The sequence below is a fragment of the Cavia porcellus genome, unplaced genomic scaffold (assembly GCF_034190915.1).
Source record: "Cavia porcellus strain 051 isolate PalLab524CR breed Dunkin Hartley unplaced genomic scaffold, mCavPor4.1 scaffold_2, whole genome shotgun sequence".
NCBI lineage: Eukaryota > Metazoa > Chordata > Mammalia > Rodentia > Caviidae > Cavia > Cavia porcellus.
This window is the reverse complement of record NW_026947485.1, coordinates 114,734,639-114,806,727: the sequence shown is the minus strand read 5'-3', so window position 1 is coordinate 114,806,727 and position 72,089 is coordinate 114,734,639. Positions and strand designations below refer to the sequence as shown.

General features: G+C 39.5%; 2 protein-coding genes and 3 pseudogenes across 2 annotated transcripts; 2 read left to right on the top strand and 3 right to left on the bottom strand.

The window, feature by feature from the left end:
* Positions 1-18,721: 18,721 nt before the first annotated feature.
* On the bottom strand, positions 18,722-23,962 carry LOC134475263 (uncharacterized). The gene is given in 3 exon segments (XM_063245239.1): positions 18,722-19,115; positions 19,117-23,281; positions 23,366-23,962. Coding segments are annotated over 3 exon segments (5,064 nt in total). The 5' UTR covers positions 23,872-23,962; the 3' UTR covers position 18,722.
* Positions 23,963-41,923: 17,961 nt separating this feature from the next.
* Positions 41,924-42,869, top strand: LOC100721389 (olfactory receptor 2T8-like; annotated as a pseudogene).
* A 5,036-nt stretch (positions 42,870-47,905) lies between these two features.
* Positions 47,906-48,897, top strand: LOC100721669 (olfactory receptor 2L5-like; annotated as a pseudogene).
* A 3,332-nt stretch (positions 48,898-52,229) lies between these two features.
* On the bottom strand, positions 52,230-53,204 carry LOC100721952 (olfactory receptor 2L13-like; annotated as a pseudogene).
* An 8,967-nt stretch (positions 53,205-62,171) lies between these two features.
* Positions 62,172-63,110, bottom strand: LOC100722222 (olfactory receptor 2L13-like). The gene has a single exon (XM_003479531.1). The coding sequence runs from the start codon at positions 63,108-63,110 to the stop codon at positions 62,172-62,174; it is 939 nt and encodes a 312-aa protein (XP_003479579.1).
* Between the last annotated feature and the right edge of the window lie 8,979 nt (positions 63,111-72,089).

The window sequence follows — 72,089 nt, the reverse complement described above, 5'->3', positions numbered from 1 at the left end:
TATTCTATCTGAAATCTAAATAAAAGCACAGTCTGCCTCATTCACTTGTTTATATTAGATGAGATAACAAAATAATAAATGTGGGTAATTACTGCTACAATTTTCATGCATTTTACAATTTAGTTGCCAGCTCTATAACAAGCAGATATAGAATAAGTTATGGTTTCAGTTATGGTTTTTAGTGATCAAATTGAATACAATCATATTGAGGCCACAATATAATAGTGACCATCAAGACATTTTAGTTTATTGTACTTCTGGGAGTGTTTGTAGCTTTGCTGATTCTGGGAAAGCACACTGAAGAGACAATAGAAAAGACATTAAGCATTTAAAAGGCTCTGACCAATTTCATGTAACTGCACCACATTTCACAAAATGAGAAAATAAAAAAGAGCATTCTTGTACTCTGTTTTCAATGTGCAGAGCAACACAGTAAATGTCTGGCAAGTCTTCTGACCTCCAATTTGATTTTGATATATAAAATTATAACCACATTTATCTTAGTCTAACATTATTTTGTGATTAAATAAATTATAAGACATTTTAATTTGTTGCTGGAAGATTGAAAATACTTTAGAATTTTTAATGGAATTTGAATAATACATTATAATTTTCCATAATCCCTTAAATACATAATACTACATAAACAAGACCAATTTTTAAAAACAATACTCAAAAAATTTAATGGCTTAATTTAGAATGGCTAAGTATTCATGCCGCTTTGGGACATGACCCACATTCACAGGAAATTCATCAAAGGAGGGTGATGTGTAGTCTAGGAAGATACTGAAACATTCTTTCTTACATTGTCCTTTTGACTTAAAAAATATAATGACATATTTTGTATTGCTTTTGGAGGTTATTTTTCCCTCCAGAATACTTGGGAGTAAATTATCCTCGGGTAATTTAAACATTATTTGAGACAGTAATTATAACTAACATTGGCATTATTAGAATTTCATACATATGGTAAGAACCATAAAAAAGTTGCATACTGTTATATTAGATGCTCTATCGCATCCTATCTGCACATAATGAAGCAGATGCTTCGAATTATTTTAATTGCTTAATTTTATCCAACTATTTCTTGGAGGCAGAGATTTTCAAGTGTTAGAAACTAGCCGATGGATCCATCTTGTAGTGTCAACTAAACAGAAAATTTCTACTGAGTTAAGAAAGAAATGTAACACTTACTTAATTCTTTAAAATATGCATTACTCAGTAAATGACTCATATTTCTAGATTTAAAATTTCCCACTGGTTAATGTGAAAAGTACAGGCTATACTTTCAGTATAAAATATAAAAAAAGAGATGAGCAGAACTTGCAGAAGTGGTGGTAGAAGAGGGGAAGAGGAGAACTAAAAGGATTCAGATGCTATGTGTATGTGTATCTAGATGAATATATTCGTTTATCACAAACACTGCTCAATAAAGGTTTTACTAAGATGAGCCATGTACATAAAGAAAATCCCACAATGTACATTATCATTAAATAGTGAAAACATGTACTAGTAAACATAAAATATAGAAAAAAATTTTAAAAGGAACATACATAAAAAAACAATAATCATCTAAAAAACAAATACTTTCTGACTGCCTTAGTATGTTTAAGGGACATGAAAAACAATTATTTTCACTTTTCTACAATTAGTAGCCATCATATATCACCAGACTGTTTCAAATGAAATAATTTAATCTCAAATTCACAGGTGATGCCAGTGGGAAAATTATGTAATGCATCTCTCCTAAGGGGAAATAAAAAAAGGATATTATTTACCAAAAAACAATATCCACAAATAACACATGATTAAAAATATCTTAATATTCAATAATATATATTACATATTATGTATACACACGTACATGCAGTGCTCCAAATTGGAATGCAACAGTCACTAAGCTGTAAACAGCATGTTATCAAAAAATACTAAATCACCACTAATTTTGTTAAACAATAAATAAGGTTACTGCTTATAAATTTTGCTTTCAGTTAAAACACCCAAATATAACTCTTTTAGGAATTTCTATTGTTTTTTTTTTTTTTTTTTTTTTTTTTTTTTTTTGTCTTTTTCCTTTTTATTGGTACCAGGGATCAAACTCACGACTGCCTGCTTTCAAGGCAGGCGCTTATGCCACTGAGCTAAATCCCCAGCCCTACTTTTTTTCAATAATTTGAGTTTGTAGAATATAAATCTCACATAGGTATATGAAGAAAGTCATGTGTCCCTTTTCTTGCATCTATCCTCAAACTGTACAGGACAGATGTGCAAGTCAGTAGGAAGCTATTACTCAAAACATAATAAAAAAAAGAAAATCTTAACTTTATATCAGTCTGTCAAATTATGTTCAAATAGATGTTTCATGACAAATATAAATGGGCTGATTGCTTTAAGCAAGTAATTTTTGCTGTACCCTGAATTTAACAATATTAGGTAGCATGTCATATAGTATCTAGATGTGTTAGGCTAAAATCATTATGAAATTTATAAGATGACTGAATTGGACCATATAGCAGAGAGTATGCAAAATGGCCTGAAAGAGGCCATGACAGAAACTCAGATGATTCAAGAATGTGGGTGAGGGCCTGGAAGGAGGCTCTAAAGTGTATCACTGGAATTGAGAATAATACTGTGTTCTTGATTCTGTGTTCTGTAGGAAAACTAGAGCTTATGATTAAATTTTAGAAAAAGAAATACAGAATCCAGTTTTCTAGGTCAAATGTTTTCAGAGAGAGAGAGAGAGAGAGAGAGAGAGAGAGAGAGAGAGCCAGACAGAAACAGAGATAGACAGAGACAGTGAGGCAGACAGAGAAGAAAATGTAACTTTCTCAGCTGTCATTTAAAAATTTAGAAAACTCCCCTGGCCAAAAGTCAAATACAAATACAGTCTCTTTAATTGGTCATGAAGAGGCTCTTAGTCCCTGGTTGGGTAGGACAATGACCCTCCTCAGCCCTATTTGACCTTTAGTCTTTGTTTTGTGCCCCATAAGGAAAGACATAAAAATCAGGGTGGAATACGATACAACAGAAAGGCTCACCATTGCTAGCCCCAGGAGAGTTTAAGATTATCACTCCCAGTGGTCAAGTGTGTGCCCAGCTTCCAGCCACACTTAGACTGGGTACTGCAGGTTTCAGGCCTGCCTTGGCCATACTCAGTGACCTTCTTTTTTTTTTTTTTTTTTTTTTAAATTTAAGGAGAAAAGCAAAAGAAAAGTGAAAGGGTACAAGTTATACAGATTTACAGAGGAAAAAAATGAACAGTAGGAAATCACTAGTTAATGGATTACATATTGCCATCTTAAAAATAATTGTTCAAGTCACCAAAATTAAAGCTTGTAGAGTGGACATTCCAACAATGATACTGCAAACAGTTCTGTTCAATGATCCAATAAAACTCTGTGATATCATTTTCTATCTTATACACTTAAATATACAGGCAGTTATATAGTTTAGAGCACTTTCTTTTCCTCTCTTTTATACAATGACTATTACACATTTTGGGTTTCATTGCTCCCACGGTTCTTATTGCTTTTTTGGAAGAGAGTAAAACCAAATGAGACATAACAGGACAGAATCGGTCAAGTCAAAAGGGTGGACATAATAGATAATATAGAAACATAATACAAGGTGATCATCAATGGTTACCATAATGCCTCCCGCTATCTCTAATAGAATTGCCTATATCATTAGTTATAATACAATTGAACAAAATAGTAAAGAACAAAACCGACAAAACCAAAACATTGGAGACATTGTAGGTCTTCAAAAGTAGATAAAAGTCAACGAGAATGGGCGTTATAATGAATCTCATTATCTTCTCAGCTGATGCCTAAACTTTCGAACCTGATACTATCCATCAAAACAGAATAGGGGAACATCAGTCAAAAACAAGATGGTGAGAGTAATACAGGGCTTCAAATCGAGATAATAGAAAGTCAAAGTGGGTTACTATATTATATCCTGCTATTTTTTCCCTTTAATTAAACAGATAAAAATAAAAAAAGTAAATAATGGAGTGGAGATTGAGAAAAAAGAGGGCATAACAGCAAAACAGCGCAGATCAAAACATAACCATTTAAGCAGAATAGTGTTTCACCACCAGATAATTCTGACCTAAAAGTAGTTACCATATTGACTCTTTCCTTGAAGTCCTTGAGTACAACTTCATATACTGTAGCATTAAGTATATCAAAACAATGTAAAACCATTTAAAAGAATGACAGCATTACAGAGTATTTAGAATCGACTAACAGAAAATGAACAATGGTTTCTGTATAATCTCCTTGTCTTTAAAAGGTTTTTGCTTATACTATCGTACATAATAAAATCCAATAATATACAACCTGTTTAGACCATTGGAGACAGAAGAACAAAAGCTAGATGAGACTTCAAAACAAGATGATACTAAATCAGTATTACCTATTAAGATGTCATTTTCTCTAAAATAGCTGTTCCTATCATCCAATCTTCTCTGTCTCATTTCTGTTGAGCTCTTTTTCTGTCAGTAGCTGTCAGTTTGTCTTCTTCATTTTGTTCTCTGCTCCATTCGTTGTGGCCACCCCGCCACCATTTCTGGGTTCTTTATATTTTTCTTTTTTTAGAATATCCTGCAATACTTTCTGTAGGGTTGAATTGGTGGTTGCAAATTCCCCCAGTTCCTCTTTATCCTGAAAGTACCTTGTTTTCCCATCAATTTCCAGGGACAGTTGTGCAGGATATCTCAATCTTGGCTGGAGATTATTATCTTTCAAAGCTTGAATTATTTCCCCCCATGCTCTTCGTGATTTGATGGTTTGTGCAGAGAAATCTGCTGTAATTCTGATGGGTGTTCCCTTATAAGTGGTCTGTTTCTTATCTCTTACAGCTTTTAATATTCTGTTCTTGTATTGAATTTCTGGAATTTTTATTATTATATGCCTGGGTGTTTCTCTGTTAGGTTGTAGGTAGCTGGGGTCCTGTATGCCTCGTACATCTGAGTATCTTTACCTTTTGCTAAATTAGGAAAATTTTCCTGGATCATTTCTGTGAGTAGCTTTTGTAGTTCACTTGTTTGTGTCCCTACTTCTTCTTTTATGTTCTTAATCCTTAAGTTATGGCTCCTCTTATCATCTTCTTGTCTTTGTATTATTGCTGTTTGTTTCTTTGTTATTTTTAAGAAGTTTTTCATTTCATTCTCCCATATTACAAGTCTGCCCTCCAGCTCAGATAGTCTGTCCTTAGTTTCTTTCAAGCTGTTATGCCAGTCTTGGATGGACTTCTTAATTTCTTGATAGTCCCTTTGAACCTGCTTCACGTACTCTATGCTTTCTCTGTTTTCTCCATCAAACAATTCTCCCCTCTTTTTGTGTTCTTCCATTCCACCATCTGTTTTTTCCTGGGTGGTGCTTAGCATTTCTCTAACTATTCTGCATACTTCTATCTTCAGGTCGTTGATAACTTCATTCCTGAATTGGTCTATGAGGCTCTCTATATGGCGCTTAATGTCTATTGGTGCGGTGTCCACTATTGCCTGTTTCTCAGAATTGGGGGCCGAGGAGCCTTTCTTGTTGCTTCCCTTCCCCATTTTCTCTGTTCCTTATAAAATGCAAGCTTACATAGGAGGCCCAGCTTCCCTGCCTGTCAGCCACAGTCTGATCAAATTGCGCTGGCTAGGTGTTCCCGCCCACTTCTGCACACCAGGGAGTTACAGACTAGGCAGCCTACACAGGAGTCACCCCTCCGGGCCACCGTCAGGCTCTGGGATCTGGGTTAGGCCAGCCTACCGAGTCCACCCGCAGCATCACGCAGGCCAGGCACTTTTCACCAATCCCGTCTGAGAGGGGAATGTGTGGCTGGAGTCTCCACCGCGCCCTGCTCTTACAGGACTGCCTGAGCCCAGAAAGTCCTCCGCTGGAGTCAAACTGTGGTGGAGTGTCAGTTTCTCTCACTCACCTCGCCACCAGTCAGTGTACGCCTCCTTGTCCGTCCTGTTTTTGACTCCGTTCGCAGACCCCCGTTCCCAGAGCTTCTGCGCATCTCTCCTTGCCAAGCCGCTGTAGAGGCAGCCAGTCGCCGAGCGGCGGGAAACCCAAACCATGGTTTCCAATGGCGTGGGGTCCAGCCTCCACACCGAGACTTTTCTGTTCCTATTTTAGCACCAGGACTGCATTCCAAGTTGGTTTCTCTCAGCCCAGTTCGTTCCTGAGTCAGCAGAGCATATCTGTACCGGTTCATGTCTCCTTAGTCTGCATCATTCTTGATTTCTGAGACGAGCCTTTCAGAGAGCCTCCGGTAGTTGCTGTTAACTATCCGCCATGTTCTCCTGGAAGCCTCAGTGACCTTCTTTCAATCCGGGAAACTGGGCTGCCAGAGGAGCCAACTAGGATCCTGGGGGTAGGGGGGTTGAGTTTCTGCTCACCATCCTAAACATGGGGAGAGTTTAAGATCATCACTCCCAGTGGTCAAGGATCTTCCTAGGTTCCAGGCACACTAGGCAAGGCTTGGGAGGTTTTTTGGCCTGACTAGACTACACCTAGTGACCTTCTTCAATCAGGGGAGTTGGGAGCATGTGAAGTGAATTCCAGCAATTGGTTCTTGCCTGGGAAAGCTTTGAATCATTACCCACAGTGGTTAGGTTCCCAGCTTCCTGGAACACTAGGGGTGGCACCGGAGGTCCTGTGGGCCTGACTGGACCACTTTCAGCATCCTTCATTCACTCCCAGGAGCCAAGGGCATAGGAGATGATTTCCAACACGCCCAAAGGGAGACTTGAAATAAGGAAATAAGGGAAATGACAAAATGGAACACCAAAATGCAGCCTCAAGTCTCCAGCCCATCTCAAGAAAGCCTAGGTGCCATGTACATAGAAGAAAATATATGCCATACACCTGAAATACCTGAAATAACAGCAACTGAAATAAAGAAGCAACTCTGGGAAACTTAAAAGGAATACAGACTAGAAATAATCTCTCAGGTAAAAGAAGAAACAATAAAAGTAATGAAAGAGATGCTGAACACATCTAAAGAAGACACAGTTAAAACATTAGAGGGAAAAAAAAAAGATAGAATCCCTGGTTGAACAATATAAGAAACAAACATAATTTGAATGCATAAAGCAGATTCCAAGAGATATACAGGATATCAAAAATCCATTGAAAGTTGTCAAAACCACCTCATCAGAAGTGAAGATTGAATTTCAGACCTCAAAGATTGCAACTAGTGAAGAGGAAAGGTGCCAGGTGCCGTGGTCAGCGCGGGGAAGGAGTCAGGCAAGAGAATGAACACGCAGGGAGACCAATTGCTCAGGAGGCAAAAGGCGATTTATTAAAGGACTCCAGAGTTTTTATAATGTCAAACAAAGAGCAGTACAAGTCACTTCAGGACACTTTCTTGTGCAACAGCAAAGGTAAACATGTTTTTGGGCCCGTGAGAAACTTCTATGTTGTGTAGCCCAGGAGGTAAACATGTTCCTGGGCCCATGAGAAACTTCTTTTGTTTATGTTATGAAGCTATTACCAGGTTAATATCAGCATGATGCTTTGTCTAGAAGGCTGAGGTTACTGCAGGATGAGGCATTGGTTGAGGTCCAGCTTCAGTGTGTGGTTTTCCACACCTGTTCACTGCCGGACCCCTGGTTCCTGCTCCCAACAGAAAGGAAAGATCTTGTAAAGATAATAAGGAATCAGGAAATGACAATACAACAGCTGCAAGATGATGCAAAGAAAAACAACATAAAATTGATAGGGATAAATGAAAAGGGAACAACAAATTATATCAAGAGGCTATTTATAGAAGTAATAGCTGAAAATTTCCCAAAGATGAGAATGGAAACTGACTTATGGTTTAGTGAAGCATATAGAATCCCAAACACCCATAACCAAATAAAATTACACCCAGACATATAATAATCACTATCTCAGAAATCCAACATGAGAACAGAATATTAAAGGCTATCATAAAGAAAAGACAGGCCACCTAAAAGGAAAACCTATCAGAATCACAGCAGACTTCTCAACACAAACAACACAGTCAAAAAGAGCATGGAGTGAAGTATTTCAGATCCTAAAGGAAAGTGATTTCCAAACTAGACTGATGTACCCCACAAGACTGTCCTTCAAAATCAATGGAGAAATAAGATACTTCCATGACAAAGAACAGCTGAAGAACTTCATGATCACCAATCCAACCCTGCAAAGAATATTGAAAGACATATTAGATACACATAGGAAAAAACCTCTAAGAAGACAGACAAACAGAGAGGAAAGATAAAGATGCAACCGCAGAAAGATAACATGTCAACAAAAACCAATATATAAGAGTTATAACCATTAATGTAAATGGTCTCAGTGCACCAATTAAAAGAAACAGACTGGCAGAATGCACCAAGAAACAACATCCAAACATATGCTGTCTACAAGAAACCCATCTAACTTAAAAGGAAGCTCACAGATTGAAAGTCAAAGGATGGAATACAGTACTTCATGCAACAGGAACCAAAAAAATCAGGGGTAGCTATTTTGTTTGCAGACAATTCGAACTTCAAGAATGATCCTAAGAGATATTGGTCGCTACAAACTGATTACCAAAAAACTTCAAGAGGAAGAGATAACAATCTTAAATATATATGCACCAAATTCCAGAGGACCCAGTTATAAAAAGCAAGTATTAATAGAAATGAAAAATCAAATTAGCAGAAACACAATTATAACAGGAGACTTTAACACACCTTTTACATCCAGGGACAGATCAACCAGACAGAAAATCAGCAAAGAAATAACAGAACTGAATCACACCTGTGAACAAATGGACTTGATAGACATATACAGAATGTTTCATCCAACAACATCAGAATATAGATTCTTCTCAATGGTACATGGGACATTATCTAAAATATACCATACATGAGTACACAGAACATATTTACATAAATGCAAAAAACTGAAATTATCCCATGCATGTTTATCAGATCATAGTGCCATGAAACTAGAAATTAAAGATAAAAGAAACTTCAAAAATCCCACAAACACATGGAAATTAAATAATACACTCTTGAGTAATCTGTGGGTCACAGGGGAAATTAAAGAAGAAATTAAACAATACCTACAAGCAAATGAAAACACAGATACAATTTACCAGAATACTGGGAAGCAATGAATGCAGTCCTCAGAGGAAAATTTATTGCACTTAGTTCCTACGTCAGGAACACCAAATGAATACATATAAGCACCCTGATGCTACACCTCAAACATCTAGAAAAAGAAGAGCAAGTCAATCCCAAAGCCAAAAGAAGGGAGGAAATTATAACAATCAGACCAGAAACTAATGCAATACAGTCTAAGAAAACAATCCAAAGAATCAATGAATCAAAGAGTTGGTTCTTTAAAAGAATAAATAAAATTGATAAGCCCTTGGCCAACCTAGTTTAAAAAGGAAAGAAAAAGCTCAAATCCATGCAATAAGGAATGAAAAAGGTGAAATAACTACAGACTCTGTGGAAATACAGATCATCAACACCTATTTCAAAAACCTCTATTCTCATAGTTTCAATAACACGGAGGAAATGGACAGATTCCTAGAAAGATATAAAGTACCAAAGCTGGGTCAAAAGATGTAAAACTGCTGAATGACCCAATTTCTATGAAATTGGAAATGTAATTAAGTCCTTACCTACAAAGAAGAGCCCAGGCCCTGACGGATTCAATGCAGAATTCTACAAGAAATTCAAAGAAAACTTAATGCCGACACTCCTCAAATTCTTCAATGTAAGTGAAAGGGAAGCAATTCTCCCTAAGTCATTCCTGGAAGCAAATATTACTCTAGCACCAAAACCTAAGAAAGACCCTACAAACAAAGAGAACTATAGGCCAGTCTCCCTAATGAACACAGATGCAAACTGCTTAATAAAATATTGGAAAACAGGATGCAGCAAATCATCAAGAAGACTATACACCATGACCAAGTGGTATTCATCCCAGGCATGCCAGGATGGTTCAAATACGTAAATCAATAAATGTAATTCACCATATCAATAAAGCCAAAATTAAGAATCACATGATTGTGGGAAACAACTCCAGTGCCTACCTCTGAATCCAAGATACCCTCTGAATCCAAGCTAATTACTGTGACTTTGGATATTTGGAGACTCATTTCCTTATACTGAAACATAAAAGGGTGGCTAGGGTATTCCCTTCTCTTCAATTTACTCTGAGTATGGCAAACAAGGCTATCCCAGGTGCTAACATATGGAAATCTATAGCCATCACAGATGTGAGAGACAACTCCAGTGACTTCCTTTAGATCCAAAACAATTGCTGTTACTTTGATTACTTGGGGACTAATTTCCTTATCCTGATATGTGTAAGGCTGGATAGGATATTCCTTCTCTATTCAATTGGCTCTAAGCATTGTAATTAAGGCTAGCAGAGGTGTTAATGTGCAAAGTGTAGCCATCAGACAATCCTGTTTCCTCACATGGTGCTTTCCACATTACAGGATTGAGCTGGCAAGATGCAGAACAAATAGCTCTGGGAATATCAACTGAGTAGGAACCTCAAGATAAGATGCTATGTCTCCCCAGGGCACACGTGTTTGCATATGAAAAACTGAACCAATAGCCCCCCCCCCAATTCCATTGCTACCTTTATTAGGTTATGTAAATTGATCCTTCTGCATATCTTTATCTCTGCAAATTACAGAGATGCTTTTCTTGCACCTGGCCAACCAACTCAAATTACTTAGTAATCCTGCCAACATCCTGACTATCACTCATCTCTGAACTACCCCCCTTTCTACACAAGACAATAACTGCTAGGAGAGGCCTAGGATTGAGGCCTTTGTCCACACATCCTCACAGGAATTGGGGTTAGCACCCTGTTATAACTCGGGCCCAGGTATAAAATTCAAGGAAGCAAGAGACCGAAAATTTAGGTAGCAAAGGCTTTATTTTCAGGCCTGGCAATGAGTCTCCAGGAGCCAATTTGGAGACTGTGTCCCAGAGACTGAAGGGAGGACTTTAAAAAGAGGCTGGAGGAAAAGGGGGGAAGAAACAAAGAAACCTGCAGAGCCATCAAACTTGTTGACCCGAGTCTGGAAACTGTATTGCTGTCCATTTAGCTCTGACAATCTCGGGTGTTCCTGGTGTATCTCAAATTACTCCCATCCTACAGACTGACATTATCTCAGAGTGGCACATCTGCAGCAATATTTGGAGAAGAAAGTGGAGAGTTAATTATCCCAGGACAGTTCGTTTTCGCTAGTGGGTGCGAAGGGGTCAAGAGTTACAAGAAGCTGAAACTTAAGTTTTACAAAGATCTGATATCTAACTCATTTGATGCATACAGAACAAAAGGAAAGCACTGATTGGGGTTTGGGCCATAGTATTTCCTGGTAATTTCTTTGAAGCTAAACAGTTCTTAAAATTGGGACAGGCTCATTTTATGACAGAGCATCACTGGGTTGGGAAGAGATCACCAGAAACCCAAATTCTTTATGGCCTAGATAGATAGGTGAGGGGAGAGGGAGGCAATAAGGTGCCATACAGAACAGAAAATGGCGGTTATATGTCAAGGTCAGGTAAAGGGTTAAACTCATATGCAAATCTCTCTGCACACAAGCAAGTTACTTCAAACAAGTGTAAATTAGTGGGCCATCTTAGTTTTCTTTAGCTCTTTAGCGGAGAATAGAGGCACCTAACAGTGATTAACAACCCTTGTTAGCTTGTTTTAGCACAACTTCTGTAGTTTGTAGAGGGCAACAATGGTTAACATATCAATTAGGTGAGTTTCTTGCAATTCTTTACAGAGGAGAGTATTGCTCAACATATCAATTAGGTCACTTAACATATCAGGGAAAAAGGATAAAAAAAATTTAGTAAGCCACATTGCAGGTTTGCTATAATACACAAAATAATGAAGGTATTTTCTTAGAGTACAACACACCCCTTGGCTGCCCTTAACTTGGAATATGTCTTGGTGTCTTTACTCTCTCCATGGGTTGCTTTGGTGATGGTAGATTGGAATTGACCAACTTTAGTTCCAATAACATCTCAATGGGATTACAAATATAACTTTTTTGGATTGAGAGGAAAACTAGAAAGAGGATTATAATATTTGGATGACTGAACTCAATATTTGGATTTACAATAATGATCATTTCTATAGATGCAGCAAATCTTTGGTAAGGTCCAACATTCATACATGATAAGAAACTTACATAAAGTTGGAATAGATAGTGTTAATCTCAATATGATAAAGGCCATCTATGACAAATGAACAGCCAGCATCTTAATAAATGGCCAAAAACTGAAGGCCTTTATCTTAAATCAGGTACAGGACAAGGATGTCCATTATCACCATTCTTATTCAACACAAGACTCAAAATAGTACCCAGAACAATTAGACAATAGAAAGAAATACAAATGATAAAGATAGGAAAAGTGAAAGTTAAATTATCATTATTTGCAGATGATGTGATACTCTACATAGAAGACAGCCAAAACTCCATTGAAAGATTCCTAGATATAATAAATATATTAAGCAATGTAGCTGGATACAAAAATCAATACTCAAAAATCAATAGCATTTCTATATACTAACAACAATCACAGAGAGGAAAATAAGAGAAGCCAGAATCTTCATACTAGCATCCAAAAAAAATTAAATACTTAGAAATTAATCTCATGAAGTATAAGATCTAACAGGGAAAATTACAATACCCTGAGAAAGAAATTGAAGAGTATCTCAGAAAATGGAAAGACATCCCTTGTACATGGATAGGATGAATGAATATTGTGAAAATGGCCATTCTTCCAAAACTGTTATACAGATTCAATGCTTTCCCAATGAAAATACCATCAACATACCTAATAAACCTAGAGAAATCACTCCTAAAATTCATCTGGAACTAGAACAGACCTAGAAAGGCAAAGGCAACTCTAAGCAGCAAAAGCAAGGTAGGAGGCATCACATTCACTGACTTGAAGTTATACTACAAAGCAACAGTAGTAAAATCATCATGGTACTGGAATAAAAACAGATCTAAAGATCAATGGAATAGATTAGAAGATACAACCAAAATTACAAACACACAAGCATATTATCTTTGATAAAGGGGCCAAATATGTTCACTGGAAGAAAGACTGTCTCTTTAATAAATGGGTCTGGAAAAACTGGCTCTCCAATGCCAAAAACTAAAACTAGACCCATGCTTATCACCGTGTACTAAACTAAAACCTAAATGGATCTAAGATCTAAATATTAAAACAGAAACACTAAATCTGTTGGAACAAATCTTGAAGACATAAGGGTAGGTAGGGATTCATGAACAGGAAACAAACAACATGAGAAATACTTTCCAAAATCAATAACTGGGATCACATCTTATTTAAAAGTTTCTGCATGTCAAAAGAAATCTCCAGCATAGTGAAAAGAAAAACCCACAAACTGGGAAAAAACCTTAGTGAACTATCCCTCAGACCCTGTGGTAGTTACTGTAAATTATGGGTTGTCTTGTGGTGAAATACTGCCTTCCTTACATTGTTCTGTTCTTATCTGCTTTGTTATGTTCTCTTTTGTCTTAATCTCTTTAAAATAAAATAACTAAAAAATAATAGGGCATAATAAGACTGAAAAATAAGGATTTTCTCAATTGAGATATATTTTTCCTTTTAGGTGAAAAACTTCAGTTCCTGTTTACATTGTCCCATTCTTCTCAGCAACCAAGTCCTCCTTTGTTTCGCCCTGGACACCCATCACCACTAGAGCCTTCCCTCAGGCTTAATGTTTAAAATTACACTACTGGCTCTTTGCTCTACATTTTCAATACAGACATGATTAAAACTTTCACCAGGCATGGCAGAGAGGCAACAGGAAATCTTATTAAGTGAAGTTGTGGAGCTTAGTCCTGCAGGGAAAGGTGACCATGGTTTCTATTCACTCTCTTTGGCTACTTCCTTGTTGTGACATGAAACATGCACACCACCATTTTTATTTTGCCAGAACCACTTTAAGTGACATTTCTCATCCTGAATAGTATACACATTATGATAAGCATATCATCCTCTTTAAGTGTTTTTCTCACACGATGTAAAGTACACAGCAAGAAATTGAAACTAGTGGAAAACAGGAAAAAATGATCTAAAGTGTGTTACTTTCTAATACCAAAGCCACAAAAAAGTTTAAGAGACTGTACCTAAGAACTGGTCCCAGGACCAGGCCTCAGGTATCTTTCTTTTACTTTGTATACTTTTTTTTTGCTTTTTTTTACCTTAAAAATAATGGCCACATCAATCTAAAGTTCATATGTTAAATCTCTGACTTCCCAAAACTTAGGGATGTCCTTTAACATCCTAGAAACAGCATCACTGAGATGTCATTGAAACTCATATTCTGTAATTTCTGCACACTCTAGTGTTTTTTTTTCTTATGCACATTTTCATGCAGTATTTTATAGAGTGGTCAGAAAATATTACAAATTAAAATTAAAAATTTTCAGGTATTATATGAGACACAGTGAAGGTGAACATATGGAATTTTAAACAGGAACATGTATCCTAGCTAAGCAGAGGGCAATACAAACCAATGTGTTTGTGGGCTTCAAGTTCCCATACCTTCTCTTCTATGCTATTGTGTGTGTTTTTACCTCCTACCAGAGCTAAGAGGCAGCTTTGTGTTATTTTCCAGAAAAAGATAGGAAAGTTGCTTAAAATGTATTTCACTTTAATTGCACTGGATTAGATAAACTTTCCTGAAAGAGTTCAAGATTGAGTGCTACTTCATCCTTTGACGTTGATTGTGAGCCCTGGCACAACTAAGCAATATGATCCCACCCATTCTTTTTCCCTGTGTACTTTCAGATATGTGTGTGTCCTCGACACACCACCATGTCCAATTTTGACAAGTTTTTTGCAGAAACATTGCAACATTACATCAAACTTGTCACTCACATTTGGTCACTTTTACAATATATCTACATTTTTCCTGACTCTGTCTCTTGATATATACTATGTTGGTTGTAGAATAAAGTCTCTATAAACATCACAAATGAACTGTAGAGTAAGGAATATTGTTAAAAACATATGAGTTGAGCACTATGAATGGTTTTCACTTGAAAAAGTATTTTTAACATTCTTCACAAAATTTATCTGCTTTTTTGGAGTGCAAACACCAGTTGTTTATATGGTGTTTAGTTGTGCACCTGAAATTACATTTTCCCAGAGTATCCAAGATAGGACAGTGAGTCTCAGTGTTTTTAGGCACTCAGTACATTTAGAATCAGATAGTAACTCTTCACTGGGTGAGGAAAATGACTGCAAGTTTGTTTAAGTTCTAACTTGCTCTGAACTTTTAGTACTAAGTGATTAAAGATTTACTGTGTGAGACAAATAATCTTTTAAATTAATAGAGCAGTATTACTGTCTAAAATATTTTTTCAAATTTAAGATTTGACACTTTAAATTTCTGTTTCATGAAACATGCAGTAAATAATTTGACCCCATCGAAATGGTTAATAATGATTTGATGAAATATATTGTTCATGACTTTATTCTAAAGTTAATTAAACAACAGATTTCTGTGACTTCCTAGTACCTGTGTGTAAATCAAGGGACATGAATCCTTCTAAAAACTATACATATTTTGAAGTATGTTTAATTTATGGAGGAAAAATCCATGAAGAATTCATTTATATCTTTTTAAAAATTTATTTAAAAGAAAAAAGAGAAAAAAAACAAAACAAAACAAAGCGGTGTAAGGGTACAAGTAATATAGAACTACAAAAAAAAAAAAAAAAAAAAAAAAAAAAACATAAGAAATCACCAGTTAATAGATTGCACATTATCATCTTAGAGATACTTGCTCAAGTCACAGTATCAAAGCATACAAAGTGAACATTCAAACAGAGAGACTGCAAACAGTTGTGTTCAATGATCCAACCAAAAACATTAATATGGTCAGCTATTTAACACCCCTAAACACACTTGCAGTTGTATCCTTTAGAGAACTTTTTACCCTCTCTTTTTTACAATAAAATTTACACATTTTGGGTTTTATTACTCCTTAGTTCTTATTACTTTTTTTTTGGAAGAGAATAAGTCAAATATGGCAAAACAAAGCTGTCAGTCAAAACCAAGGATAGACATAGTACATGATGTAAAAACAGAGTACAAGGTTATCAACAATGGTTACCATTGTTAGGGCCAACGCCGCAGGGAAAGAGACCCCAAGGACTCAGCTCTTGGTGAGGAAAAGAAAGTTTATTTCCATGCGCATGGGGTCCCTCAGGCAAACGTGTGCGAAGGGGCCCCGAGGGGAATTTGTGCAGGGTTTTTAAAGGTACACGCAGGAGGCAAGCAAGTTTACAGAAGCAAATCGCATTGGTTAATTTTGAGCGGCGCAGGACCTGGCTAATGCTGATTTGAGGGTCTGGGGGTGAGTAACCATGGAGACCGAGGGTCTTGGGTTGACCTTAGAGTGCCAGGTGCCCCCTGGTCCTGTTTATACAGTACATTCTTTTGCTTATCTCTATCTTTACAGAGAACAGAACATCTAGTGGTTAATGACTAGCAGAGACGTTCCCTTTGGCCCTGCTCTGATTATCTCCTGGGAAAGGTTTAGGGAGTGAAGCATTCTTTACTGCTCTGTTCTGATAGCTCTGGGGAGTTAGAGAGTTAGCCCTTTCATTCCCCCGCTCTGGGGAGTTAGGGAGTTAGCCCTTTCATTCCCCCGCTCTGGGGAGTTAGGGAGTTAGCCCTTTCATTCCCCCGCTCTGGGGAGTTAGGGAGTTAGCCCTTTCATTCCCCCGCTCTGGGGAGTTAGGGAGTTAACCCTTTCATTCCCCCGCTCTGGGGAGTTAGGGAGTTAACCCTTTCATTTCCCCGCTCTGGGGAGGGGGTTGTAGCAGGGGGGGGTCGACTCTCACATTCCCCCCTTTTATTTTTTCCCAATGACTTTTAATCCTAAAGGTCCTGTATAGGTAAGGGGTCATATTGTTGACGTAGCACCATAACTTTTACCTGAGAGATCTGAGCCCTCACAAATTGGGTTACTCGGTTAATGAGGCAAGGGGCTATAGCCATGACTATAATGAATCTGGCCAGGGGTCCCAGTAAAGGGAGAACATAGGGCAGGATTGATTCCCAGAAGGAAAACATTTTGGCTTCACTTGAAGGGGGCTCTCGAGATTTGATTTTCTCTCTCAGCTTTTCCATTGCGTCTTTTACAATCCCAGTATGATCAGTGTAGAAACAACATTCTTCTCTAAGTGCAGCGCAGAGACCGCCTTCTTTTAAAAATAGAAGATCTAAGCCTCTTCTGTTCTGTAACACTACTTCAGATAGAGACGAGAGAGATTGTTGTAACGCAGTTATAGAAGTTTCTAAGGCCTGTAAATCTTGGTTTACTACTGCAAGAAGCTCTTGGCGAGACTGATGCCCAGTAATGAGGGCTGCTGCGCCAGTTCCTATCCCCCCCGCCACACCTATTCCCAATAGGACTGCTAGGGTCAGGGAGACAGGTTCTCGTTTATATCGACCTCCCATGAGGGGGAGTGTGTTAGGGGGGAGATATTTAATGCGTGGCATAAGGTCTATAAGGATGCAGGAGCTGCTGTCTGCAAGGAGGACGTTAGTGGAGACACAAGGAGTGAGCCCATTGGTACAAAGCCAAAAGGCTCCAGTAGGAGGGACGAGGTACTGATCTTTGGGAAAGGAATTAGTGTGTGTGAGGCAAAGATGTCGCAAGCTTGTTGGCCAGTTATCAACTGCTCCTATACAAGTTCCTTGACCAGCGAGGCCAGGAAGGGGGAGAGTGTGGTATACTTGATTCCAATCGCATTGGCCGGGGTTGGGGGTTAGTGTATAAGAGTCATTTAGAGCGGTTCCCTCATAATACGGGGGATTAGGACTTAGACATAGCCAACAGGATTGGGGGAGATCAGGTCGGGTATGATTTAAAGCCATGTATGCTCCTTTAATCAAACTGAGTAGGTTAGAATGTGAATATTGAGGGACAGGTACGTGATCTGTCTGGAGTAGCGGAGCTTGAGAAACTGTTATGGCTGAGGGACTTACTATGGTTGTTTGAACAGTAGTAACAGGATCTATAGTAGGCTGATTATATTTTGGCTTTAGAGTAAAGTTTGGGCCTATGGGCACAAATGGGGCCTGCAGGGGAACCTTTTTTATGAGAATAAGGCTTCCCCTGTCTTTACCTGGCTCATAGACTCGAAGTCCCCAGGTGCGTCCTGTCAGCCAACCTGGGTCCTCAGGAGTGGTGACAGTGATATTTAGAACCTGACAGGATCTCTGACCGGCCGGTGGGTAGTTATCTAGGCTGCATCCCGGCGGCCCCCATGTCATTTTAAGGTGTTTATCGGGGAAGGCGGGTTGCCACCCTGTTGCAGCGGTTTCACAGCCCCAATAAGCACAAAAATATTCTCCTGGGGAATTACAATATGATCTACTCCCGGTTGGTGCGGGACAAAGATAAAAATGACTTTGCTTGGGACATTGGAGCCCTGGAAAGAACCAACAGGGTGTGGGCGCAAACCATGGACTTCCTGATCCTTCCCAGGTGCTACCCACACGTGAGTCCCCCCATCGTATTAACGACCATTTCCAGGGGCGATGGGGGCTAGCTACAGTGGGGATTATTAATATAAGTAATCCCATTAGAGCCCGGAGGGTTAAAGTCTGGGGTCCCATACGGGTCATCTTAGAGGGACACATAAGGGTAGTACTCTGAATAATCTCAGGGGGTCCTTCGGCACAACTTTAGCTTCAGGGGGTTATCAGACCGTTTGAGTTCCCAGGAGCCGTCCACTGGTGCCGAGGCAGGCTTTAGGTGTGACGCGTGGATCCAAGAGGCGACTCCGTCAACCTTTACCGCTGTAGGAGTAGTCAATAGGACCTGGTACGGTCCTTTCCAGCGAGGCTGTAGAGTCTCTTGCTGGTGGCGCCGGACGAACACAAAGTCTCCCACCTGGTACGGATGTGGCGCGGGGAACTCACTGGGAGCATAGGCCGAGGCTAGCTGCGTCCACACGTCCCTCTGCAGGTTGTCAAGGGCGATGAGCCTGTCAGACAGGGAGGTTGGCAACAAGGCAGCATGCTCAGTTAAGGGAGTGAGATCTCGAATGGGGGGGTGGAGTGCCAAAAAGGATTTCGAAGGGAGTAAGGTTAGGGGGTTTGGTAGACGGGGTGTTTCGCGCGCGAAAAAGGGCATACGGCAGGAGCATCGTCCAATCTTTTAAGCCAGTCTCATGAGCCAATTTAGTGAGGGTCTCCTTAATAGTTCTATTTATTCTCTCTACCTGTCCTGAACTTTGGGGTCTATAAGCACAATGTAATTTCCAATCAATCCCCAATATGTTGGCCAGTCCCTGACTTACCTTAGCCACAAACGCCGGTCCATTATCAGACCCTATTACCTTTGGCAATCCGAACCGGGGAAATATTTCTTCCATCAATTTTTTAGTTACCACGGCAGCGGTTTCCTTTTTGGTAGGAAAAGCCTCAGTCCATCCAGAAAAGGTGTCTACAAAAACTAGCAGATATTTTAGTCCGCATCGGGCAGGCTTAACTTCTGTAAAGTCCACTTCCCAGTATTGTCCAGGTCTGGTGCCGCGTAGCCTTTTGCCGGGGGCCAGCTTGGCAGGGTAGGCATTGGTCAATTGACATGCCTCACAATTAGCCACCACCCGATTGGCGACCTGACGTATGGCAGTGGGGGATGCCCCTGGGAAGTCTTGGCGTTGGGCCAGTAGGCTTAGCTTTTTAGCTCCCAAATGAGTGAGCCGGTGGGCCTGTTGTATGTAAGCAGTCAAATCAGGTGTTTTAGGGGTTTGGTTAATCTGAGCTTTCTCCTTTTGAGGAGAATCTTTGACATCAGTCACCAACATCTGTGAGTCTCCCATGGCTGCAGATTTTGCTGCCTGATCGGCCAGGTTGTTTCCCCTTGTGACGGGATCAGTCCCTTTCTGGTGGCTGTTACAGTGTATTATCGCCACCTTCTGGGGCAACATAACTGCAGCGAGCAACTGGAGGATTTCCTGTTTGTGTTTTATTTCTTTTCCTGCGGAGGTCAGAAGCCCCCGCTGGCGGTATATGGCCCCGTGGATGTGGGCCGTTGCAAAAGCATATCGGCTATCCGTGTAAATGTTCGCTCGCTTTCCTTTAGCGAGCTCCAGAGCCTTAGTCAAAGCAATCAGTTCGGTCTTTTGGGCCGAGGACCCATCCTCTAGTCTGGCTGTCCATATAACATTGGAATAATCAGTCACAGCCGCCCCCGCATACCGCTTACCTTGAATCAAAAAGCTACTCCCGTCAGTGAAGTAGGTCACCTCTGCATTGGGTAGGGGGCAATCCAATAAGTCCGGTCGTACTCCGGCCTCTTCTGCCAAGACGTCCTGGCAGGTATGGAGGACGGGTTCCGAAGCTTCTTCCGGCAGCAGAGTCGCCGGGTTGAGAGTCACCGGGGGTCCAAAAGTTATCTTGTCCTTGTTGAGCAAGAGGCTCTGATAATGAGTAACTCTGGCATTTGAGAGCCACCTGTCTGGAGGCTGGCGGATGATGCTTTCTAGCGTGTGCGGGGCAATGATTGTTATTTTCTGTCCCAAAGTCAATTTGTCAGCGTCTTTAATGAGCAAGGCAGCTGCTGCGATGGCCTTTAGGCAGGGTGGCCACCCGCTTGCCACAGTGTCCAGTCTTTTTGAGAGGTAAGCCACCGGACGCCTCCATGGCCCAAAGGCCTGGGTCAGCACTCCTCTCGCCATTCCTTTTTTTTCTTCCATGAAGAGAGTAAAGGGCTTATCCACATTAGGAAGAGCCAGGGCCGGAGCGGACAGGAGAGCTCGCTTGATGGCATCAAAGGCCTGCTGGTGATCTTTTTTCCAGATAAAGGGAGATCCCCCCTTCAGTAACGGATATAGGGGAGCTGCCAAAGTTGCGAATCCGGGGATCCATAACCGGCAGAACCCCGCAGTGCCCAGGAACTCTCGTAATTGTTTTTGACTCTTTGGAGGGGGAATCTGGACCACAGTCTGTTTTCTGGCCTCAGTGAGCCACCTTTGTCCCCCTTTTAAGGAGTAGCCCAGAAAAATTACCTCTCGCTTACAAATTTGAGCCTTTTTTGCTGATGCCCTATACCCCAGGATAGCCAACTCACGTAAAAGGTCCTGAGTTCCGCTTGTGCAGTCACCCTCAGAGTCCGCAGCCAGCAGCAAGTCATCTACATATTGAAGAAGGGTGAGGCTTGGGTGTTGAGCCCGAAAGGGGGCTAAATCCTTATGTAGGGCTTCATCAAAGATGGTTGGGCTGTTTTTGAAGCCCTGTGGGAGGCGCGTCCAGGTTAGTTGTCCGGCGGACCCAGTCTCAGGGTCCGTCCATTCAAATGCAAATAAGGGCTGGCTATCTTTGTGTAAAGGCAAACAGAAAAAGGCATCCTTTAAATCCAGAACAGTATACCAAGTCCTTGACGGATTTAACCCGCTGAGGAGATTATAGGGATTGGGTACGGTGGGGTGAATGTCTTCTACCCTGCTATTGACCTCCCTTAGGTCCTGTACCGGTCTGTAGTCATTCGTCCCGGGCTTTTTGACCGGGAGTAACGGAGTATTCCATGCAGACCGACAAGGAGTTAATACCCCTTGGTCTAAAAGTCTCTGTATGTGCACCTTAATCCCTAGGTGAGCTTCTCTATTAATGGGATATTGCTTGACCCGAATAGGGGAGGCAGTGGTTTTTAAAGTAACCACTACAGGCGGTTGCTGGCTTGCCAGCCCGAGTCCAGCCGTCTCGGCCCAGGATTCTTTAAAATCAGTTAACCAGGCTGGGGCGATAGGCTGGGGATCCTGGTGGTCGTAGAGCCTATATTCATCTTCCAGTTTTAGGGATAACACCGTAACCATAGGTTGCCCAACCTTTGGGTTACGGAATGTCACTTGAGGTCCTTGGGGCTCAAAGGAAATCTTTGCCCCCAGTTTGGTTAATAAGTCCCGTCCCAGGAGGGGAGCAGGACATTCGGGAATAACCAGAAAGGAGTGTTTTACTTTTCCCTTGCCTAAGTCAACTGTGCGCTCAGTGGTCCACGAGCGATATTTGCTCCCGTTAGCCCCTTGAACTAATGATTTCTTAGTTGAAAGGGCCCCTAAGGGGGCTTGTAAGGCCGAATAAACAGCTCCCGTATCGACCTCGAATTCCACGGGAGTCCCCTCCACTTTAAACGTTACCCTGAGCTCGGGGAGGGGATCCGAGCCCCGAAGTCCCTAGTCTTCTTCATCTAGGGCGAGCATGGGGGCTCGGGATCGCTGTGAGGACTGTCTTTCTCGTTCTTCTTTGGCCCGTTTCTTTTTTAACTTTTCACAGTCTTTGATCAGGTGTCCTTTTTCCTTACAATATGCACATTGATCAGGGTCTAATGGAGGGCGAGTGGGCTTTCCCTTTCCTGGCTCAGGTTTTCCCTGAATAACTGTGGCCAACATCTTAGTTAATTCCTTGTTTCGTCTTTTGTCCCTAGCTAACTCTTTCTCTTCCTCTGTCTCCCGCTTATAGTAGACCTTTTCAGCTTCCTTAACAAGATCCCTCAGAGTCAGGTCTTGGAGACCATCTAGCCTTTGGAGCTTACGTCTTATATCAGGGGCCGATTGTCCTATAAAGGCCATAGCTATCGAGCCTTTTCGGCCTTCCTCCTCAGGGTTAAAAGGCGTATATCGCCGGTAAGCTTCCATCAGGCGTTCTAGAAAAACTGAGGGAGTCTCAGTAGGTCCTTGGGTAACTTCTCTTACCTTGGCCAGATTAGTGGGGCGCCTTGCGGCCGCCCGGAGACCTGCCATTAGAGTCTGGCGATAGATAGAAAGATGCTGCCTACCAGCAGGTGAGTTGGGGTCCCAGTTGGGGCGCTTTAAGGGGAAGAAGTCATCGATCCGGTCTGGTCTCTGGGTGGGTCTGCCATCCTCTCCGGGAACAGCTTTCCGGGCTTCCAGGAGGATGCGGTCTCTTTCCTCGGTGGTGAACAGGACCCCTAGGAGCTGTTGACAGTCGTCCCATGTGGGTTGGTGGGAGAACATAACAGAATCCATTAGACCTGTTAGCTTAGAAGGATCATCAGAAAAAGGAGGGTTATTGTTTTTCCAGTTATAGAGATCTGAGGTAGAAAAAGGCCAGTACTGTAAAGCGGGCATCTGCCCTCCATCTGTCCCATCGTCTATCATGGGCCCATAGGGACGGAGAGGGAGGGCAACGACTGGATCCTCAGGCCGTAGCTTGCTCCGAGTGTTCTGGGCTGGGCCCGTGGGCCCTGGAGGTGTGGGCTCGGGGCAAGCCATCGCAGGGAGTGGGGGATATAGAGGGGACGTGGGTACCGGAGGAGAAGAGGAATTTAGCTCAGGTGAAGAGGGGGCTGACGGAGAAGCAGCACTCGATTCGGACGAGGAGGCTGGAGGAGAGAGTGGGTACGGAGGAGGTTGAGTCGGCTGGGAAGGAGGAGGCTGGTCATAGTCGAGTAAGGGTAGATCAGGCTGAGACTCGGGCAGGACCGGAGCCGAAGTGGGAGGTCCTTTTAGAGCTAAAAGCTTTGGTACAGATGAGTCAGAAGGGGGAAGAAAGGATTTTACCCATAATGGGGGTTCCTCCCTGAGGTCCTGCCATACCAGGATGTAAGCGACTTGATCAGGGTGCCCCCTTTGTCCGGGGCGGAAGATGACGTCCTTAACTGCTAGAATGAGGGGCAGATGAAAAGTCCCCTCTGGTGGCCACCCCACAGAGAAAGCAGGCCACTCAGTCAAGCAGAAATCCTGCCACTTACTCTTCTTGACCTGCAAGGAGAGATCGTGAGCCCTCTTCCGCACCTCCGACCAATGGTCGAGGGTGAGGGACAATGGGGATGAGGTCGACTGTCCCATGACGTTCTATTGTCACAGGGCGGTTAACGCAAGCGCGGTACAACAAATAACCTAACACAGCACCCACGACACACAAAACAATCAGGCCGGCCACTTCATTCACATGCATACACATCAGTTTCACTCCAAATGAGACACCTTACAGGGTGTCTCCAGATTGGCCCGGGCGGACCACAGACTGGGAATCGAAATCCCCCAGATGAGTCACCTCAAAGGGTGTCTCCAGATTGGCCCAGACGGACCACAGATTGGGAATCGAAATCCCCCAGATCGATAGGGAGACCCTATCGCAGACGGTGAACCACGGAAACCGTGTGGGGCGTCCCCCAGTCACCAGGGAACAGAGTACGAAACAGATAACAAAAATTGCCCCTAGATCGGAGCCATATGGCTCGGGGCGTAAACACCGGTGGTATGAAAAGCGACCAGTCGTACTCACCCGTAGAGCCGTTGGGGTCACCTCCCGTGAGACGTGCTAATCTCGCTGGGGCCTCCACGATGTTAGGGCCAACGCCGCAGGGAAAGAGACCCCAAGGACTCAGCTCTTGGTGAGGAAAAGAAAGTTTATTTCCATGCGCATGGGGTCCCTCAGGCAAACGTGTGCGAAGGGGCCCCGAGGGGAATTTGTGCAGGGTTTTTAAAGGTACACGCAGGAGGCAAGCAAGTTTACAGAAGCAAATCGCATTGGTTAATTTTGAGCGGCGCAGGACCTGGCTAATGCTGATTTGAGGGTCTGGGGGTGAGTAACCATGGAGACCGAGGGTCTTGGGTTGACCTTAGAGTGCCAGGTGCCCCCTGGTCCTGTTTATACAGTACATTCTTTTGCTTATCTCTATCTTTACAGAGAACAAAACATCTAGTGGTTAATGACTAGCAGAGACGTTCCCTTTGGCCCTGCTCTGATTATCTCCTGGGAAAGGTTTAGGGAGTGAAGCATTCTTTACTGCTCTGTTCTGATAGCTCTGGGGAGTTAGAGAGTTAGCCCTTTCATTCCCCCGCTCTGGGGAGTTAGAGAGTTAGCCCTTTCATTCCCCCGCTCTGGGGAGTTAGGGAGTTAGCCCTTTCATTCCCCCGCTCTGGGGAGTTAGGGAGTTAGCCCTTTCATTCCCCCGCTCTGGGGAGTTAGGGAGTTAACCCTTTCATTCCCCCGCTCTGGGGAGTTAGGGAGTTAACCCTTTCATTCCCCCGCTCTGGGGAGTTAGGGAGTTAACCCTTTCATTTCCCCGCTCTGGGGAGGGGGTTGTAGCAGGGGGGGTCGACTCTCACACCATAAGGCCTCTGCCTTCCTTAAAAAGTATTGTCTATCTCATTAGGTATTATAAAGTTGAACAAAGAAGTAGAGAACAAGACCAATAAAACTTAAACATTGTAAACATTACAGGACTTCCAAAGGACACAATAGTCAAACCAGAATGGGCATCTTAGTGAATCTTATTGCCTTCAAAGTAGTTGCCTATATCCTCAAACTTGATACTATCATACAGAATGGAACATAGTCTAATCAGTCAAAACAAGATAGTGGGAGTATTATAGGACTTCAAAACAAATTAATAGGAAATCAAAAAAAGTTACTATAATATATCCTGCTAATTTTTTTTAAATTTTCCCCTTAATTAAAAAACATAAAAAGTAAATAAATAATATTTTTAATGAATAAATGAGAGGTTGAGATAAAAGAGGACATAACAACATAACAATACATGTCAAAGCATGACTGTTTCAGCAACCTAGTGCTTCACCACCAAATAACCCGACTTAATAGTAGTTACCATAGTGTCTCTCTTTTTCCTTGAAATATTTGAATATAACTTCATATACTATAGCTTCAAATATTTCCATATCAAGAAGCCCAGAGTAAAGCCATTCCAATTAATAAGTGAAAACTTTATAAGGCTTCAAAGCCACATAATGGGGAATCATGATTACCACATACTTTTATATATTTGAATCATTACTTACATTAGGGAAACTATTTGGTATTCACACATGCGAGATTACTTTATTTCACTTATGGGTATGGTCTCAAGCTGCTCCCATTTACTGATAAATATCTCAATGTCATCCTTCTTAATAGCTGAGTAATACTCCGTTGTATAGAAATACCACAACTTTTTTCTCCATTCCTTAGTTGATGGACACTTGGGTTGTTTCCAAGATTTGGCAATTACAAACTGTGCTGCTATAAACATAGGTGCACATATATCACTGTGGTATGATGCTTTCAGTTCTTCTGGGAATATACCTAGAAGTGGAATAGCTGGAATAAATGGGACTTCCAATCCTAGGTTTTTGAGAAATCTCCAGACTGACCTCCACAAAGGTTGTACCAGTCTACACTCCTACCAACAGTGTAGGAGATTTCCTTTTTCCTCACAGCCTCTCCAGCATTTTTTGTTGTTGGTTTTCTTAATCCTGGCCATTCTTTCAGGAGTGAGATGGTATCTAAGTGTGGTTTTGATTTGCATTTCTTTAATGACCAATGATGATGAACATTTTTAATGTATTTATTTGCCATTTGTATTTCTTCATCTGAGAAGTGCGTATTCATCTCAGATGCCCATTTTTGGGTTGGATCTTTGAATTTTGAGGGTCTGAGTTTTTTTTTTTTTAATTCTTTATACGTTTTAGACAAGAGTCCCTTGTCTGAGAGAGAGTTCACTAAAACCTTTCCCCAGTTTGTGGGTTTTCTTTTCACTATGCTGCAGATTTCTTTTGACATGCAGAAACTTTTTAATGAGAAGTGATCCCAGTTATTGATTCTGGGAAGTATTTCCCTTGTGGTTTGAGTCGTGTTCATGAATTTTCTACCTACCCCTATGTCTTCAATGTTTCTACCCAATTTGTCTTCCAATAGATTTAGTGTTTCTGTTTTAATATTCAGATATTTGACCCATTTAGATTTTAATTTAGTACATGGTGATAAGCATGGGTCTAGCTTTAGTTTTCGGCAAATTGAGAGCCAGTTTTCCCAGCACCATTGATTAAAGAGACTGTCATTCTTCCAGTGAACCTGCTTGGCTTCTTTATCACAGATCAGGTGGTTGAGTGTGTTTGCAGTTGTGGTTGTATCTTCTAATCTATTTCATTGATCTTTGGCTCTGTTTTGATTCCAATACCATGTTGACTTTACTAGTGTTGCTTTGTAGTATAACTTCAAGTCAGGGATTGTGATGCCTCCTGCCTTGCCTTTGCTGCTTAGAATTGCCTTTGCTATTCTAGGTCTCTTCTGGTTCCAGATGAATTTTAGGAGTGATTTCTCTAGATCTATAAGGTATGTTGATGGAATTTTTATTGGGATTGCATTGAATTTGTATAACAGTTTTGGGAGAATGGCCATTTTCACAATGTTTGTTCTTCCTATGCATGAGCAAGGGATGTTTTTCCATTTTCTGAGATCAACTTCAATTTCTTTTTTCAATGTATTATAATTTTCCCTGTATAGGTCTTTAAAGGAGCCTCTATAAATTATAACTGAGGAACAGATTGCTTCTAAAATTTATGTAGTATTTATCATGTTGGTATAAACATGGGTACCTGTGGATCACTGAAATATGATATATTCATCTTTTTGATGTAGATACTTTAAAAGACAATAACTGGGTGACATGGAAGTTCTAGTTTTATGTTTCTCAAGAATCTCCATACTAATTTCCATAGAATTTGTACTTGCTTGCATTCTCACAAGAAGTGTAGAAGGGTTTCCTTTTTTCCACAGCTTCCCAGCATGTTATTTGATTTCTTGATCATAGTGATTTTTTGGAATAATAAATCAAATGCACAAGCATAAATATTAAATTGTTTCTCTTATAACCACAAAATATAGGAAACAACAATATAATGAGTGGAACAAAGATAGATAATAGGAAATAAAGGGACAGATTTTTTACAATAGAAGGGGGGCCATGAAGGTATGACAGGGAGAGAGAAGTGGATGAAATACAGTTAGGGGGTGAAATGTACATGCACCAATTGCCCTTGAGGAAGGCAGTCAGCATGTAAGGCAAATGCACACTAAAAAATCAAAAATTAAAACTCATGGTTAAAGTCATCATTTGAAGGTCTGTTTTGCTCGAGGTCTGTGTTTTGCTCAAGTTAAGAGTGAACATCATTACTTTCTTTGTATGTTAATATCCTTGTTGTTATTCAGTATCCAGGCAGCAAATCACCTCTCTAAAGAGAAAATGTAGAAGAGTAATTGATATTGTTTTGTGTTGAAGTGTCCTAATGGTGGGTTTAAGGATCTGGGGTCCAGAATGCATTTTGCAGTGCGCATAACACTCGTTGATCATTTTTCCTTTCCTTTTGTCAAATCTTTTTCCAAGATGCTCTCCCCATCTCCAAAAATCTACCCACTAATATTCTTTCCTATTGTCCCTCTTTATGTTCTTTTTCATTTTGAATTTCTACTGTAAGTGAAATAATAAGATTATTAACATACTACATCTAATGTATTTCATTCATTCACTTAGCATTATGATTTCAAGATTCATCAATTTTCCCCAAATTTATTCAAATTCATTCTCCTTTATGGCTGAATAGCACACCATTGTCTCTATATCTCATATAGACTTTTCAGAAATTATTGTTTCATATACAACAGCAATTTCACAATGAATACAGAGTCAGGAAAGAGCTTTGCCCTTACAGCTCTCATCTCAGAGAAGTACAGAAATTGTTTTTTCTGGAAATTCAGAATTTCATAGGACAAATTTCATTTAGCACAGTAACTCAATCAGAGATCATTTTATTAGCATATATTAATTATACAAATGAATGGCATTCAGTGTGACTTCTAAAAATGACTACACCATGGTAACATGCTAAACACCATCACTTTCTTGTGGGAACATTGGTCAGTCTCTGTCTGAGGGTGTCACAGCAACTGGGAGAGTGATACAGAGACAGGCGTTTTTTGTTTTCATTTTTGTTTTTGTTTTAAGGTTGTTTAGGTCTTTACCTTTATTTTGTTCTGTTGCACTCATCTTTGTTGTGGATTAAAAACTGGTGGTCAATGTGACACCAGATGAGCTGAATCAGCATTCTTCTGAGTGCAGATGACTCACATGAGAAAACTTGACAGCATGAAAAGGAGACCTGAAGAAGAAGAGGATAGTGCTGTGGGTTCTCCTAAGTGATGCTGTTGTCTGCACCCACTGGTCCTCCTGGAGTAGCTTGTCACACTGGCTTCCCTAATATGAACTCAGCTACTATCACCAGAAGAGCTCAGCTCTTTGTTGCTGATTGTGCCTGCAGTTCACTTTGGAGGAGCTCTGGTCCTGACTCTGAGCATTTCCTGGCTCTGGAGAGAAAGTTGTACGCTGTTCAATCTAGAGAAGCTTGCCAAACTGGTTTACTAATATGAATTTGGCTGTTATCTCTCTCTCAGTTGGATGAGCTCAGGACCTCTTTGTCACTGAGGTTGGCTGTGGTACTTTTTCGGAAAGACATGATCCTTATTTTGAGTGTTGTTTTTTGGCTGCAGTATAGAACCCGCAACCTACTGGGACAGATCCTTCACCCCACTTACACAGATTTTGTAGCATTTTCTGCTGAAATTTGGGCCTTCCCAGCACAGGTCCATAAAGGAGAGTTGTATGAGTCATTGTCGTGGACTCTAGATTTTCAATTGGACTCATGCAGTACATTTCTGTGTGAACCAGGCCTTTGGCTGAATATTCTGGGTCTTTTTTATTATGGACAGATTTCCTGCACTTTCTTATATTTAAATCTGGATGACCATGATAAAATAGTATTATCAATTATGTGTCCTATAGGTAATTGTTCTGCTTGTAGCCTCTGACCACAACATCTATTATGAAAATCCAATAGCCATCATACAAAATGGTCACAACCAAAGTTTTCGCTCTAAAATCAAGCACAAGACAAGAACATCCACTATCACCACTCCTATTAAATATAGTTCTGGTAACATTAGCTGGAACGATTAGAAAAGAGAAATAAATGAAAGGATAAAGGTGTGAAAGATAAGAATTTAAACAATCATTATTTGCAGATAGCAATAAAAACCCCAAGAATTTCACCACAAGACTTGTAGGAATAGTACACAAATTAAGTTGTAAAGTTGGGTCAAAAGTTAATATTCAAATATCAATAGCATTTCTCTACACAAATATCAAACTCACTGAGAGATAGATTAGGGAAACAACACCTTTCATAGTAATATCAAAAAGTATGAAATACTTAGGAATCAATCAAACAAAAGAAGTGAAATATTTCTACCCTGAAAACTACAGTATTGTAAAAAAAAAAAAAAAAGAAAGAAACTGAAGTAGATATTAGAAAATGGAAAAATATCCCTTGTTGTTAGGTAGGAAGATCCAATACAGTGAAAATAGACACACTCCCAAAATGTTTGTGCAGAGTTACTATAATCTCTCACAATACCTCTAGCATATCTTGCAGAAGTAAAGAAAATATTCCTAAAATTCATTTGAAACCAGGAAAGACCTGGAAATGGCAAAAGTAACTTTGAGCCACAAACAAAGGCAAAGCAGCAGCATCATAACCCCTGAGGTAAATTTTATGCTGCACAGCATGGTAATGTGATGGCAACAAATGCTTGGGGATCAGTGGAACAGATCTACAACTGGAGAAACAGATCCTGAGACACCCAGATCCTTTATCTTTGACAAAGTGGCTGAAAACATTCAATGGAAAAAACATAGACTCTCAAATGTATGGTTCTAGAAAAAGTGGCTTTCTGCATGCTGAAGACTACAACTAGACCAATGTCTATCACCATACACTAAATTAAAATCAAAATGGATCAATGAGCTAAACAGTATAGCATAAACAGTAAATATGCTGGAAGAGGCAATAGATCAGATTCTTGAAGACAGTGGTCTAGTGAAAGGTTTCATGATGAAAAACCTGATCACTCTAGAAGTGCTACATAGAATCAACAAGTGGCATCTCTTCTAATTCAATGATTTTCCAGAGTAGACTGGGTGGGAAGAAAATCCAGAGTGGGAGAAAATTTGGCCAGTTGATTCTCAGACAGAGAACCAATATGTAGCACATATAAAGAACGGATAAAAACCAGAATATACCCAAATTGAAAGACCCAGTCCAAAAATGGGCATCTGAAATAGGCCATTCTCAGATGAAGTAGAAACAGAAGCAAATCTATGAAAGACGCTCATCATCACTCGTCATTCAAGAGATGCCCATTACAAGAATGCTGTCATTCAATCTCACCCCAAAGACAATGGTTACTAACAAGAAGTGAACCAGTAACAAAGTCTGGCACATATTTTGGGCTAAAAAGAAACCTTCTCCACTGTTGATGGGAGTGTAGAATGGAACAGTCATGTGAAAATCAGTGTGGAGATTCTGCAAATACTAGGATTAGAGGTTACATTTGACAAAGTTGCTCACTTTCTCGGTATCTTCCCAAAAGAATTACAAACATCATATCACAGGGATATATGTCCATTCATGTTTATAATAAAGTTTGTAATAGATGATTCTTAGAAACCACCCAAATGCCCAAAAGCATATGAATGGAGAAAATAGATTTTTAAAATTATAATGGAGTAGTACTTATTCATAAGAGAAAATAAAGTTGAGATATTTGTTTTTTTTAAGTTGGTGGACTTTGACTCTTAAGTGAAATAAATTGGAAAAGCAAGTGCAAACGTTGTGTTGTCTCTCTGATGTGAGAACCTGAAAAAGTAAATAAGAACCCAAACATATGGCAGATATTGAGAAATCAAAAGAAATTTTTCTAAGTGAAAGTAAACCAGGAAGTGAGGAGGGGGAAGAAAGTGAAATTTAAAAGTGACAAAAGAAAGATAAAAAAAACAAAGCTTTGTAAATAAGAAGAGGAGATAGGTTTGCAGGCCGAGGAGGAGGATGGGGAAAATGGAGTCAATTTATCACACACAGGTAGCGTACGATGACTGTGGTCATTATGTATACATAAATTTTCCCAATAAACTTAAAAAACAAAAATAGAATATTTTAAAATTAGGTAAACAATATAAGATGTCCAACATAAATGAAGATGCAGGAGTCAACACAAATGAAATCGGTAAACTATTCACAGAAGCAATACCAGAAAATTCTCAAACATGGGGAAAATCTGATATGCAGATAATTGATGTAGATAGAATGCCAAACAATCATAACCAACATAAAACTACACCCAGATATATTGTTGTACTCTACTCAACAAACAGGGCCCCATGATGAAAAACAAGGCAAGACCCCAAGATGACAAACGGGGCAAGACGTCTTTTTTAAGAGAAGTGCTTTAAGTACATAGTGATGAGAAACAGAAATAAGGTGTGCCTTTGTTCCTCTTTACTTGAGGTAAGAGGCATTTCACAGTGGGTGGTTAGCCAATTCATAGCCCTTGGTCTGCCAATTCCAGGAACATTTGTGTCTCGTGAAGGGAACAATGGTTGACACAGCATCATTTGTCTCTTACAAGGGGAACAAAAGTTGACATAGCACACAGGTCACTAAGGTGGGGGGATGACGCATTACAGAACAGCAGAATGATGTGGTCAGTTAATTTATAACTATGTGGTTGGTGCTTGGTTACTAGGGTAATGAGCTCAGTACAGAATGACAATATTACTAATAACTATCTTTTTAAGTAACTATTTTTGTTAATTATCTTTTGATCAATTATTTTAATTTTTAGCATCTTAATATAACATTCCCCACTGATTTTTGTCAGTGAACCAAATCATTGGCTCATGGAATTTTCAAGCAGTGGTATTTGTTTATAAACTTGTGTCCTTAAAACCATGAGTTTTATTGTTTGAACCTGGTCTTTGACATAATTTACTAATCTGTTTATAATGCAAGCTCCAATTGTTAAACAAGTAAGTAAGATTAACAGAGGTCTGGAGGCTGCTACAATTAACATTGTCAACCAGGGAGATAGAGAAAACCATCATTTAAACCAATTCTATTTAGCTTGTCTGCCTTGTTCTCACTTTTGTAGCTGTCTTTTAAGGCTGGCCATACTTTGTCTGATAACCCCATAATTATTGGCATGCAAACAACAATTTTTTAATGCCAGACAGAGGCCTCCTTCCTTTAGGAACAGACCCCGCTGGTTTTGTAAAACCATCTCAGTAGGTGAACTTAAAGAATCGTCTAATTTGGAGACAGAGCCACTAAGGGCTGTTAAATCTTGGTCAATGAGTGCACATAAGTGACAATAATTTTGGTCTTTTGACTATCAGGCTGGACACTCTTAAACCTATTGACCTTGTTATCTCAATCTTTAGTAATACAGGCAATAATACAGGATTTTTTTTGTTCTTACTGGGCTCTTTAAGTTGAAGCTAGGGAACAAGTGACTCCTAGCATTATCTCTACAGTATCAATACACTTGGGGAAAGATATGGACTAATATGTAGAGCTCACGACACTGGGTGAACAGGTGATGTTTGGAATAAGGAGTTATATTAGAAGTACAGGCAAACCAGGCTCAAATGGGGGCAACAAGGTGTCAATTAGCAGGATGGGAAAAGTATAAATCAAAGCTGAAGAGGTAGGATTACAGACTGCAGCATAAGGGGAAGTGTGCAAGGAGTAGGAGGCAGAGTAAACACAGGTTTCTGGAGCACCCTGTACATTGCCCAGTGTGAGCAGGGGCTTAGCATCCCACCAACAAAAGGTGTCGTCTGTACAGGAATTTAAAAGTTGATTTGCCATAAGCAATGTCCAGAGGCAAGAAGGGGCTAGAGATGTCACAGAAATTGCAGAGGGCAAAAAGGTCTCAGGAGCAGGAAGTCTAGTGGAGGAGAACAGAAGATTGGGTCTCCAGAGTGAGGAAAAAGGTAACATTTTTGTAGTTGTCTTTATTTTTCTGTCAAGGAGATACAAATTTACAACCCCTACAAAAATATTTTGTCTCTATGGACTGTGAACACCTATGATCAGAGGCTGGTTGTTGGTTTTGGGGGAAAAGATACCAGCCAGTGGACTGTAATTTTTTTGAATACATAGATCCCTGTAAATCTCTATTAGCAACTAATTAGGCAGCATGACATGCAAACCCAAAAACATTTTTTGTCTAATTTTTGCTGGGATGTTATCTAATAGGGAACATAAATCTATCTTAATTATCTCATAGACAGTAGCATTGGCTACCAATAATTTACCAGTGAAATAGTAATTTTAAGTTTTAAACACTGGGTTACAAGGTATCTCCTTGGGGTTTCTATAAGGAATAACACTTAAGAACAAGATTATCAGATACATTTGGCAATCTTAAACTTTAAAGAATCCTTGGAGGGAACACCAGTCCACTTATCTGTAGGTAGATGGCTGTCAGAGGCCAGAACTGGCTTGAGGTGGCAATGATGAATCGAGGCAGGCTTTTTCATGACTTTGATGGCAGTCAGAGTGCTGAGGACCACAGTGTAAGGGTCTTCTCACCATGGTTTGAGAGACTCACGGTGATGTCTCTTGATGAGTAGTGTCCTAGGTTTCACTGCAGGATGTTCATCCTCAGGATGGGCTGCAGGCAGAGGTTGTTGTTCTCGGAATAACTGGTGGATGGAAGTCAGAGCTAGCTGAAGGGCCTGGAGGAACTTAAAAAGATCTTGATTAGCCAGATCAGCTAATTTTTTTTCTCAGAAATCTTAGAAATAAGAGGAGAAGGTCTCCCACATAGAACTTTAAAGGGGAAACAACTGTAACATAGGGGGTACATTGCACATGCAAGAGGGCAAAAGGAAGGAGACTCACCCAGTTCTCACCAGTTTTTAATGCCATCTTAGTTATTACCATTTTTTAAGGTCATTCTGTTTGCAGACAAAGTGAACTTGAAATATAAAATGATTAAAAGAGATGAAGAAGGCCACTAAATAATTATTAGTGGAAAACTTCAAGAAGAACTAACCATTACAAATATATATGCACCAAATATAGGAGGACTAAATTATATAAGACAAATATTAATGGACATGAAAAACCAAATACACAAGAACACCATTGTAGTAGGGTACCTTAATACCCCAGTATTAAGGTCATAGAGAGTTAAACCAACTTGACAAAGAGTCAGCAAATAAATAATAGAACTGAACCATGCCTGTGAGTAAATGGAATTAGTGGATGTTTACACAGTGTTCCATCCAACCACAACAGAATATACATTCTTCTCAACTCACAGGGGACATTCTCGAAAATAGACCATATATTAACCCATAAAACATTCTTATGTAAGTGCAAAGGGAATGAAATTATCTCATACATAATATCTGATCATAGGGCACTGAAATTATTAAATAGCAACCATCTGAACAATCAGTGGGTTACAGGTGAAATAAAAGAAGAGATAAAACAGTACCTACAAAATGTAGATACAACATACCATAACCTGTGGGATGCAATGTAAACAGTCCTGAGAATGAAATATATAGCAATAAATTATCACATCAAGAAGATTAAGCAAGCACAAATAACCTAATGCTACATTTCAAGCTTCTAGAAAAGGAAGAGCAAGCCAAACACCAAAGCTCATACAAGAGAGGAAATTGTAAGGATTGGAACAGAAATTAATGCAATTGAAAATAAAAAGAAATAAAAAGTATTAACAAATCAAAGCGCTGGTTTTTTGAGAGAATAAACAAAATTGATAAACCTCTAGCCAAGCTTATCAAGAAAAAGAATGGAAAATCAATATTCATGTAATAAAGCATGAAAAGAGGAAAATTCCTACAGATCCTATGGAAATACAAAAGACCATGAATACCTACTTGGAAAATATCTACTCACATAGGATGGAAAACACAGAGGAAATCGAGATTTCAAGAAACATATGAACTACCAAAGCTCAATCAAAAAGACATAACAATTTTGAATAACCCAATGCCAGCTATTGAAACTGAAACCATGATTAAAAACTTACCAACTAAGAAAAGCCCAGGTCCTGATTGATCTACAGCTGAGTTCTATAAGAAATTTAGAGAAGGTTTGATGCCAATACTCCTTAAGCTCTTCAATAAAATTGAAAGAGAAGCAATCTTCCTTAAATCATTCCTGGAGGCAAGTATCATACTGATACCAAAACCAGAGAAAGACCCAACCACAAAAGAAGAACTATAGGCCACTCTTACTAATGAACATTGATACAAAGATTCTCAATAAAATATTGGCAAATAGAATGCAGCAGATCATCAAGGAGATTACCATGACCAAGTGGCATTTATTCCAAGAATGCAGTAATGGTTTAACATACACAAATTAATAAAATGTAATACACCACATCAAAAGAGCCAAAAATAAAAATCACATGATCATCTCAATAGACGTATAAAAGCTTTTAATAAAGTCCAGCACCTGTTCATGATAAAAAACACCCCACAAAAACTTGGAATAGATGGTACCTCCATCTCATAAAGGTCATCTATGATAAACCACAGCTAACATTATGCTAAATGGACAAGATATGAAAGCCTTCACTCTAAAATCTGGAACAGGATAAGGATGTCCACTCTCACCATACCTATTCAATGTAGTTCTAGAAATATTTGCCAGAGCAATCAGACAAGAGAAAAAATAAAAAGAATAATGACAGGAAAAGAAGTTAAATTATGATTATTTGTAGATGACATGATGCTTTATATAGAAGACCCAAAAAATTCCATTTAAAGGATACTATAGGTAATAAATTCAACAGAGTAGCTCGATACAAAGTCAACCCACACAAATCAATAGCATTCCTATATAGAAACATAAAACTCACTGAAAGAGAAATTATGAAAATATCACCTTTCACAATAGCATCTAAAAAAAGAAATACTTAGGAATCAATCTAAGAATGTAAAAGTCCAGTATGCTGAAAATTATGCAACTCAAAAAAAGGAGATTGAAGAAGATATTAGAAAATTGAAGGATATTCCTTGCTCTTGCCTAGGAACAACCAACATTGTGAAAATGATCATATTCCCCAAAAATTATATAGATTTAATGCAACCCCAATCAAAATACCATTAACATACCTCACAATTCTAGAGAAAACATTTCTAAAATTCATTTGGAAATAGAAGATAACTAGAATAGCACAGGCAATTCTGGGCAACAAAGGCAAGACAGGAGACATCTCAATCCATGATCTGAAACTATACTACAAAGCCACAGTGATAAAATCAGCATGGTAATGGCAAATAAATAGACCTGAGGATGAATGAAACAGATTAGAAGATGCAAATGCAACTATAAACATGTTCAGCCACTTTATATTTGACAAATGTGGATAAACATGTTCCCTGGAAGAAGGATAGCCTCTTTAATAAATAGTGTTGGAAAAATGGGTTTTCTATATGCTGAAGAGTAAAACTAGACTCATGTCTACCACCATGCACAAAACTAAAGTCTAAATGGATCAAAGATCTAAATATTAAAACAGAAACACTAAATCTACTGGAAGACAAGGCAGGTAGAAATCTTGGAGACACGGGGTAGGCAGAGAATTCATGAACAAAATGCAAGCCACATGGAAAATAATTCAAAGAGTCAACAACTGTTATATCATATTACTAAAGAGTTTTCTGCCCTTTGAAAGAAATCACCAACAAAGTGAAAAGGAAACCATAGAAAGGGCAGAAATTTTAGCTGGAAATCCCTCAGACAAAGAACTTATATCCAGAACATATAAAGAATTGAAAAACAACAAGGCCCCAAATTCAAAGATCCCCTCCAAAAATTGGCATCTGAGACAAACACACAGTTCTCAGATGAAGATATACAAAAGGCAAATAAATACATGAAGAAATGTTGGCCATCACTGGTCACTCAAGACGTGCAGATTAAAACAACACTGAGATTTTATCTCACACCAGAAACAATTGCTGCCATCAAGAAATCAACTGATAACAAATGTTTGTGAGGATGTGAAGAAAAAGTAACACTGGTCCATTGTTGGTGGCAGTATAGATTGGTGCAACCACGATGGAAATCAGTATGGAGATTTCTCAGAAGACTAGGATTGGAAGTTCCATTCTACCCAGGTATTTCCCTACCTGGAGTTTTCCCCCAAAAAACTGAACAGGTCATGTAACAGGGATATATGTGCACCCATGTTTATGGAAGCATAATTTGTAATAGCTAAATCTTAGAAATAACCAAGATGGCCATCAACTGCAGAGTGGGTGAAAAAAAATACTGATATTTTTATACAATGGAATACTGCTCACCTATAAAGAAGGATGCATTATTATTATTATTATTATTATTATTATTATTATTATTATTATTATTTCTGGTACTGGGGACTGAACTCAGAACCTCGGGCTTTCCAGGCAGGCACTTACACTGTCAAGCTAACCCCCTGCTACCATAGTGTACTTTTAAAATCATCTATTTGCAAGGACTTATGTTTTAACTTTCATTTCTGAATGACTCTGTTTTATTTTAACTAACCACAGGTTTCGGAAACACTAAAAGAATATGATCATCCTCAGTCACTGTAACATGTCCCTGGAGGTTGAGCATCTCTGGAGTGCACAGCGCTACACCTCTATGGTTCAGGCTGGTTAATGAGAACATGGTGCAGCCCGGCTGGTGGGGTTAGGGACTTGGGGGGAGTGAAACAGTCCCCTCAGCACTGATAAAGTGAGGCTGCCCCCACTGGATCTGAGCCTTCCTGTAGACACACTGCCTGTCCCTTCTCTCACTGTGTGTGAGTGACTCAGTGATTTCCTGGTAAACCTGAAACTGCAGAGAACCCTGTTAACCACCTGCTTCACACATTTCATACAGAAAATTATCCATTAGCTGTCTCACTCTCAGGGAACTAAACTTATGCCAGGGAATGCTCCCATGAGGCTGATTCTCAGAATCTCCTGTCTATTCCTCAAACCCTTTGCCTGGCCTTATGCTATTTTTGGAGAACATCTTCATTAATCAAATCAACATTCTCAGTAAAAAATTGACAGTTTTGATGTAAAATTTTAGTGAAGAAGTTGGAATAACGTTCAAAAGAAATTACAGGTTCCATCCTACTTTCAGTGATGGCTAGAAAGCTTTTTATCAGAAGGAGGAAGGGAATGATACCCACCTCTCACACACCGCAGAACAGCTGACTGTGGTATAGGGGGGACAGTCTAGCTATTACACCTTAATTAGAAACAGGTGTGGAAGCAAACGAACCAGTGTTTAGAAAACTTCCCCCATATTGAGGATAAAGAGAAGAAACAGCAAAAAAACTCTACATTTCAGGGGAAAATTTTTTTTCTAATAATTCACTTATTTTGAGGTTGCACCATCATTTTAATGACCTTTAGTACTGTGTTTATGAGACGAACTAATTCTTCCTTGTAAATTTCCTCTACACTTTATAACCATGACAATTTTTTAAAAAATTATGTGAAAACATCATTTCTGTGTAAACTTGTTTTCACTAACATGAAATCTCTTTATGAATATATTGAGTGCAATATTGATTTTATTTTTTAAAACTAAGGGACAATGGGATCAGCTTCAAGCACAATTTTACTCGTACATTTGTGTTTTTGTTATGATTGTTACTGAATACTGTACTATTCTGTCTTTTTCTTTTTTTATTGGTACCAGGGATCGAACTCACGACTGCCTGCTTGCAAGGCAGGCGCTTATGCCGTTGAGCTAAATCCCCAGCCCTACTGTACTATTCTGAATCAAAAACTAAAGCCTTAGTGTGTAATCTTCACACATTTATTTCAAACACTGATCATCCAATTGAGAAACTCAGAGTAACAAATTAAAATTAGGAAATTACTGAAATCCAGGAACAGTCAGTTGCTTCATAAGAACATTGACTTCTTAGCTGGCAGTCCTTATTCAGTTTCTTCTCTAGAAACACACAGACTTTTCGCGAGTGACATGGGCAGACCTGCTGAACAGGCTGTGTTTTCTGTGGCCTCTCAGGACCTCATCACGACAGAGCTCTGATACCTGTCCCGAGTCACTTCAGCCAGCAGAGGGATTCAGCAGGGTGGGAGAGCGTGGAGGTCACAGTGGGTGAAAGAACAACCCAGAGCCTCAGTGACAGGAGAGCTGTGGAGCCCAGTGGAGGGGGATGGGGACAGGGGAGAGCGCACTGATTGACCTGGAGAGTGATCAGGTTCAGTAGGAAGAGACACACATACGCACAGGCATGCACACACTCACAGTCACAGACACGAATCCCTTCCACACATGTGTTAGCTGGCACAGTCCAAAGCATACCAGAGAAGGGTGGTGCTTTCTCCTAGCTGAGCGGAATTTTCAGCTCTGTTCCTACAGAGGTTCCCTCTGGAAAACTGAAGAGAGTTCAGAGGTGGCACCAGGGACGGTGCTACTGAAATGTGTACGTGCCTCTCAGGACTGTACTAAAACACACCACGTTTGGATAGCATGAAAAGGAAATTTTAGAAATGTGCCGAACACGCACAGTGACCAAACTACTGGCGCGTGCTTAGAGCTGTGAAGACTGAAAGCTCTTCAGCAAGGAGGTGGCTGGAAGAAGGCTGAGACCTAAGTTTCAAGATGGGGCTTCGCAGGCTGATTTCCCGCAAGTGCAGAGCTGCTGGGCAGCACTGAGCTCCTGGGAGCTGACCGTGCAAAGAATGCCTTACAGGCACTGGGTGTGCAGACTGCAGGTTCTGCACACGAAGTTTGCAGGTGACAGGTTTGCTACACTGTTCAACAGCCAGCTCTGAGGCTCCCAGTGAGGCCTTAAGGACTCTGCAGAGGCTGGGCCTATGGCAACCCGCTTCCCAGTCAGGACAAGTGCTTGCTGGTCCAGCATCTGCAATGTGTGGGTGGAGGAAAGTCCCCGGATTTGTGGACCCCTCCTGCAATGGAAGGGGTGAATGCCATAGCATTCTCGGGAGAGTGAGCCATAGTCCACATGGCTGCAGGCGTGGAGAATTTCATCAAATAGTGTAGAGCAGGAGGGACAACAGCAGACCAAAGGAAGAGATGCTTTTAAAGATTTAGATTCTCTTAGGAGTGGTCAGAACATTTTACAGATGCTTAAAGTTGAAGCTTTACAGATGCTTAAAGAACTAATGCCTGACATCTTTCTAGTAAACTGGGAATTTGTGTGACAGACAAGAGCAACCGATTATTACAGCAAAATATTTTTCAATGATTAAGAAAGGATGCACTTGATAGTATGGCTATAAAATGCAGAAAAAGTAAGGTCATTTTATTTAAGTATGTGACTCTTTGTAGAAGTACTAAATGCATTACTAGATTCCGATAAAGTCATCCATGGATCTTCACATTCTCACAGGGTCTGGTGGACCGTCCACATGAAGGGCATGGATTCTGACCTGGGTTAGTGAAGCCCACTGCTAGTGGTTTGGTTGTGGTCACGGAGTCAAACCTTTACCTGATTTATGTTCTCAGCCCCTTCCTACCTGAAATCGCTCCCTTACTCTGCTTTCCAGCACCATGAACTAAGCAGCTTCCCTCATCCCCACAACCCCAGCCTAGTGCTTCAGCTTTGGAGCCAGCAACGCATGACCCAGACCTCTGCAGAATGACACCACCCAATCTTTTTTTTTTTTTTTTTAATTGTGGACATCATGTATTGAGTCCTGCAACATGTGAGTCATCTAATACACTCTCCTAGATTTTATATCCTAGGAGATTCAGTCTTCTTCTTTGAAAGAAAAAACGAACTCTTGTAGGGTTACTTAGTGTCAGGGAAGATGCAGTGATACAAGGTAGATTGAAAATGTGAGTATGTTACAGATGTGTCATGAACACAGCATCAACATAAGAAAAATATTAACTTCATTCTGCTTCTAAGACTGTAAACTAGGAACAATGTAATGCAAGCTAAAATTCAAAAGAAAAGGATATCAGCAATTTCTGTTTAAGCATTTATGGGTCAAAATGAATGATTGTACTCATATGTTAATTACAAACTATCAAAATATTCATTGGGCCAACCGGTTATTCAATATCCAACCTATGAGGTGTTTACTATGTAAAATTTGGAAAAGTATGAAAGCTTTCAAGTAATTTTACATAGAGCTTAAAGCATTTTGCCAGTCTCAGATGAAGAATCTATAAGGCATGAAGAATCTAAATCATGGTGCATGGGAATAGCACCTCAGATTTCATTCTTCTTGTACTCTTTGATCACACCAGAGACCACCAAATGCTCTTTGGGTCCTCCTTGCAGTGATGATCTCTTCTGTCCTTGGCAACACCCTCATGGTCCTCCTGAAGCACCAGGACTCCCGGCTGCCCATGTACTTCCTGCTCAGCCAGCTCTCCCTCATGGACCTCATGCTAGTCTGCACCATTGTGCCCAAGATGGCTGATGGCTACTTGATTGGAGAGAAGTCCATCTCCCCAGTGGGCTGTCAGCTGCAGATCTTCTTCATTCAGATGACTGGAGGAGCAGAGTGGTTCCTCTTGGCAGCCATGTCCTATGACCACTATGTGGCTGTGTGTCACCCACTGTGGAATGCCACCCTCACAAACTGGCTGTTGTGTCTGACAATGGCTTTGGCATCCTGGTTCCTGGGGGCATCTGATGTACTCATGCACCCTGTTGCCACCTTCAGCTTTTGATTCTGTGGTAACCATGAGGTTCCCATTGGTTAATCATTTCTTCTGTGAGCCCCCTACACTGGTGTTTTTGGCCTGCAGCGACACCTCTGCCTTTGAGTATTTTATGTACTTTTGCTGTGTGCTGATGCTCCTGATTCCCTTGTGCCTCATCCTGACTTCCTATGATCTCATTCTCGCTGCTATTCTGCACATGGACTCCACAGAGGCTCATGAGAAAGCCTTTCCCACCTGCTCCTACCATGTGGCTATGGTGGGTCTTTATTATGGACCTGGCATCTTTATTTATATGAGACCCAAATCTTAAAGATCAACCAAACATGACAAAGTCATGTCTGCTTTCTACATCATCTTCACCCCTCTGCTGAACCTCATGACGTACTTACTGTCTGAGGAACAAGGAGGTCAAGAGAGCCCTGAGGAAGTGCGTGGGTGGGTGTGAGGCCTTAAGAAGTGATTGATACCATGTTTATCCTTACAACATAAGAGGCTGCAGAAAGCATGAGTTAGCGGTTTTTGCTTTACAAGGAAGGATGTACATAAATATAAACACATAGATAGACGTGTTTCTGATCTTTACTTTGCAGTTTAGATGAATCTGTGTTTGATTCTATTTAATGTGCTTTCAACTTGTGTCTTGGTAAAACTATATCATTATACATGTCTGATAATTTTATGTCATTTCTCGTAAAAATTAAATATTAGAGTAATTTTGAATGAATCAAGATATAATTTGCACTGCTGCGGGGCCCTATGCGAGTTTCCCCTTCTACCATGTTCCACAGATGTCTGCTCCAGGCATACACATCCTCAGGGACACAGCTGTCACCTCCCCAGCCTGGCCTTCAGTCTTCTGCCTGAGAACCACCCCCCCCCAGCACACAGTCCCTGGCCTGACCTTCATCCACACCCTTAGTTCTGCTATTCTAATTCTTCAGGTTAGTGGAGTCCAGCGGTGGTGGTTCTTGCATTTGAGTTTCCTTCTGTGCCCTGTAAGTCATAGGCTACACCCCGCACTTTCACACTGTCAGCAGCCTGCACTCTCCTGCTGTTTCACAGACTTCCTGTGTTTGTGTCCTGGATCACTGCTCCTTAACCCGTTATTTGGTTGAAGAACACTGTGCTGCCTTTGGTTTGGGACCCTGGTGATTAAAGTTGGTCCAAAGCTCTTTGGTGTGATGCTTTTCCCTCTTTTGGTGCATATACGATGAACTTTTTGTAAACTATCTTGAAAATGTTTGTCTAATTTTTGACTCTCACCGGGAAAGAGCAAAAGTTCTAACAGCTCCATTACCAACTTTACCAAACTCCTAATATCACCCAATTATAATTAGTTTCTAGTAATTTATTTTGCTTTCAGTTTGAATATTACCCATGACTAAATGTAATAAAGCCTTACAAATTACCCACCAGGCATTTGTATGTGTTCTCCTGTTGTGTGTTTTGATTTTTGAAAACATTATCTCTGTGTGCTTCTGAAGCAAACACAACAATTGATTCAGTAGTAGCACACCCATGATTTTCTTAATACATAAAATTTTAACATAAGATATATATTTTTACTTTGCCTAACATGTGTATGACATTTCTGGTTTAACTAAGTGATTTAACTTTAGTTATTTTAACAAAAGTGAAGATATATGCAATTGATCTCTCCCAACTTCTCCATTTAGCTGGAGAATTTCAGTGTATTCATTTTGGTTATGAGTTAGAACAACTTAACTTTATTGTACTGGGAAATGATGCTCCTGAATATCTGAAAATTTTTCATATAAGGTGTATTTTTCTCTGAATTATAAAATGATTTTTTTTTTTTTTTTTTTTTTTTTTTTTTTTTTTGTTCTGGGGATCGAACTAGCAACCTCATGCGTACCAGGCAGGCGCTTATGCTATTGATCTAAGTCCCAGCTTTTATAAAATGATTTTTGCAAAGAAAAATACTGGCTCAGGTGTTCAGGTGATATGTCTTATTATGTGTTAGCACATTGTTGAAAAATATAATAATTTTTAAGCAATAAATTTGGTACTTTTTCGTAAATGTTAGATTTACATAGGAAACAGTTATTATGACGTGTTCTTTTCATATATTCTTTTCACATATTGCTTAAGTACACATTTAGTGACATTTTAAAGAAAAAGCAAACAACAACAACAACAACAACAAAACATGCCTAAGTCTATTAACACATTTGGAGGTGAATTATTTCATTCTATTGTTTCAGTTTCATTTACGGAGTATCTGGGTTCCTTTTTCCCAATGTCTCCCTTTCTTGCACAGCTTTGGTGGGAACTGTGCCCACTCTCCTGTGATATGAGAGGAAGAGTCTGGAGGAGACACTGTGGAGAGGCACAGAGGACAGATGGCACTGTGGTCCTGAAAACAGCAGGAGACCCAGGAGACCTTAGAATAAAGGCTGGAGGAGGAGCCTGGAGGGACCTGAATATCCCTGCAGAGTCTCCTGTTTACTCAGAAGACCCCTGTGCCGTCCTTCTGATCTGTGCCAGTGAATTGAACACAGGCAGACGGAGATGCGAGGGTCGCTTGGATGAGCGCTTGGCTTCCACAGTGTCCTCAAGATAAGTTACCTGACCCTTTGTGCAATAGAATTTTACTTCATAACACGATTCAATAACAAATTAAATAAATAGCATCGCAACATCAATAACATAAAATTTTTAACTTATTCAGCATAACAAGATAAACATTCTGACCCATTAAATCCCTCCTATTACTTTGGGACTGGGTTTGACATTTTATTTTATCTTTATTTCCCTGCCTCTTCCATTACCCATTCTTGTAAACTGTGTTTAGTGATAATGCTCACTTATGAAAAAAATGTTCTTTAGCAAACATTCCTTGTCCACCTCCCACTGACATGGGGCAGGCATCTGATGTTAAAATAGCTTGCACATAGGAGCTGGGCAGGTTGGGGGATCAAGGCTATACCCTATGCAGTGAGATGCAGAAACTTGCTTCCCTGTTTCAGCAACTGCATGGAGTTCCTGCAGTGAATGGAGGAGACAGAACCTTGGGAACGTGGTGTGTGATGTCAGAGTGTGGCTCTCACTTGGGACCTGGAGACTTGCCCCAGCTAAGTGCTTGCCCTGGGCAACTTTCCCTCCGCTCTGGGTGCCCACGTGGTCAGTGCAAAGCTCAATAACTAATAACTATAAGATGCTTATGCAGGGAAGATGTTGAAAATACTGCCAAATATTTAAAAATTCAGAAAAAAATTTAATTGGGACAAATTTTTACAAATAATTGAGCTGAATGTTTTTGCCAATATTTCAGTGTATTTGATGATATATTTCTGTAAATAAGCTGCTCTTTGCATGAACACTTGCACATTGCAATTACAGGTCTGCATTAAATCACATTTATATGAAAAGTTTATATGTGTTTCTATATGTGTGCATGGACACTGTTCTATCTGTCATTACAGAATATTATGTCAGCACTGCTGGGTTCCAGGTTCCACTATTTGACGGGGATATAAGAAAATCAAAGTAAGTGGCAATGTTTAAAATGTGTTTTAGTTAGTTCCCTTGTAGTAATTTCACTAGAGGAATAAAATAGTAAATACACAAATATAGAAAATTATTGTTGCATAAGAAAATGGTTTTTTATTAGTGAAAAAAATAATTTGGTGACTGAAGTTGCTCCTCTGTCAGGTACAGTGCTGGAAATTCACATACACAATGTGATACTGTACACATGATCGACACTGCTGTATTTTAATGGTAACACACTGGGATATTGATAATCATGTAGATGCTGAATTGACATTCATGAGATACACTCTGCACATCACATCCATTCTAGCATTTGTTCACTTTCCAGTCATATTATCTACTTATTAGCAGTAAAAATAATTATGTGAATTAATCAGAATAATCTAACATGCTTTGACATTGATTCTAATGTCTCTTTGGAAAAAAATTCTTCTATTAAACTTTATTTGCAAATGACAGCAAGGTCCAGTAATAAAGGAATACAAGAAGCCCAAACATTGCTTGAGATGCTGCTTTAACTACCTTAAAATATATTTGGAAATCCAAATTTGAAATAATTTTAGTCAGTGTAATTTTGTGGCTTTTATATTACAGTAAAATAGTGTATGTAGATTTCAGGATTTTACTATTTATAACTGCACAGTGGGAGGTATTGAGTAACCTACACTGTAGCACAGGTGTTAGCTCCAAGTCTGGAATGTTCCATCATATGAACTAAAACTCTGTACTAAGTCACATCTCATCCTCTCTCCATGTGCTCAGCCCATGACACTCATGATTGCACTCTATTGCAGGAAAGTGAGGTCATGCAAAATTTGTCTTCCTGTGATGAGCTTTTCTCACCCAGTGTATTGCCTTCAGTGCTTATCCATGGTGCAGCATGTGTCAATATGTGTTCCCTTTAAAAGCAGGAACACTAGCCCACTGGGCACACACACTGCATTGTTTGTGGATAGCACTCTGTAATCAGAAATAGAGCATCCCTGCTTTGTTATCCTTGTGAATTATGATGATATTAAAAAGAGCATAAAGCTATCATTTGATGGCCTACAATACCACCTAGGGTTTCACAGCCAAAGATAGGATCAATACTTCATATTTGCATCTCATTTAATCTCTGAATTAAAACTACATGATCCTGTATATTGGCAGTATCATTTTAAATGACAAAAACGTACAGATTTCCAAATATTCCACATCCTTTTAAAAATATAATATCCTGTGTTATTTGTTTCTTTGATAACATTCTCCTACTGAATGTGCAGTGATATCTCATTATGATTCACCTCTACATATCCTGTGTGGTTACTGATGTTGGGCATCTTTTGAAGCAGCTGCTACATGATGCCTATTCTGCAATCCTGCAGAGCACTGTTAATGTTCTGATACTGAGAGGGCGATTGGAAGAGAACGGCTGATGCTCAATACTTAAACTTAAGAATAGGTGTTACCATGATATTATCAAAAGAGGTCTGTGACAGGAAGATTCAATTCCAGATTTCTAAACAAGTGAACATAATGACATTTGATTGAAGGAAATTTCACATGAAGATTGTTGGATAAAGTCCTCTGAAAAAGTAATATGCTTTCTTTAAATGAGGAACAGTTTGCTGAAATGTTACTAGTAAGTCTGAAGAAATAAATGAGAAAGCAAAAGTCAAACCATGAGAATAGGAAAATTTTTCATGACATGATCTATACTGCTCTTGTGATATGAATAATTTAACATCAGAATTTGATGATTTATAAGTTCACAGGGAAAGCAAGCTGATCTCATAGTCCTGAGATTATAAAGGAAGTACTCGTATTCTGAAATTTTTGATGTTTCTAAAAATGTCTTGGAAACAAATAAATGTTTGATAAAAATCAGTTTATTGGGGAAAATAAAATTCATCTTTTAAAAACCCAGTAAAATCATTTTATACATGATTCAGATGCTAATTAACTTAAGGCATTTAAAAATTTGGCTAATTGTGATGTGCACATGTGCGCCCTGTGTTTGTCTTCAGGAAAATCCACAGGAACACAGCATGGAAATTACATTCAGACCTCCACTGACTTCATCCTACTGGGCCTGTTCCCCCCAATAGGGGCTGGTCTGTCCTCTTCACACTTATTGTCTCCATCTGCCTAATCGCACTGGCTGGGAACCTGGCCATGGTCCTGTTCATCCTCCTGGACGCCCACCTCCACACTCCCATGTATGTACTGCTCAGTCAGCTCTCCCTCATGGACTTCATTTTCTTCATGTACGTCTACACCACTGTCCCCAAGATGGTTTCTGATTTTCTATTTGGGAGCAAGTCCATCTCTTTCATTGTGTGTGGGATACAGAGTTTCTTCTTTGGGACTTTAGCAGGTTCAGAGGGACTGATCCTGTTATCTATGGCCTATGACCATTAAGTGGCTAACTGCTTTCCTCTGCACTACCCTATAGTTGTGAACAGAACAGTGTGTGTGGTGTTGATTCGGGGATCTTGGGCAATGGGTGCTGTCAACTCCTGTGCTCATACTGTATATACCCTGCATATCCCTTACCGCAGGCCCAGGGCCATCAACCACTTCTTCTGCCATGTCCCTTCCATGCTGCTGCTGCCTTGCAGAGACACCATGGTCTATGAGTACACTGTGTTTGTTAGCATGATCCTCTTTCTTGTGTTTCCTTTTCTGGTTATTGTGCATTCCTATGGTCGGATCCTTATCACTGTCTACTGTATACGTTCTCAGGAGGGCAGGAAGAAGGCCTATTCCACCTGCAGCATCCACCTCACTGTGGTGACTTACTGCTACACAACATTTGCCTATACTTATCTCTGCCCAGCGTCCCTCCAGTTTGCAGCAGTGAACAAGGCTCTTGCTATCTTCTACATCTTCCTTACCCCAATGCTCAACCCTGTGATTTACAGCCTGAGGAACAAGGAGGTGATGGGGGCTTTGGGGAGAATGACTCAGAGAATCTGCTTTGTGAAAATGTAGGCAAATTTCTGCTCCAGTACCCTGGACTCAAGCGCAATCAGTAAAAAGTTATTTTATACCTACAATAACTAAACGTTTAGTGAAAAGATGCTCACCTGTGAAAAAATAGCTCTGTAATTGTGAATAAGTAAAATAACCATTTTGTGATCTATTTTCTATCAGTTTGGAGTGTGTTTATCTTCTGGTAGTCTTTTTCAATGAAAATCATATTTTAAATAAAAAGTAAATTGTCCAGATGGAGCTGCATGCTGGATAATCCTATGCTCTTGATTCTTCTGGATAAGTGTGTTAAAATGGTTTTTCTGCTATGAAATTTGCAGTTTTCTTTCAGGGAACTCTGGTTCTTACCATGAGTGCTGCTTCCTGGTTTCAGTGTAGATCTGTCAGGCAGCAGATCCTTCACCCTGCTGGTTTGGACCTTCCGCCTACCACCAGTGATACTAGGGCCTTCCCTGTGTGAATCCTTGATGTAGAATTGCATGACATATTGTTCAGGCGTCTAGACCTCATATGGTCTTCTGGAGACTACCATGTGGTCCAGGTCTTCAACTGGATTCATGAGAGACATCTCCTGGAACTCAGTGTCTCAGCTGGATTCCCTGAATGTCTAGTGTGTGGAGAGATTTACTTTACTTTTCTGCATTTGACATTTCATGTGACTATTACAAAATAATCCTATAAATTATGTGTCTGGTACTAAACACATTTCTTTGTGAAGTTGACTACAACAAAACTTGTACTGACAGCGCAGTGCCCAAGATGCACAGTCATTTCTCTGATGTTGACTGACCATGTGACTGAAGAGACTTTGGAATTAACTTGGAAAGGTACTGAGAGACTTGCCAAGAGGGCAGCCCACACATCCTGTGAACTGAGTGAGGGACCCTGGTTGGAGCCTAGAAGATAAGAAGGCTAATGGAAATGCTGTTGGCTGGGGAGTGGCTCAAGAAACTTCTACAGAGCAGGGCTGCTGGATCTCAGGTGGTGTATATTGTGCTTTCACAGGAAGTCAGTGTTCGTTTCTGTTGTGTTTAGAGATATTGTCAGGATGACAGAAAAATTTCAGTGCAGTCTACACTTGAAACAGTGTCATGGTTACTTCTAAGAGTGTTTGGCTTGATCTGTGCTCAAAATTATGAGTGAAGAATCGGTAGGGTGATTTGAACCATTTGGTAAGAGGGAAGGACCCTGTGGATTCTGTGAATGAAATAGGGGAGAAAGTCATTGTTTAGAAGGACCAGGACATAGGAAAAATGACCTGAGGCTTTTCACTGGAAGGAAACAATGGACCTACACGCAGAGGATCCCTCTGGCATTTCTTAGTGTTTAGTGTTGGCATGCCATTTCTAAATATTAATGGGAAGCAAGAACTGTGATTGTAATAGCTCTCTCACTGTGATTTTAATATAGTTATTAGATACATGTTTTTAATCACATAATTTAGTCAAACTATTCTGATTTGAACCCTGAAGTTTGAGCACTGTTTGATTATTTGTTTTTGGTGGGAAAATGAAAACAATGTGATTATATATATATATATATATATATATATATATATATATATATATATTAATGTAAATCTGAATAGATCAAGATGAGTTAAACCTTCACCATCTTCACCAATCTGCCACTGGAGACTATATTTTAAAGAAAAGTGCCTGGTTATCAAGTTCACCTGGGGTGGGTTTTGCTGCATTAAATTGCAGTAGTCGCTTGTGACAGCAGCTGAAATGAATCAGCACGGATTTGGGTTTGGGTCCCACCTGAGTCAACAGTAAGGAAGCAGAACTTTAGGGAAAATGGTGCACTGCAGGTTTTCCTGGAGGAGACAGTCAGACTGGTTTTCCTGATATGAACTCAGCTACAGCTGGCAGTGTCTGAGGGGCCAGGCTGCCCACAACCTCTGCAGCTCCTTTCTCGCCACAGCTTGACTGTCTGCAGGGCAAGCACCTCTATAACATAATGATTGTCCTGCCAGTTTTGGGGGCCTGTTTGATCTGATTCTATCCTATTCCCTTTTCCCCCTTTTGGGATACCTATGTTTACTCTGTGCCATTATAGATTGGAGCTAAATTTTTCCTTTTTACATTTTCACAGAGATGTTTGCAGCTAAGGTTTTCCTTGAATCTCAGCAGAGATTTGAGCTTCAACATTTGAAAAATGGTGAAATTTTTGAAACTTTGGAAAACAAATGATTGTATTTCTGGTTATATACAGGGTAGTTATGTGTAATTGTGAAGTTGCTATTGTCTTTATTTTAAGGTTAATTATACTTTAAGGAGATGTGTTTGGTGAGAAGCTGATGAGAAGTGGATTCTGACCATTCATCCAGACATGTGAACTGTAGTGGACTAAGAAAGGCCTAGCAGATCTGTGAAGCGCACTCCTGGCTGTGTCCTGGTGCATCAAGGAGGTGTGTACTTGGGAGGTACACGTGGGCCTTCAGCTGTTTTTTCTCTTTCCGGTGTCTGCTTTCATTCTGTGGGGACGCTCTGTATTTCAGCTGCAGTCAAGCTGTGCAAATGCTGGTTGTCTGAATATCATTGCTCATGGCAGGACACTGTCACTGGTCCCTTTCAACTGAGGACACTTATGATTTTAAGTTCCCAGCGTCAGCTGTCTCACCTCTCTTATGATTTGGAACTGGTTTCATCTGTGCTTTCCCCATTGCCTCACCTCCATCACATGAGCAATTTTTTTCTCCAATTCTTTGCTTTGCAATATAGTAGACACTGGCCAAGGCAGAGGATGCCCAGTGCCTGCCTGGAAATTTGAGGCCCTGAGTTTGATTCATAGTTTAAAAAGAGACACTGGTTCAATATTTATTTATTTGCCTACTTGGAATGCGTAAATAAATGTGTAATATATCTAATACGAAACACACACAAGAATAATGAAATAGAATAATGAAATATTATACACGAGTATAATATATATTTTGCATAAATTAAAAATTGTCAATATTAGCATAAAGTCACATTAAGAATATGTGAGCAAATATATGATATATAACATTTAAATATAATTATAGTCAATATAAAATTAATGAGTTTTTCAAATCTTGTGCTTCTTATAATAAAATTTTCTTTATCCTTTTCTTAGGGAAGTATATCAGGAATCAAACTCAGGATATTGTACCTGCCAAACAGGTGCTGCACCCCTGAGCTCTATTCCCTACCCCTATAATTATCATTTTGAATAAAATGATACTACTATATTATAGAATAACTAAGATACTATTTAAATTAACAGTGTTTTAATGTGCCAGTAAAGTTTTCAAGTTTCACAAGTGTATCCTATCACATCTCCATCAGGCCAAAATGTTTCACAGTGTTCAGCTAAGCAAGGAAAAAGAAGATGGAAGAGGCAGAACAGGGACTCTGGGATCACTTCTGCTTGGACAAGAACACACGAAACGCTCTTTCAGTGGCTACCAAGACTTCCCTGTTGCTCAGGCTGTAGGTGAAGGGATTCAGCATGGGGATGATGATGGTGTAGAAGAAATCCAAGATCTTGTCTTCTGGCTGGGTACCACAGACTCTGGGCCAAATGTAAGTGTAGACAAAGGAAGCATAGTACAAGGTCACCACTGTCAGGTGTGTTGAGCAGGTGAATAAGGCCTTTTTCCTTCCCTCTTTGGAGCACATGTGGAAGACAGCAAAGAGGACCTGTCCACAGGAAACAGAGATGCCTAGAAAAGGGAGATGGAGAAATAGGCTGGTAATCACAAAAACCATGTACTTGTAGACCCAGGTGTCCACACAGGCCAGGGACATCATGGCAGGGACATTATAGAAGAAATGATTGATGGCCCTGGACCAGCAGTAGGGGAGATGAAGGGCGTAGACTGTGTTAGCCAGGGAGTTGATGGAGTCTAGCATTCAAGATCCAATGACCATCTTCGCACACATCATTGTGTTCATGCTTACAAGGTAAAGCAGTGGGTGACAGATGGCCATGAATCTGTCATAAGCCATGGAAGTCAGGAGTAACCCTTCAGATTGTGCCATGGTCAGGAAGAAGAAATTCTGTACCTCACATCCAGCAAGGAGATTCATTTCTGGCCAGAGAAGTTGAAGGCCATTTTGGGGACAGTAGTGTTGACATCCATCAGGTCCATGAGGGAGGAGAAGGTACATGGGTGTGTGAAGTTGTATCCAAACATATGAGGTGAATTATCACTGAATACCAACCAAGGTGAGCAGGGACACACAGATTATAAGGAACATGAGGAATAGGCCTGCTTGGCTTTGTGGAAACAGTCCCAGCAAAATGAAATGATCTGAAGTTTGGTTCCAATTCCCCATGAAAAACTACAGTTAACTTCCTTGATCAAAATGTAAAAATCAAGTATAAAGTATGAATTAAACATTATAGAAGAACAAAAAGGACTTAAAGTTTCTATTGAATGGAATCCATTTATATTCTGCAAAATACATGCTTCAACACATTAATTCTCATATCTGAAATAAATATTCATATTAAATAGTCTCTGAAAATCATCTGAGCATTCACAGATATCTATATTCTTTTAAGTATAAAAATCTATCCACCTGACTAGCAAAATTAAGATGACTAAAGCATTTCTTTTTAATTTTTTTAAAGCCAAAACAAACAAAAAAGGTTAAAAACAATATACAATTTTAAAACAAACAAAAAAAAAAACAGGAAATCAACACTAGTTAATATATTCAATATTGCTCTCCTAACTTCTGGTCAACACACTCCCATCATGGCAAATACTGTGACTGAGCTTTTAGTGAGAACTATCAGGCCGTAGAAATGAAGAAGATGAAGAGAAAATATGTCAAGTTAGTTTTCCTCAGATAAGAGGAACTTCTGCATAGAAGAATAAAACACTCCATCATAAAATTCCTAGTAATTTTTTAAAGCAGCAAATCAGTTTGTAAGAGTGGCAGGATACACAACCAATGTCCAAACATTTACCACATTCTTGTTCATTAACAGTAAACCTACCAAGGAGGAAATCATGAAAGCAGTTTCATCCATGTTCTCTTCAGAAAAGTGAGGTACATAGAATTTCACTTAACGAAGTGAATGAAGAACTTCTACCGTAAAACTCATTTGATACTGAAAAAAAGCTTTACAGAAGATGATAACAAGTGGAAAGACTTCCCATTTCCATGAATCAGTATACCAAGACCAATATTGTTAAGATGGCCATTTTTTCAAAAATGATTTACAAATTCTATGAAACTCTTAGTAAAATATTAATGGTATTATGGATAGAGCTAGAACAGAATCTCAAAATCCTTATGGAACTAAAAAAAATACCCAGAATGACTAAAGGAATTTTGATCAAAATGTCCAGTGCTAGAGGCATCATAACACCAGATTCCAAAGTGCACTGCAAGGCTGTAGCAGCAAAAACAACACAGCACTTCCACCTAAGCACACACTAGGCCAGTGCAACTGAGGAGCAAATGCAAACCAACTCGTGAAATGGTAGGATTTTTTAGGATGAGGCAAGGGACATTTGTTAGAGAAAACATAGCTTCTTTAACAAATGGTCCCAGGAAAACTGTATATCTACATGTAGAAAATTGAATCCATATACCTGTTTCTCGCCTGCACTAAAATGAAAAGAAGAATGATGACATGCCTAAATACCAAACAAGAAGCTTTAAAATTGCTACGTAATTACACAGAGAAAATACTTGAAACTATTGAATCCTGGGAAGACTTCCTGAATACCACTTCAATGTCAGAAAAAATAATATCAAGTGTCAACAAATAAAATTGCATCTAAAGAGAAGGCCTCTGCACACCAAGGCAGCACTTAATGTGCTATCTTTTCACAAAGACAACAACGGAAAGTGAAGGAATCTTTGAGGCTACCTTTCTGACACATGGTCTAGACTCTATGAAAAACACCATAAAATTAGTTTTCCAAAGCAAATAACCCAGTCTATTTATGCATAAAACGGTTGAACAGACAATTATCAGAAGAAACACATGTGGCCAGTAAGTACATGAAACATTATTCGACTTCTGTAACAATTAAGAAACAGGAAAGTCCAACTACACTGAGATTCTATCTCACCTCAGCCACATGGCTAACATCAAGGATACAAAAACCAGGAATGCTTGGAAGAATTTGCAGATAAAAAAAAATCTCCCATGTTACTGGAAGGAATATCAACTTAGTATAATTATTATAGAAATCAATGTGGAAATTCCTCAAAAATCTCAGAAATGTAGAGAATGTTTGATACCATTGTACATTCCTGGGTATGTTTCTGAAATAGTTAAAATCATCACACTGTAGTTGTACATGTGTATCACATATATACTAGTATAGCTCCCAATAGCTGAACTCTATACACAGTATAGCTGTGCACCCAACATATGAAAAAATACAAAACAGTTAAATATTATTTTACCATAAAGAAAATGAAATTATTTTAGCATTAAAATGTATGAAACTGGACAATATCATTTTAAGTATAATAAACTTGATTCAACTTCTCAGTCTCAGTAGAAAATTGTATGCTTTCCATGTATATCTGCTTCACTCTTAAAGAAATGCTGATGTCACATTGTCAGGACATTGATTTGAGAAACGTCTTGGATTAACCACGTTCTCATATTTAAGAGCAGCAACTAACAGTTTACAAATAGACACTTCTGGTAATTTAAATTAACTGCTACTTCCCATAACTTGACAATCATGAGTCCTGTCAAAAGAGAGATTACAAGGGTAAAGTACACATCCTCTGTAGAGACAGGAAGAGATTCCAAGGGAAGAGGGTGGAGGCAATAGACATATCTAATGTGTAGGGACAGAGGTTGTTATCACTTTTAACAGGACACAACTCTTCCTTCAAACTGCTCACTCTTGTATTGTGATGTTTCTAAACACTGACATGTTTCAGTGATTACAGTGAACAAGATTATATGATAAGCACTTAAAACTGTGGGCAAGTCAGTGGAACAGAACAACTTGGAACATACAACAAGGGTGCTGTAGAGTCATTCTTACTAGAAAAAGAAATAAGTAGGGAGCAAGTTCAGAGACATAGTAGGACAAGAGTCCCGGAAAAGCCACTGTCCTTGTTACTTTCTTCCTCATTGAACAAAGTACCAGACACTTGCAAAATAAAGGAAAACAGTTTCAATTTGGCTCAAGTTTCGGTCCATTGTCTCCTGGCTCCAAAGCAGCACAGTATGGCAGCGGTCACTGTGGAGGAAAACCTACTCCCCACACCCAGGTGTCTGGGAAGCAGAGAATCCATGGAGAAGCCAGAAAAAGAGATGTAACCCTCTGGGTCATCCTGACCTCTCCAAGAAAAATCTTCTTCAAGGCCAGTCAGGTACACTGCCTCTACCCCAAACACTTCCCAAAGAGCCCATCTGTGACTAGTGAGTCTTTCTAGGGAAATCTGATATAAACCACAACAGCCCCAACGTGAACTTACTGTGGGAGCTGGTCTGGGGATTGACTGTCCTGCTCAGGAAGAGCAGCAAGGAGAAAGCCTAGAATGGAAAGACTTTCAGACCAGAAGGATAACAGAAATAGGCAATTCATCTTCAAGCATAGACTTAAGGCCATTTCTGTGAGAAGAACAAATTAATTAGAATTTGTGCTGGGTGTGACAGGAAGCCAGAACAATGCCCTGGTCCAGTTCATCCAGAGGTCACACTGTTAGCTCTGGATTGGGAACCGGTAGCTGGGGAAACAACACGTAGAAGAGAGCAATCAAGAGACAGTGAGAGCAGCTGGAGGTGGCTCTGGCCTTGAGAGCACAGCCTTGAGTCCTGGAGGCCATTACCCTCAGCACAACTGGCTCCTAAAGAGGCAGAGAGATGTCCGGAAAACACCGCTGTCCGCTCTTCCTTTGCATGCTGATCTTGCATGGTGAGGTTTCGGCACATTTACTGAGCAAACAAACCAAATATTCACACTAGGAATAACCTTCTATGGCAGCCCAAACTCATGAACAGTGGTCAGATGGCAAAAAACAGGCAGTCTTAAATTTATATTCTCCTGTGTTTTATAGAACACCAGAGAGCTGGTTGGGGAGGGAATTCCTTTAATCTGTGTTTCACTCAGGTTTAAATTTGGAGGAAGAAAGTTCTCTGGGGAAAACACTGAAAACACTGCATTTTCAATGATAATCACTGAACACAAAGAATGCTTATGTATTCTGTGTGAGAGTTGTTTTCATGGTTCTTTAGATCTTCTCCTGTTTGTATTTAAGAACATTTTTTTTAATGTTTGCATTTAAGCTCTGAGTATACAGATGGTTTTATGGCAATAATGTCAGCTATTCTTTTTTATACCGAAAACTGTAATTCCATTGGAAACAGGATATTTTAGACACATACACATTGTTACATACCTGAGATCCAAAGCATTGAATATATGAAAATTTTGTCTGAGTTTCAGCTATTTGTGTCGCCACAACTTAATAGGAGAGCTGTAGACAGGGGTTAGCTGGGCTCTGTGTTCCACGTTTAGGAGGTCCTCAGTAGTGCATGGAATTCCTTTGTCTATTCTGTAACTTAAATAGGAAGCTCCAGCCCCTGAGAAATCAGGTGTCTTATGTACAGACACAGCCTTCAGGAGGAGCACACTGCAGGGATTCCAGGAGGCTCAAATGGTCTCTCTTTACATGTTAACATAGTCAGAGTGTCCATTTTGTTATGGAAGGATGTACAGTGTGAGCAAAGAAGGCTGCTATCGTGGTGAAAGTGCCTCTCCAAAATATCTCACGTAGCTACACCTAGCATAAATCTCCCCTGTTCACTAGCATAATTTAGAGACACCTGGTGAGAACTCTCTGAGTTTATGCTTTGAGAGGAGAAACCATTCTGTCATGGCACCATTCTCTGCTGACTGTCCCTTCCATGCTATAAATGTTGCCCAATGGAGTGGCAGTGTGGCTGGACCATGTCCCTTGCCAACAGGTACCCCATGAAGTGAAAACTTATCCCTACATCAGAAGGCTTCCCTTATCTGGCAAAATCACTTAAAAAGCCATGTAGTACCAGGAACAATTCCTCACTGATCCTCACTGAGCCTCTGATAACTCTAAGCCCAAATCGGAAAACAGCTTCACTGCCCTCTCTTCTGGCATAGCTGGCTGCACACTGATTAATTAAAATTTCATTCTCCACTATTTTCTTATTCAAGCAAAAGCAGAGTAAGACATGCCATAATTGGTGCCCTCAGGCTCTGTATTTTATATGCTGAAGATTATCTCATCAACCCTTCACTATTCCAATTTTTCTTTTCTTCTAATTGATCCCTAAAGTCCACACGAGGACCAAACCTCATCTCACTGGTCTTCAATAATTTGGAAAAAAAAGCCGGTTCAGAGTTTAAAGCACCATATAGCCAACACAATCATCCATACCAAATTCAGATTTCCAGAATTAGACCAAGAAGGAATGTTCTGGAATACTGGTGAAAGAGATCAAAGGACCAAAGAGATGACAAATGATGTTTATTGAAATCCTCACATTTTGTAGTGGACCTAAGCATTAAAGAGTTTGGGAAATACTTCTGAGCACTCAGCTAAATAAAGGAAAATCCAGTATTAGAATTTTTTCTTTCTGCTTCTTGGTGAGTTTCTGGAGGGATCTGTTGGCAAATGAGACTAAATTTAACTCTACTTTGACAAAATGACTTGGACTATTTTTGAAAACGTATTCAGTTAACCCGTGAAAATGGTATTCTAATCACTAGTTCTATAGTGTGAAGAGTTGAGATTTTTTGATAAAATGAGTAGTTAGATTTAAAAAGAAGTGTCTAACCTACTACATTCAGCAATGAGTAAGAATCTGCTTTGGTAGGTTAGTGAAAATGTTACTTTGTGGTCAAATTTTTGAAGCTGAGCCAACCTGACGGTTGCTGTAGGAGTCCAAGGAGAGAATGTACAAGAAAGTTCTGGGTACTGTCTGTTGCAGGACTGGTGTCAAGTGGATATTGGAATCAATCAATGTTTATCCCAGTAATCACTGGATAATCAGAGACATAGGTCACTAAGTTATTTCTCATACTTACAACTGCATTGTTTTATGAATTACGTTTTCATCACTGAGAAACAAAATGAACACTCAAATCTTAAAGGGGGAGTTCATTTCACTCAGGGTTTCAGTGAAACGGGTGCTAGGTTGACGGGATCCATGGCAGAAAGGCACATTTCAAAGGCATGGCAGAAGATAGCTGCTCTAACAATGTAACCAGAAATCGGGAAGAGAGAAGGGAGAAGCTGGGAGTAAACACACCCTTCTACCTCATTGCACAGTAACTCGCCTCCCAGCGGTCCTACCTTTTAAGAGCACGTTCACCCACGAACACATGAGTGGATTAATCTGTTGATGCAACCCATTCCTCCATTAAACAATTGAGGAAAGTGTCACCTCTGAATATGTGAGATTTTTGGGGATTTTTTTTTTAATTTAAGCAATGACAATTGTTGTATTTTATCGGAGGAATAGAGGCGAAATATTCTTTGATCTGAGTATACAAAATAAATAGTAACAATGCATATAATAGAAACATGATGAAATTCTACTCTTGACAAATAAGTTTTATAGCATTAGCATCAGAAATGCATAAGTTCTAATGAAACACAGGTAGTCTTACTTTTCCTTGCATTTTCATTGTAACATTTACATGTATCTACTGAAAGAATGAAATTTATTGTGACAGTTACACACAAGGAAACCATGTTCTCTGATCACATATCCATCCTATTACTCTCTTCCCTTGCTCAGCATAATCCTTTACCTTCTGTTACTGAGAAATCGGTGGAGCTCATTTTTGGGAAATGTTTTAAAAGGATTAGAGATGTTAGTTATGGAGCTAAGAAAGGTGTAAATAGAGATTGATGGGAGATGCAGGCAGGAGCCCATGAGATTAACATTCTAGTAACAATGCATAGATTAAGGTTAGGATAATGGTGTTCAGGTTGTGAATGAGGAGTCTAAAGCCAAACATGCTACATTTTTGGCAAAATCTTGGCTACGTTGTCTCCATGTCCCAGTACTTTGTGCAAGCTGAAAATAAAGATGGTAGAGTGAATGATTTCATAGAGAAAACTTGAAGCCAGCCTAATGTTCAGGCTGCTGAATGGATATTATTGGCTGCTTCAAGTCAGATTTGCATTAAGAATCAAGACTGAAAGGCAAGCCAGGGTTATCTGCCCATCAACCTATCATTCTAGGAAGCTGTGGAAGAGGGATTGCACAGTCCATCACAGGCTAGGAAAATGAGCAATACACGGTTTTAAAAATAAACTAAGTAAAAAGGGCTAGAGATGCAGCTGAATGTGAAGGTCTTGGACTCAATCCTTAGCAATAATAGCATTAATAATAATAATAAAACGTAACAGATTTAACAATTTTGCTACTTGAACTGAAAATTACTGATAAATTTTGTGTCAAAATTACATAGTTTATAAACAGATTGTTGTGACTGTAAAGAGTGCAAGACTGCTTAAAATACAGAAATATTAAATGCAGGAACAAAAGCATCTAAGAAAATAACCAAGTCCCACCAAATGTAGCCTTTGGATGTTGCTTTGTGTGTCAGAGCAGAATCTTGAATGGACTATTCAGCAGTGAGGGAGACGTTGTAATTTGGCCAAACTTAGAGTTAGACAGCTTGCTTTTTTCTAATGACATGGGCACGGACTTTGGGGAGCTGTGTGTGTGTGGAATGATGTGGCTTTCCAAAAGCCTCCCAAAGACACCCTGAGTTCCAAGTAGGGCTAACGGAGCTTGAGTGGTTGACAGTAGAGCCCCTTGTCACCATCTTAACCAATCAATGATGTGATAACTAACTGCAGTGTTGGATGGTGGGTCTGCTTAGAGGAGTGGTTGGTGGAGATGACACCTGGAGCTGTACATTCTCATCCCCAGTTTCACTCTGCTACCTGTGGTTCTTGGCTGTCATGCACTTTGCAGGTTTCTTCCAAGGCACCATCTTTGTCTTGGTACCAGCCCACATGCAGGGCCTGAAATTTTGAAATCACAAGGCAAAATACATATCTCCTCCTGTAAGTTGTGATTGTAAGTTATTTTTTCCTAGCAATGAGAAAGTGTCTAATACACTTGATAACAGCCAATCTGAACAGTGTGAATATTAATATAATATAATAATAAGTTCCTTTCTCTGAAAACTAAAGACAATGCATATCTTCTTTCTGAGGTGTCTGATTAGCTTATTTTTCAATTTTTAACTGGATTACTTATTCTTTTACGATTTTTGAGTTCTTTCAGAGCACTTGTTGTTCACCCTTGGTCAGATGAATGGGAGACAGAGCTCTCTACCGTAAGGTGACCTTTCACTCTGGCTTAATTCTTTTGCCATGCCGAAGCTATCTAACATGATGCATTCACATTGCTCAGTTCTTTCTACTATTTTGTGAGCTATTGAAGTCCTTTACAATAAATTATTGCTTATACAAATACCTTAAAATTTTTCCCTGCACCTGTTTGAAAGAGTTGGCTTTTAAATTGGTAACTTTAATCTACTTTGTTTTGATTTTTTTCCAGGTTGAAGTAAGTCCACTTGTTGCTATGTTGTGAAGATGCATGTCTGTCTTTACCAGTATGATAAAAGGACTGTTTTCTGTAATTTCAGCTCAAGCTTATTTGTTGATAATCAGATATCTGGACATGTGCAGGTTTACCCTGTCTTCCCTTCTAGTCTATCGATCTATGCATCCATTGTTACACATACATCAGTTGTTTTATTACACAGGTTCCATAGAGTAATTAAATGCTTGGCTCTTCAACATAATCTGTATTCTTATGTGAGTTTTATTTTTTTTTCTAATCTGTGAACAAAAATTTGGCATTTTGATGAAAATTATATTGAATCTTTAGAACACGTGCACTGAGTAAGTTACAATCTTTCCTATTGTACACAAGGTTTTGAAATATGAGAATAAAAACAAAGTATAGAAGCACAGTGATAACTTTACACCACAATGTTAAAATCACTGTGCCAATATCAGTACAAATCCTACATCAACAGTAGTGAAGATATAATCATATACACTGCAACTAGTAATATATGTATTCTAATGTAAAATTTGTTTTGCCTATGTTTCAAGATAACTATATGTATAATCATATTATATAGTAATTAACTTAGGTTAATTATAAATTATGAAGTGTTGCTAAAGTTTTTAAGTTTCATAGGTACATCCTATCACATTTTATTAGGCCACACTTTCCGCAGTGTTCAGCTAAGCAACTAAAGATAAGGCAGCAGAGACAGAGCAGAGATTTGAGGTTCATTTCTTCTTGGAAGAGAACACACCAAACACTCTTTCCATGGCTCCTAGGACTTCCCTGTTGCGCAGGCTGTAGATGAAGGGATTCAGCATTGGCGTGAGGATAGTGTAGAAGACAGCCAGGATCTTGTCTTCTGCTGGGGAGCGGAGACCCCTGGGCCGAAGGTAAGTGTAGACAAAGGGAGCATAGTACAAAGTCACCACCGTCAGGTGTGTGGAGCAGGTGGTAAAGGCCTTTTTCCTTCCCTCTTTGGAGCGCATGTGGAAGACTGCAAAGAGGACCCGTCCATATGAAGCAGTGATGCCGAGGAAAGGGAGGAGGAGGAACAGGATAGTGCTTACAAAAACCATGTACTCATAGACCCAAGTGTCCACGCAGGCCAGTGGCAACATGGCGGGAACATCACAGAAGAAATGATTGATGGCCCTGGACCTGCAATAGGGGAGATGAAGGGCATAGACTGTGTGCGCCAGGGAGTTGATGGAACCCAGTGTCCAAGATCCTATGATCATCTTTGCACACATCCATCTGTTCATGCGGACAGGGTAATGCAGTGGGTGGCAGATGGCCATGAATCTGTCATAAGCCATGGAAGCCAGGAGTAACCCTTCAGAGCAAGCCATGGTCAGGAAGAAGAAACTCTGTACCCCACACCCCAACAAGGAGATGCGTTTCTGGCCAGAAAAGAAATTGAAGGCCATGTTTGGGACAGTGCTGGAGATGTATATCAGGTCCATGAGGGAGAGCTGGCTGAGGAGAAGGTACATGGGCGTGTGCAGCTGGATGTCCACACAGATGAGATGAATCATCGCCAAGTTACCCATGGAAGCCAGGCAGAATATGAAGATGATCACCACCAAGACAAGTTGGCCAGCTTGATTAGGGGGAAACAGCCCCAACAAAATAAAATCATCTGAAGTTTGGTTCCATTTATCCATGAAAAAATACTTCGTTATAAATTCCTAGAAAGATAAAATAAAAAACATAACTAAGCATACGTATGACATGTAGTAGGAGAAGACAATAAACAAAAGTAGATTTTATTAATGCTTGAGTAGAATGAATTGCTTTTCTTCCAACAGTGTACCATTTGTGAATTTAACCTCAATCTCAGAACTGAATGTTTGCTCTCTGACTGTTTCTGGTAATCATGTCAGTAAGAAAATTTATGAAGTCTAGCACTATGCATAGGAAACATCAGTAAGAGTACTGAAGCATCCCATCCTTCCTGGGTAGCTGCTGGCTAACCCAGTACCCAGGATCACTGCTAAGACACAGACACTGAGCAAGACAGGGATCCCTGATTGCTTCAATCTAGCATGGATATTTTCAACAGCAGCTCAAGTGTGTGACGTGGATTCCTGTGCCCAGACCTCCAAAGTTTCTGTTCTCCTGCTCTCCTTTACTTTTTAAAATTCTTTATGCTTCCGCCCCACTTACACTAGCATAACTTGATTTGTCTTGATACTTTTCTCAATTTTTTGCCTATCCTGTTTTTTAAAGATATTCTTTGCTTTTCCTAAAATATCTCGACCACCAAGTTATCCATTCTTGAGCTTTGCAGTTTTCTACATCCCATAGGATTCATCCTACTTTTAGCATATTTCAATAGGCATTCTTGGGGAGGTTTCCATTTTTAAACCCTAAAATCTCAAATTTATTTGCATGTATTTTCATGCACGCTTTTCCTTTTTCTATGTAAAAAATTTGCAGCTGATGAGGATGATATATTTCGTATTTTTTATTTCTTTTTTTCACAGGTTCAAAACATAACTATTTCCAAAATCATAACTATCGTGATGGTGTAATTAGAACATGGATATGGAGATAAAAATTAAAAAAAGACATTTTTCTTATCTCTCCACTATCTATAGGAATTTTAGCCTTCCACAACATGTGTTTACTGTTCTTTCCATGATTTCATTTATTAACATCCTCCCACCATATAAATTCTGGATATTTTACCTTTGTAATATTCTTATTACAAGTATTAAGAATAATAATCGTTATGGCTAGAATAATTTTCTGAGTAATAATCAGGACAGCAGCCAGATTTAAGCCTGCATGTTGGCTTCAAATTTCTAGTATTTCTAGTAATTGTTGAATGAATGCATACAGTTCCATGTCCTGATCTCCAAAAATTGTACTTGATTTTCCCCAGGTCTCTGCATGTGGAGATGGGAGAGAGTACTGCGTCTGCCCTGCTGGTCACCGGGTCATACTCTTATGGAGTAAGGATGAACCTGATAAAGCATAGCAAAGCCCTTCAGCTTGAAAGGGGAAGGCAAGCAGTCACAGTGCTCACTGACAATTCTTCAATTTATATTTAATTAAGTAGAAAAATATCATTAATAGTTTGGAGTGAAGTAATACAAAGAAGAAATAAATACCTTTGTCTTCCTGAATAATTTTTCGGTGTTTATGACCTGGTTTTCCTTGGGAGTTTTTGTCTGTAACTTAATTCCTGGGGGTTTCTCTTTTCTTCTTTGCACCACTGCAAGGCTGTGGATTCTTCCTCTCTCTCCCAGTGTGCATAAACTCTATCCACCTGTATTTGGTGTCTTCTCTGATCTCACCTCAATCTGAGATTTCAGGCAGGATGTACATGACTCTGCTCACCAGAGGAAATACTGACACCACATCTTGCCCAAGACATCACTTTAGGGAGGAGCTGGGCTTTCATGGTTATTCAACAGGAAAGAACAGCAAGGACACGTCCCAATGGCACACCTGGAGTGACTGAGGCCAGTTGTTACTTCATGGGTCTCTGTTAATCATGAACACACATGAAAGAGAGTGGCCGTAAGAAATAGGAATGCATTCTTATTGCTGTTTAGTAGAAAAAGCGCCACCACTAAATAGCACATGGTCAGAGAGCTGACGGGCAGACAGTGCCATGGATGTGGACGCTAGTGGGGATCACAGACCTCCTCTGCTTCTTACAGCACTTTAGGGTTAAATCTCCTGGAATGCTGAGGGGAAAGGTAAAACACATTCCCACATGATGACATATGCATTCCTTCTAACTATATTCACTGTTTCTTTGCAGCGCTACTAGATATTAATGCACTGCATGACTAAAATGCACACGTGTATATGGTGGATTGTTAAAACTTAGTAGGTAATTCAGAAGATACAAGGAAGATACAGCAAAAACCAAATTCGAAAACGCACAGCATGATGTCATGTAGTCGTTAGTACCAGACAGAAACTGAGTGTAAAGGGGCCAAGAGATATTGGGTGAAGATTCCCAGCAGCCCTTGTGCAGCGATGCTTCTGAGCTTGTGTCTGGTCACTGCGCATTCTGTTGGGGGAGAACAGGTAGAGAGCAGCCTTTTTTGTGCACTAGGACAGTGGAAATAAGGAGCGTGAATTTACAAAGGGCAGAGGTGCTCTGTGTGGAGGGAAGTGAAGATTTAAACTTTGCTATCACCGTGCCATGGTCCTAGCCATGACTCTAGACCTCACATGGGATGCTGTGTGTGTTTGGCAGGGCTGGGAGGAGCTGTGCATGGAGTAGAGCCCTCGTCAGAAAGTAAGAGCTGCTGGAGCTTTCACTGGCTTTAAAAAAAAAAAAAGAAGCTGTGTATCCTGGAACCCCTAAAGTCCAAGATCTGAGCGCCTCAGCACAGCCGGCTTCCCATGAGGCACAGGGAGGCATCTTGTGAATCATTCTCTCTGTTCGTCCTTGCACAGGGATCACTGCATGCTGAGTTCACAGCAAATCTATGGCTGAAACAAACAAATGTGTGGCTCAGAAAAACTTATTGTGATAGTCCATCTTAACAAGAATGACCATCTAGGTTCCAGAAATCAAACTTTCGTGTAATTGCTTAAAAATGTAGGATTTAAGAGACATTTGGGATAATTTCTAAGCTTTATTCTTTGATAACAACTGAAATTCACATGGTAAAATATTGCAGCTGTTTTTTCAAGAAGTGCATTTCCAACATAAACATGAAAACAGAGACTTTTAAGTTAACTTACAACATGGGACCCTCATCTTAAAGATGAATGTTTGCACTGACAGTTTATACAGCACAAGTTAGAATCTAAGTTTTTGTAAAACTGGATTGATAGCAGTCATTATAGCTCTTTCATTTCCTATTTGGGAATGGTCACTTTGTCAGGCAATGTAGGTAATAAATCACTAACTGCAAGATCCTCTGCATGTGGGCTTGAGGCTTTCAGTGTCTGGGATGCTGGAGTGACAGCTGAGGGTCTCGTTCCATTGATGCCCAGCACATTTCTTCTTTATGTGTGGGGCCTTTTTTTTTAATGGACCAGGAGTACACAAAGCATAACTGTCTTGCTTATATTATAATTTGAGAATATTGCTTCTGTAACTAAAACCCATTTAAGATTAATGTATCCTTTGATCTTCTTAGAATACATTGTTGAAACTTACAGATTTTAAAAATAACCATCACATGACAGAATCTAATCATAAGTAGTTTGCATAAGATTCTATTAATCATAGACACCTTTAAAATGTACTATGACAATGACCTATGATCAGTTTGAAATTGCTCAAGCTTCATCGATTTCAATTCCAGCATTGCCAAAAGGCAGCGCAGAGCAAATCTTCAGGGAGGTCAGTCACCTTTGTCCATTTCACATCGACAGATTAGAAATCATCAGGTCTCATAAAAACCCACCATCTTAACCAAAGAGAAAAACCTGCAGAGCACACACTTCAGCCTTCTAAAAGTTTCCTGTAATTCCTGGTACATTCTAAATTTACGTTTAGTTTTTCAATTTACTGTGAGATTCTTTATTCTCTGTGCAGCAGAAAGGGCTCCCTTACAGGAGGAAAACTGCATTTCCAAAACACACTGTTAGTTAAAGTGGCCCGAAAGTCACTCAGGTCAGTAATGGCATCTGGACTCACCTGGTCTGAAATTGTCCAGTGAGTGCTTTGAGAGAGGGAGGAGCTCTGTAAGGTCGCTGTGCCTTGCTCACAGTCTGTTGAAGTTCTTTACAATTGTACAGCACAGAACTCATCCCTATAGTCAGTCAAGCTGTGCAAGAAGCATGTGCCAGCTCATGCTGTACCAAAATTCATCTCTACCACCTGGAGAAGCCCACTTTACCTATGGGTCACTAGGAGGAACTTCTCAAGTACGAGCTGGGGTACCTGCTCCTCCCTGCCCCTGCCTCTCAGAACTCTCCTAGTGGTTAAACCAGAAAGCAACTTTACCCTCCCTGGGATTTGCTGCACGTAGATTTCTTAATTAAAGCATCTCTCACTGTCATATGGTTCAATGAAAAAACTGTGTAAGATTTTTCACACTACATTCCCTCATTGATGCAAATCAAAAGAAGTTGGTGTATTTTATATACTCAATCTTATGTCATCAAGCCTTAGATATTCCTCCTTTTTCTTTAATTGATCCCCAAAGCACAGGTCCAAAGGGACCAAGTCTTGGTCACTTCATTTGACTTACATAATTTGAACATAGCATAATCCTAGTTTAAAGCAAATCAACCAAAATAATTAATTCTTCATTTACCAGTTAACCAGAATTAGACTAAGTAGGGATTTTTTTTTTATTTTACAGGAGGAGTCTATTAGTGTTTTAGGTAATTTTTTGAAATCTTAATTGATAAATTAAAAACCTAGGGACTAATGAAATTTTGATATTGCTTATGCATGTTCCATGAATTACATCATAATGAGCATAAGGACAGCTTCTCTATTGTTTATCAAGTTTCCAAGGAAAATTATTGATGACTGTGATTAACATACATTACATGATGACAAACTAACTCTTCATACTCTTTTTCAATTGACCTCTCCCAAGTTATTCAGATAGCAATTCTACTGAAGGTGACAGTTTACTGAAATGAGTTTTTCCAAAGAGAAGATTCTAGCCTGCCAGATACACCTCTGATATTCATGTCAATTTTGAAAATTTAGTTAAGTTATTCGTTTATTATCAAATTTTAAAAAATTCACAAATTTGAAAGACAATTTACATGAGCAGTTATGCCAAATGTTTATGACATGTCCGTTGGAATCACTGAATTTGCAAACCATAAGATCTCTAATGCTCCCATTGGATACACAGACTGGTAAGTCACAGAGTGTCATTGTGGAATTATTTTGGATACTTACTTGTGACTTGTAGTCTTCATAGGAAGAAATGACAGAATATTAAATTTATTCAATGAAGCTATTACCATTGATAGATGATAACATAAAAATTAACAAATCAACTCTTGCTTTAAGGCTCAAGATTTAACATGCTATAGACACAAACGATTTTCATTGTTTGCTTTTTATAGTACCTTCTGTGTTTCCCCTGGTGGAGGATCAAACCCCCCTGATCTCCCTGCAAAATGCCAACTCCGCTCAGTGCCACTCTCACTCCATCACCCCTCCCCTGTGGGATGTACACTGAGCCTGCAGAAGGCTCAGGTCCAATCCGTGATGCTGAACTGCAAAGGTGTGAGCACAGCTCTCCAAAAGGCAATGCTGACACTGAACATTGAAGGAGGAGCATTTATAGGGGACCACACAGGTGCCCAAATTGTTCAGTACTATGTCATTTAATTATTTCAGAAACATTACAAAGCAAGTGGTTATTATATGCATATTTTAGAGAAGAGACATGAAATATATTTGTAAAAATTATCCAAAACCACGAAGCAGGTGAGGAATAGAAGCAAGAGAAGACACAAAACAAGACCATGCAACAAAGATAATTTAACCTGTCAAAGTCGAGATTGGTTTATAGTCTATCAAATCTTTAAAATCTAGTTTACAATGCCATCAAGCTTCACAAGGCATAGCTCCTCAAAGTTTAATAAACTATGATTCGCAAGAATTCTGATATTCACCAAAGTTGAAGAATCGCAAACTTAAGGGTCTTAAACACTAACACTTTGCCCGTCTTCCTCATGCAGGTTAAATACAGATACATTACTCAAAGCATTTACTTTGTAGGAATTCATATAAAATATACATGTTAGTAGATAAAAAGGCTACTTCTAAGATGAAATATAATTCAAGAAAATATATGCATGTACTGAGCATATTCATCACCATTCTGAGATGCTCAATGAATAAAACATGTTTTTATTACTATCAAACAATCTAAAAAGGCATGTTTTCTTTCTTAAAATTCTGCCACTTTTGTTGAGCTTAGTGATCACCGCTTAGCAGAATTACAGTTTCTGTCTTTCACTATTCACTGTGCTTACTGTGCTTGATAGCACCCCACCCTAGCACTTTCTCCTCTACAGAGTTTAGTCTTAGCAAATCCAGTGAAATGGGTTATTCCCTTACATTTCTTCAGCCTAAGATGACACTTAGGCTGACACTGTCTTACCATGCCAAAAATTCAGCTTTAAAGTGGTATTGCTCCAAAAATGGTGATTTTTTAGATGCAAGGAACTTTCAGTGATCATGGAGGAACACATGCACATTATTTGATGAGAAAGAAGCAATAATTAAAAATGGATATTAGGAAACAGAACATGTACATACTATGTCACACAACAGGAATTTGAAATTTTTCAGAATAAATGCATTTTAAGGCCTGAGTATTAAATATTTTACAATTAGATTCCTTGCCAAATATACTGAGATAGAAATTTTGCCTATATCTTCACAGGGCAGATTCCCCAAATCACTCATCCCAGGGCCCCCATCACCTCTGTCTTCCTCTGGCTGTAGATCACAGGATTGAGTATTGGTGTAAAATAGTGTAGAAGACAGCCAGGTCCTTGTCCTCTGCTGGGATCTGAGGGGCTTTGGGTGTAGATAGGTGTAGATAGACGGTGCATAGTAGAAAGTCCCCATGGTGAGGTGGGTGCTGCAGGTGAAAGAGGCCTTCTTCCTGCCTTCCCATGAGTGCACGTGATAGTCAACAAGGAGAACTTTCCCACAGGGAAACATGATGACAATGAAGGGCAACAGGAGAAAGAGGATGACACCCAGGAACATGGTGTATTCATGGGCCTTGGTGTTCATGCAGACCAGAGTCATCATGGCTGGGCCATCACAGAAGAAATGATTGAAGGCCATGGACCTGCAGTAAAGGAACACAGAGGATGTATCCTGTGTGAGCACAGGCACTGATATCACCTAGTGCACAGGATCCTAGGGTCATCAAAGCATTCATTTTTCTTTTCATGTGGATTCGGTAGTGCAGAGGAAAACAAATAGCTACATAACGGTCATAGGCCATACTCATCAGAATGAGTCCTTCTGTACTTGCTAAAGTCAGGAAGAAAAAGCTATGAAACTCACACCCGATGAGGGAGATGAACTTGTTTTCAGATAGAAAGTCAGAAGCCGTCTTGGGGACAGTGGTGCAGATGTACATGAGGACCACTAGGAAGAGCTGACTGAGCAGGGAGTACATGAGAGTGTGGAGGTGGGTGTCAGGAGGATGATCAGGACCATGGCCAAGTTTCCAGCCAGGGCCATTAGGAAGATGGGGACAATAATGAAGAGGACAAGGCCAGACCTTTTGGAACAGGTTCAATAGGATAGAGTCAGTGGAGGTCTGAGTGTAATTTCCCATCTGGCATTTGTTTAGTTTTTTTCCTAAATGTCTTTGCAATGGTAAGTTTCATAAAAAAATAAGAAGATACTTTAATTCATTATTTTATTCATATTGCCTTATTCAACTATTGTAGCTCTTTAATACAGAACAAACTATTTTGTAAAATGATCCTCAGTTTCTGCCTTGCATATTTTGGCGCACATATGTTTACAAAATATATAATAAGAATTCATGAATTTATGAAAATACCATATACCTATACATCTGTATTCAAACTCACATATTGTATTTATTTCCAAAAACAATTGCAATCAAGATGAGATCTTACAAAGTAAGTGTATGTTTACAATTCAGTAAAAATACCAAGTTACTGACTCAGATTTGTAAAAGTTTTATGACTCTAAAAATGAGTTTTCTTCTGGAAACCCGATTATTTGATAACTATTTTGTATTTTCAAAAGATTATCTGCACTTGCTTTGCTAGAAATACATTTAAAAAGTTGTGAAGATAGATTTTTCAAAGAAAGTAAATCTCAAAAGGGAAACAAAACAAAACAAAACCTGAGAACCCGCTCACCAATTTTTAAATACCTTCTGATCACTTCCTCTTTTGCTTCTTCTGCAAGGTCCATCAGAGCTGTATCCTTGTGAAGATGATTTCAATACTCACATATCATAGAGAAGCCACAAAATCCTAAAACCACACCATCATTCCCTGGAGCTCCTGGAACTCACTGGCTCCCAAACAGATTGTTTCTGGGGCACCTTGGGGGGCCCCTCACTGAAAGCTGTGATTTTACAATTTCATCGATACTATTGCCAACATCAGCATAGCTACTATCACATCATTTTCATCTCTATACTTCTCCTCCTTGTATTTTTCATGAACATTATTGCCTAATTTTTGTGTGCATTTGTATTTAATAGGTAAAAATTGTTCAACAATTCTAACATGGTCTTCAGTTTCATTTAAACAAATATTTAAATGACTTTATCATGCATAAAATAACTATTCACCTGTTAAATATGTGAAACATTATATTTAGCCGTAGCTTGAAATGAATGTATAAATGAAAGAACCAGTATTCTTATGAATATCTAAATTACTTCCAGTAAAGTATCTAACAGCATAGAAAATATACTATTGAATCACATACTGATAATCTTAGTACTACTTTAATTGAAACATAGCATATTAAAATATGCTATGCAGTGAGTTTAAATTAAAAAATAGCTCTTTTTTAAAATTTAGTGTAAATTTTTGACATATTATTGTATAAAATTTAGATTAAAATTATTTTATAATGAAAAGATTCAACGTAAGTTTAATAAATATAAAACTTTAAACATTCTTTTAGCTCCATGACATTGTACCCTTTGAAAATAAAAATATCTGAGTGA

Excerpts from the sequence above, each read along its gene's own strand:
- LOC100722222 (XM_003479531.1), bottom strand. The coding sequence starts at position 63,110 with ATGGATAAATGGAACCAAACTTCAGATGATTTTATTTTGTTGGGGCTG.